The following is a 70286-nucleotide window of genomic DNA, read 5'->3' as shown; positions in this document are numbered from 1 at the left end:
CACAGGTTGGTCTACAAGGTCAACAACTGACACCACCAGTTTGCGATAGAGAATGTTAGCGTTCTGGGGGCTGGTCAAATTGAAAAGGCCATTTGACAACCTGCTTTCTGGGACATTAGTATTAATGTTGCTAGGCGTGACCATGATATGGTAATCATGGAAAAGTTTATATCTCCTTCATGAAGTATTTAAGATTAATTGGTATGATGCCCTCGATTAGCTTCAAAAAACTACCCATGTTGGGGCTTCCCTGGTGGCGCAGTGGTTAAGAGTCAGCCTGCCAATGCAGGGGGCATGGGTTCGAGCCCTGGTCTGGGAAGATCCCGCATGGGGCAGAGCAGCTAAGCCCGTGCGCCACAACTACTGAGCCCGAGATCTAGAGTCTGCCAGCCACAGCTACTGAAGCCTGTGTGCCTAGAGCCCGTGCTCCACAACAAGAGAAGCCACTGCAATGAGAAGCCTGCGCGCCGCAGCGAAGAGTATCCCCGCTCACCACAACTAGAGAAAGCCCGCGCGCAACAATGAAGACCCAACGCAGCCAAAAACAAACAAACAAAAAACTCTACCCATGTCAATTATATCTCAATAAAGTTGGAAAAAAAAAAACTCTACCAAAGAAAAGGAGGACACAGGTAAAAAATATTCTCCATATAACAATAATTATTGGAGCTGGTACATGGGTTTTATAATACTATTCTCTGCACTTACTTGTATGGTAAAAGGTTTCCACCATTAATAAAAAAGTGTGAAGGAATCAGGCTGTAATGGAGAAAGGCATGAAGAAAACATACCAGTGTGTTCACTTTTGTTACCTCATGGGGACTGTATAAATTGAATATTGACACTATATTGATATTGTGATTTATAATAAGAAATATATACATTTGTTCTTTGTCATTTTCCTGGCACGGAGTTCCTAAAAACCTTGGTATTTCTTTTTCTTTTTAAGGAATTTTTTTGTTTGTTTGTTTTGTTTTACATTTATTTATTTTGGCTGCACCGGGTCTTAGTTGCAGCATGCAGGATCTTTTAGTTGCAGCATGCGGACTTCTTAGCTGTGGTATGCGAACTTCTTAGCTGTGGTATGCGAACTCTTAGGTGCGGCATGCATGCGGGATCTAGTTCCCCAACAAGGGATCAAACCTGGGCCCCCTGAATTGGGAGCAAGCTGTCTTACGAACTGGACCATCAGGGAAGTTCCTAAAAACCTTGGTATTTCTTAAATGCTGAGAGCAATAACGGTGTCTTTTGTTATGTGAAGTAAGTGACTTTTGGGAAGAACCTAGTAACCCCAGAATAGGCTCTGGTTGCCAGGGGAAACCACTGCCTGACAGGAAAGTTGCAACTTTCATTCCTACTCTCCTCCAAGGCCTTCCATCCACAGTTCCCCAACCCCAAACCTCAGAGATTGGAGAGGAGCTGGAGGTCGAATAGTCACCAATGGCTAATGATTTAATGCATCATGACTAGGTAATGAAGCCTCCATAGAAACCTAAACACAGCAAGACATTCATGTTATTCAAAAGGACTGGCATCGACCCAGGGAACAACATAGGTGCACGTTCCATCATTGCCCACCTGGACCCCTGCAGCATCCTGCTCCCTGGGCCTCTCTGTCTCTGCCCTTCGCCCCCCAGAGGCCATTCTGCACACTGCAGCCGCAGGGATCCTGTTACAACTTGAGTCCTACCCCATTGCTCCCACGACCAGTCAGTGACTCCCCATCTCTCTGAGTCAAATTCTGATTCTTATAAAGTCCTACTTGCCCCCATGGCCTCTCTGCCTCATCTCCTTCCACGTCCCGCCCCCCCGCACCCACTCAGCTCCAGCCACCCTGGTAATTGTTGCTGCTCAAACACACCAGGCACGTTCTTTCTGCAGCCTCGGCTCCAACGCCCCCTTATCACAGAGGGTTTCGCTGATCAGTCTACGGAAAGAGCACAGCCTCCTTTATCCCCATCACTCTCTACCTTCAAAACACTCATAACCTAGCAGAGTATTCCCCCCTTTTGCTATTGTCTGTCTCCCTCCTAGAAGGCAAGGTATTTTGCCATATTTTGTCTACAGTTCTTTCCCCACACCAAGAACCATGCTTCGTAGGGACTTAATAAATATATGGCAAGGGAATAAATCTTCCATTTCATGCTCACGTCAAGTGCACAATCACTGAATAGAATGGATATAACTGAATTCCTGTTAGTGCAAAGTCTACCTGATGATGGGGAAGGTCTACATAATTATCAATCTACCTTTAACATTCTGTATCTTAAAAGGATAATAAAATAATAGTCAAAAGGGGACAAAGGCGGGACTTCCTTGGTGGTCCAGTGGTTAAGACTCTGTGCTCCCAATGCAGGGGTCCGGGTTCAATCCCTGGTCAGGGAGCTAGATCCCACATGCTGCAACTAAGAGTTTGAATGCCACAACTAAATATTCTGCATGCCCGCATGCTGCAACTAAAAGATCCTGCATGCTGCCACTAAGACCTGGTACAGCCAAATAAATAAATATTTTTTTAAAGGTTGGAGGGACAAGGGAAAGGGACTTGAGCCTTTACTAAGATTATATCAGCCTTGGTGCCAGGAGCAACTCACACAAGCATTGTGTTTCTTGCTTTCCCTGCAGTTGCTCAGCTCAGTGGTCCCACGTCTTTCTGATTAATTTTAATCCTAGAGGAATATCATTATTTAACACCTAAATATTTTTTCTTGCCCAAAGGAGGTGGGTAGAGAAATTTTTTCAGATTAACACATCTTGGTGGAAAACGGATAAAATTGGCCGTGAAATGTGATTAAACTCTTTAAATTCATGACTGGTAAGCTGTTCAAAGAACCCATGTAACATGGTTCCCCTGTTCAGTGAGGAAACTGCAGAAGACTTGCCCCAGGACACACGGCATGTGGGTCATAGGGTCAGGACAAGATACTATCATGTCACAACCCATTTGATAAACTATGTGATTCTGCCAGGAATTCTGAAAATACAGATAACTGGTAAGAGTTTCTGGGTGCAGTGTCCCATGTTCATTACTTCCCTATCTCTGAGTCTCACCTAAGCCCCTGAATCACAGGAAAGAGTGAGTCTGGGTAGTGACTCTACCAACATTAACCAATTCCCCAAACATCCACTGGGCATCCCACAAGTCAATTCACTTCTGACGCTATATCTGTGGAGTGAGTGCAGATCCCACAGGTTGAGGGCTCAAGACTGTCCTTACTTCAAACGCCAGCCACGTGATCTCGAGTTACACTTGTAACCCACTGGTTGAAAATCAGAGGTTCCATGACCCCACCTCCATGTTCAATAACCAATAGAAGTGGTGACCGAAATCAGGAAAACCCTTTACTTACCGTTCTCATGTTATTATAAAGGGTAAAGCCCAGGGACAGCAAAATGGAGGAGATGCGCAGGGCAAAGGGGGAGCAGAGGTGTGCGGAGGCCCCATGCCCTAGTGGAGCGCACCCCCTCACAGCACCTCCATGTGCTCACCACCCCGAAAGCTCTCTGAACCCCAACGTTTATGGATCTTTATTGAGGTGTCAATAATAGGCATATTGATTGAATCATTGGCCATTGGTGATTGGTCTCCATCTCAATACCCTCCCGTCTCCCCAGAGGTGCTGGGATGCGGGGTGATGAAAATTCTAGCCTCTAAACACATGATTGGGTTTTTCTGGAGATGAACCCCACCCTGAAGGTCTCTCGGGTCCCATTCCTTTACTCACCTCATTGCCATAAAAAAGACAGTAAATTCCAGGAGTTTCAGGAGGTCTGTTCCAGGAACCAGGGCAAGGATCAAATATTGATCCTTTTATTACACTACAGTGAAGTTCAGGGACACGGCACTGACCAGGAATAGAGTGTCAGAGATGGGATTCCTGATCTGGTAGAGGTAGGCGGCATATATATTTAAAAATTTTGACTTCTAATTTTTTTCCTGTTGAGAGTCATGAAATGCCCCTGGAGTTAATACTGCCCAACTTCCCAGGAGAAATCCAGAGAGGCTGTCAGCACCCACCCCAACCCTGCTCCCCAGCCCCTCCATGGACTCCCCTCATCCCTTCCCAGTCTGTGGAGGAGAGGTGAGCCGGGACTTACCTTTGGCATGGCTCTTGTGTTTACCCCCTGAGGTGCAGGCCACCAGGGTGCCCAGGAGGACGAGAAGGGCGATGGAGAGGCAGAGCTGGCTCATGTTCGTGGCCTTGCAGGAGGGCTTCTGAGGAAAGCTGGGGGCTGACAGAGCTTTTCATATCCCAGCTGAGGGGTGGGACAGGCAGTGAGGAGGGGAGTGAGGAAAGGGTGGAGCTGGGCTGGGTCCTGTTTATTGTGTAATCTCCCCACCTAACCTGCTTCTGCCTGCTGGGGCCAAATGCCCAGTAACAGCGCTTCTCAGACTTGACTCTGCCTGTGGGTCTCGTGGAAACACAGATTGTGATTCCACAGGTGGACTTTTGTCCAATATGTTGACTCAGGGAGCGTCCCAGCACCTAGAGCAGTGCATGGCAGGTGATGGATGGTCAGTGAGTGGATGAGAGCAAATCAAAGGACAGATAAGTGATCAGAAGTATGTTAGCTCAGGTCCTTCTTTTCAGCTCCTGCAGGTGTCATCCCATCTCAGCATCAATACCAGTCACCCACACCCCTACCGCTACCTAACTCAGAAGAAAGGTGTGACGCCAGGACACCTTCCTGCAACCATTGCCACAGCTTCTCAGCTGGATGGACCCTTGCTGTTTACCTGGCACTGCGGTGCAGGCTGAAGCTGAACTGGAAGAAGGCGTGTCCTCTGGGGAAGGAACCGTGTTTTCTGGGTAGAAAAAGGAGTAAGGGGTGTGGGCAGAGGGGAAGCAGGGAGCTGAACACGTCTCCACAGCATGACCTCCCACCGCCCCTCACCTGGTTTCAGAAACAGGAGAGCTGCCTGCCTGAGTGGACCTCAGCGGAGCTTGGAAGGTCGCCTGCAAGAGCCCCCCTCCTGCTGTCTCTCCGCCAGTGGTTTGGGCATTCTTGGACCTCAGTTTGGGTACCAGCTCTGTCTTTTCCTAACTTTCTGCCTGAGGACTTAAACCTCCCAGAGCCCCAGTATCATCAGGTGTCACCTGAGATCCGTGCTGCCCACATCACAGGGTTGCTGTGGAAGCAGTGGAGGCAACAGACATAAATTCCTTCTCCCTGCAAAGTCAAAGTCTTTGTAATGAAAATAATAGTAATGACAGCAGAAAAAACTTAGCTTCTTCTATGTGTCAGGCATTATCCTAAGCACTTGACACATATTAACTCATCAAATCCTCAAAAATCCTAAAAGAGGGAAAGAAACTGTTGGTATTTCCTCATGTTACAGAGGAGGACCCTGAGGTAACAGGAAATAATTTGCCTGAAGTCATACCTTGTAGAGAGAGTATCTGAACCCAGGGATCCGGCTTCAGAGTCTGTGCACATGCACTCTGCTGCATTGTAAGCTGTAAACGATAGTGCACGTGTCAGGGCTTACACACCCGCAATCTCTTCACTCCCATACATTCACTCCCAGTTACACACATGTAGCACCAAGCCGCACACCCCCTCACTCATCTACACACAGACACGCATTCTTCCACAAACACACAAACACACACACACACACACACACACACACACACACACACACCCCTGCGCTCCACTTCCAGGGTCAAGGAGAAGGGAGCTGGCTCAATGCCCAGAAGCCCCAGGAGCAAGCCCAGCCAAGTGTCAAGCGGGCGCACAGCTGGGTGATGAGCTGCAGAGGGCGGGAGGGGCTGTCTTCCTCGCACAAAGTCACCCTTTCCACTGAGAAGGGCAGGAGCTCTCAATACCGAGCTGCCCCCGGACAGAAGGGCTTCAGGAGCAGGGTACCCACAAAACAAGCCACTGTGTGTGGAGGGTCTGCTCTCTCCTGAGACATTTCACATGTATGATTTCATTTAGCCTCATGTCGACCCTACCACATCTGGGATTCTCATCCCATTTTGCCAGCGAGAAAGCAGAGGCTCGGAGAGGTGAAGCGACTTGCTCAGGACCCACAGCCAGCAGACGGCACAACTAGGATTCTAGCTCAGGAGGCCCTCTGGTCCTGCCCCTCTTCCTGCCTCAGTCTGTCCATCTGAGACCAGGGAACAGCAGAGACCCCCCGCCTAACAGCAGAGATTCCACTTTTTTCCATCCTCCTCTCTCATGTGTCTGTCTTTCTCTCCCAGTGTCCTCCTCTCCTCCGGTCCCCCTCCCTCTGGTCCAGGTTAGAGGCCCCCAGACCCAGGGATCCCCGAGGGGCCTGTCCTCCCTCCACCTCCCACCTCCCTGCTCACGAGTGACTGAGTCTCTAGTTTCAAGCCTTCCCGGCCCCTGGGGGCATCTTCAGAGAAATCGCAAGGCGGGAACATCACAGGGGTTGTATTCTGGATAAAGACCAGTGATCCCAGCACTGTGGGACCCCAGGTCATATCTCTGCTTCTAATCCTCAGTTTTTCCCTCTGAAAAATGAGAGTCTTGGAATCCATGCTATCTAGGGCCCCTTTGTGAAATGGATGGAATGCACCTGGGGCAGGCAGAAGATGTTTATCTGTTTGTGATGCTGTGCCCTGTGAGAGGTACATTCATATCCAAGACATGGGTGGCCACTTTCTGGCTATGCGATATAACAGCACCTCACTTTTTGGAGGTACGTAGTCTTCCTCCTTCCTTATTTTAAATTTTATATATTTATTTGGCCTGGTCGCGCAGCACGTGGGATATAGTTCCCCAATCAGGGATCTAACCCGCACCCTGTGCATTGGAAGCGCAGAGACCTAACCACTGGACCGCCAGGGGAGTCCCTTAGTCTTCCTCTTTAAAAGAGGTGTCATGAGTACTGGGTTTTTAGGATTATTTTAAAGATTGAAAGGAAAAGCATAAACCAGAGCTTGCAATCTGGCTAGAATATATAAGTATTTTTAGCTAAATAGTACATTTTATAATTTTGAAACATTCGCCAAAATTTAACAGTGGGGGATTTCATATAAAAGAGAATTTCTGGCATTGTTGGGAAGGTAAATGATTTGGCAACACAGTCCTGCAATTTAACAAGAGCCGTGAGTCTCAAACTTGAGTGAAAATCAGAATCACTTAGCCAGGCGTTCAGACACAGATTTGAGATCTCCACCCGCAGAGTTTTGCTTCAGTAGGACAGGGGCGGGACCTGAGTTTCTGCATCAAACAGGTTTCTGGGGCTGCTGATGGTACCGCTCAAGGGACCACACTTTGAAAAACATGAACTAAGCTAAGTAGAGCTGCTCTCTTCTCACGAGGGGAGCGTTCTCTCCAGTTTCCATAATCCCCACCATGCCTTATTGTCCCCCCAGCCCCACTCCCACTCCAAATATTTCCATCCACACCAATCACCTGGCCTGGAAGGAATTCAAATTTGTGACCCTTGGGGTGGGCTCACAGTAAGTGTTCAGTAAAAGGTAGCTTGTTCTTATTTAACAATCTTCCGAACTAAGTATTATTATTCCTATTTTACAGATGAAGCAACTGAAATTCAGCTAAGGGAAAGTGACTTGCTGGAGGTTAAAACAGCAGAAAATCAGAAAGGAGACACTTGCCAGAAACTATAAGTCATGTGGCCCCGTTTATTTCAATGTTACAAATACACAAACACACAAACAACACACAGGCAAATGTATCTGCTATTAACATAGATGATGCATCAAAGATTGTGGACAAGACGTCATGAGAGTAAAATTACATTTATCAAAAAAGGAAGAAAAGAAATAGAAAGGGAAAAGGAAAGGTTAAAATAGGAGGACACATGAGTCAGATGTAGACATGCCCACTCTAAGATGACTGTAAACAAGTGACATTGAAGATATGAGAAATGCCCAGGAACAAGGATTATGCCTTTCACCATACAATGGAGCATTCCCCTCTTGGACTGTTGGACCCATTCAGACTCCCTTCTCTCCATGGAAACTTCTCTCTCTGAGGATAGGAGCTATTTTGTTGTTTTGTCACCTAGCGTCTCTGTCCTTTTCCTGATACAGTAGCCTGATTTTGCTTGAGGAATGACTCTTCCTCCACCCAGGACTGGTGGGATTGGGCCGCCTGTCAATCAAAGTGCCTGCCCTACCCCCAGACCAAGAGTGGCCAATCAGATGCTCTCCCTGGAATTTAACCTTGATAGATGAATCCCAAAAGACCTAAAAATGGAGGTCATTCAGAGGTGGCCTGGGAAGACCTTAGTTCTTCCTTGTTTACCATCCTTTCCAAGCTGGGACCTTTTAGCACTCCCCTCAGTCCGTGAGCTGAACTACATCAATTAGTGCTTTGGGTGCCAATAGTAGAGTCCAAAAGGATCTCACTTAAGGGTACAATCAGAAAGGGAGAATGGATGCCCACTACATCCCCACACCGTTGTCACAAATTCCTTCTCTGCTCCCAATAGCCAGAGTCAGTTTCTGTTGCTCACAACAAGCGAAATCTGACGCCTTCACCAGGGTCACCACCAAGTTCCGCATTTTAAAATCCAATGGCCGGGCTTCCCTGGTGGCGCAGTGGTTGAGAGTCCACCTGCCAATGCAGGGGACACGGGTTCGTGCCCTGGTCTGGGAGTATCCCACATGCCAAGGAGAGGCTGGCCCCGTGAGTCATGGCCGCTGAGCCTGCGCGTCCCGAGCCTGTGCTCCGCGACGGTGAGAGGCCCGCGTACCGCAAAAAAAAAAAAAAAATCCAATGGCCTTTTTTCAGCCATCCTCCTCCTCTAACTCACAGGTAAGGCCCTCATGGCATAAATGCGAACAAAATTCTTTACCAAAATTTGTTTCCACTTGGTCTCAGTACACACAAAAAAATAATAATGAAAAGCAGAGGTTCCCCATTTGAAGAACTTTGAATATCTTCTGGTGAATCTCCGGGGCTTTTGAATGCACAGATCTCCAACGTCTTTCAAGGAAAATCATGGGAGACAGAGAGTGATAAGCTTGGATATCAGCCCCTGCCAGTATTGGTTATGTGACCTTGGAGAAGGGCTGAAACCTCTGAGCTTCAGCTTGTATCACTCTCAAACAGAAGCAAAACTTATTAAAATTGTTGCAATATTGAGAGATTAGGATGTATGTGCAGGGCTTGGCACATAGTAGGTTGTCAATAAGTGGTAACGGATGTTTTATATTATGAATTCTACCTCTCTCAGAGTTACTTAGACATTCTCATCCACTCAGTTACTTTTACCAACACATCGCGACAGGGAACTGCCTCTGCTACTTTCACCCTCTGAGCTACTAGCAATACTTCCACCTTCTCTGAGCCTCAGTTTCCTTCTATGTAAATGGAAGGATGACTCCCTCTCTATGGACACAATTCAAGATCTATATGTGCTCACAAATGTATAATGCTAGCAAATTGATTAGGCCACACTGCTAGTAAATTGGCAGAGCCAGAGTTTGAAGCCATGGACTCTGATCAAAGGTTTCAGTCATCACATATTTTATTCCTAATAAACATTTCATGAACAAGGGAATGAATGAATCAACGTCTGCTCAACATCTTTGCCTAAGTGTTCTAGAAGCACCATGGACTCAACGTTGACCAAACTGAATTTATTGTCTTTCCTTCTAAAGACTTGCTTCCCCTACCTTCCCCCAGAAGGCTGAGTGTTGTCCTTCATTCTACCTTTTTCTCACTCCCTGTGAGCAATCTCATAGCAACGTCCATTGGTTGTACCTCCTCAGTTCTCAGCTGAAAGTTCACTTCAGAATAAGATGACGACACCTGATCATAGAACTGCCCCACTGCCTGACAGCATCCATCCTGAGCAAAGCCAGCTTCCTGAAACTCTCCTGCAAGTAACCTCATGGAAACCCACATCCTTTAAGTCCTTCAAACAACCTCTTAATGAGATGCCATATCATTCATTGTCCCTTGCTGCAGTGAGTAATAAACCCAACTCGTTCAGTTTGTAAGTGGACTGTTTCTAGTGGTCTGTGGTTGGAAACATGGACAGGTATAAGCCTTTTTCCTTATTGTGTAATTATTGTCTCCCCACATAAGCAGGCTTCCTGCTTCTGCCTGCTGGGACCAAATGCCCAGTAACAGCACTTCTCAATGATCCCCTGCAAACCACCCCCCACTCTGATCTCTCCACCAGTGGTTTTGGGATTGGAGGACCTCAGTTTGCGTCCCACCTCTCCCTTTTCCTAACTTTGTGACCTGGGGCCAGAAATCTCCCAGAGCCCCTTGTCATCAGGTACCGCATGAGACCCGTGCTGCCCACGTCGTGAGGTTGCTGAGGAAGCAGTGGAGGCAACAGACATATATTCTGTCTCCCTGCAACGTCAAAGTCCTTGTAATAAGAACAATAGTGAGCTATATGACAGTTAACACTTAGCCCCTTTGATCAGGGGGTATAATAAAGGCAAGGTGGGGTGGGAAAAGGGCAGAATAGGGGTAAGGTCAATCACTGAAGCAAGAGGGTTTTTGGTTACCTCGGACAAAGAAGGAGACCTATTTGGAAGAGAGACTGTGGCTCTCCTCTGGCACTGGGAGAACTTCATGAGGGTGGACTTCTAGAAGAGGACACTTCAGCAATCAATGCTATTTGTTCGTTTACTACAGTCGACAGCACATCTAAAAAGCAGTCAGGAACCAAGGAAACTAAACCTCTATGTGCTTCTAGAAAATTTGCTTTTGTAAGTGGTGTGCAGAGAACTTTAGCAGCCTAATCAACATGGTCCTCAAAAGGGCCCAACCCTGGGGATTTCTTAAGGCACATACCATCAACCTCTTTTACAAAGAAAGAATCTGTGGCTCAGAGAGGTGAAGTGACTTGCCCAAGATCACACAGCACCACAGTGAGTTACTGAAGCCAATCTTTTTCATGAATACCAAGTCATTTCCCCATTCACTGCTATAAATTAATAATTATTAAATAAATATATTTATAGTAGTACTCTTACCGTTATCTGATTACACATTCACTAAAAGGTTACTCTGCCAATACTTGTACAAAGCATTTAACAAATATCATATCTTTTTAACTGTCCTCACAACTTTATGAGATTGATAGAGAAAGAGAAATGCAGCCTCTGAGTTCTAAGACCTGACCTGACATCACAGTGCGCCTTATGTTCTCCTACTCAACAGAACTATTTCAGAAACCTTCAACATCTGACAAGGTCATTCTGTGTGCATGATGGAACAAAACAAAAATAGGACATTCGGTAATGATGTTTGAACACAAACAAAAAGAGGTAAATTATACAAACCACCAAAATATCCAAGCATCCCCCTGTATTGAGTGACTGCTACGTCTTTACCAAGTACAGCTGTAACCTCTAGCTAGTCTTCCCTTCTTAGAGTTAAGATACCCATTCAGAGAAATGCCCCACTTCCTGAGAGCATCCATCCAGAGCAGAGTCAGCTTCCTGAAACACACACCCCCGCCAACCAAATCACCTAACACAAGCCCGCATCCTATAGTTCTATCTAACATTCTCTTAATGAGATATCATATTGTCTTCCAAGGTGATTCTTATTCCTTGCTGCAGTGAGTAATAAACCCAACTAGTCCAACTAGGAAAGGGAGTGTTTCTAGGTGTCTCTGGCTAGTTAAAAAGTAGAAGCTAGGGCTTCCCTGGTGGCGCAGTGGTTGAGAGTCCGCCTGCCGATGCAGGGGACGCGGGTACGTGCCCCGGTCCGGGAAGATCCCACATGCCGCGGAGAGGCTGGGCCCGTGAGCCATGGCCACTGAGCCTGCGCGTGTGGAGCTGTGCTCCGCAACGAGGCCACAACAGTGAGAGGCCCGCGTACCGCCAAAAAAAAAAAAAAGTACAAGCTAGAGATGTCTCTGGCTAGTTAAAAAGTACAAGCATTATCCTTATTTTATAATTAAAGAAAGTAAAGCTCAGAGATGTTGGGAAATTTGGCCAAGACTATAAGGAAGTGAGTAACAGAATCAGCGCCATCTGCGTCCTTGTTTATTTGAATACTATGCTTGCTGTGGTCCCCGTGCCTCCCTTTCCTCATCTGCAGTGAAGCAGATACTCTCGGTTCTCCAAAGGTGCCTGCGGCCCACATCTTCCCAGAGGCAGGAGCGTGAAAACATTGTCAAAGTCGCTCTATTTGGGAGAGGTGGGACCTGCTGTGTTACAAAACTCATACGGCAGCTAAGTGACATCTCCGTGTCACTGCTTCCGCCCTTGAAGGATTCTTAGGATGATTAATAGAAGAATGCAGGCAAAATGTTAACACAGAGCCAGGCACACTGAAAGGGCAGTTGCCCTTCTTTAACTGAAGTAAGAAGCCCCCTCCCCACGTGTGACCTCAGGCAAGGGGATTCCTACTGCAAATGGACAACTTAGTCCCATACTCCTTTCTTTGTTCTTCTGAGAGTCCAGGAGAGCAACCTCTACACCCAGATTTGACCTGGCCCAAGAAGTAAAGAAAGAAGCTTTCATGCTGAGGTGTCTCTCACCCGGGTTTTAGTGTCGCTTGGGGTGGCCACTCAGAGGTAGATGCTGCTGTAATGGGGGTGCTTCCTATACCTGGCAGGGCCCAGTGTGAGGACAGGAAAAGGGGAGGTGCCGGCTGCTCTGCAGAAGAGTGCGAAGGACCCGCATCTCCGTGGACCCTAGTGGTGAAGGTTCTTAGGGGCAAACCGCAGAATCCACTCCAGTTAGTTTAATTTGAATTTATTGGAATATAAGCCAGACTGTTTGAAGCGACAGAAGGAAAATGTACAACATCACTGCAAGGGAAAGGGGCTTCTTTATTGAAAAGACCTCTGTCACCACTGATACTGAGAACTGGATGCCAGAATTTCCACCTTGGCCACCCACAAGGAGAGCAGTGATGGTTGGGTGGGGGATGAAGGTGAGGATGCAGTGAGGATGTGGCTTGAGACAAGAATCCTGACATGAGGAATGTGCTCTTGCATTCACTCCTTCCTTCCTTAAATAATTATGGACCATCTCCTCTATGCCAGGACCTGTGCTAAGTGCTAGGGATAAAGGGAAGACTTGCTCTCATGGTGCTTAGAATCCACTGGATGAGACAGAACTAAGGCAAGTAGACCCATGGGGGAAGGAGAGAGGCAGGGTTCTGCTGAGGAGGGTGGGGTTGAGACGGACTCAGAGGAGACCACACTGTTTCAGAAGCAGCCACAGCCCAGCCCCGCGTGGCTCCTCCTTGATTTCAGGGTTTCGGGGTGGTACAGTTCGCAGGTCCTCTGCAAAAAGAAAGGAACTTGCTGATTGACATCTCTGAAGCCCCAGACCTGGACACCGCTGACCTTGACAGATCCTAGACTTTCCCAGAAATACGCAACCACAGTCCACCTAGGACCACAATGACCAAGAAGAAGGAAGTGAGTTTTTCAAGCCTAGGTGGGGAGCTCAGGAGAACTTCGGACATGCTCTGTAGGGTGGCTGACTCAGTGTTCCCATCTGAGAAAAGGGGAGCATGTGAGGAAGCTCAGATTCTCATGACGGGGCTTCTAGGGTGACCTTCTGCCAAGCTGGCCCGTGGAGGATGTGCTCAGTGTGCGGTTTCACAGGACACTGCAGCCACTTGTCCTGGGAGGCAGCGAGGAGGAAAGACACTGTGCAAGTGTGAATGGTGGGTGGCCCCCTGAGCACCATCTCTTTTTCTCAGCCCTTCCCCTCCCACCCTGTCCTGCCCCCTTCCTTACCCGTGGGTCACCACAGGACCACCGCAGGTCTTCATGCAGTCCTCTGGCGTCAGGAAGTTGTTCTTCCCTCGGCAGCCGCTGTATATAAACATGTCGCAGTGCCCGGACTTGGCGTTGTAGAAGTACCTGACCTTCCGGGCCCTGCAGGGACCCGTGTGATGAGGTTCCAGGCAGAAGGCAGGCTGAGAACCTTATGGGATGGGAGGGGCTATGGGTCAGTTATGAGGACCGTCATCGCAGTTTGGTCTACAATGTCAACAACTGAAACCACCAGTGTGTCTTGCAATAGAGAATGTTAGGGTTATGGGGACGGGTCAAATTGAAAAGGCCATTTGACAACCTGCTTTCTGGGATATTATTATTAATGTTCCTAGGTGTGACATGATATGGTAAACATGCACAAATTGATATCTCCATCATGAAATATTTTAAGATTAATTGGTATGATGCCTTGGATTAGGTTCCAAAAACTCTACCAAAAAAGAATAAAAAACGGCAGACAAGGTAAAAAATATTCGTCATATGTCAGTAATTATTGGAGCTGGTACCTGGGTTTTATAAGACTATTCTCTGCATTACTTGTATGGTAAAGAGTTTCCACCATTAATAAAAAAGTGTGAAGGAATCAGGCTGTAATGGAGAAAGGCATGAAGAACACATACCAGGGTGTTCTCTTTTGTTACGGCACAGGGACTCTCTAAATTGAATATTGACGCTATATTGATACTGTGACTTATAATAAGCAATATATATATATATATATATATATATATATATATATATATATACTTGTTCTTTGTAATATCCTGGCACAGAGTTCTTACAAACCTTGCTATTTCCTAAGTGCTGAAAGCAAAAAAAGTGTCTTTTGTTATGTGAACTAGGTGACTTTGGGGAAGACCCTAGTAACCCCAGAATGGGCTCTGGTTGCCAGGGGAAACCACTGCCTGACAGGAGGGTTGCAACTTTCATTCCTACCCTCTCCCTCGTGGCCTCCCATCCACAGTTCAGCCTGCCACCCAACCTCAGGGATCGGAGAGGAGCTGGAGGTTGAACAGTCACCAATGGCTAATGATTTAAGGCATCATGACTAGATATTGAAGCCTCCATAGAAACCTCAACAGAGGAAGAGATTCATGTTGTGAACATGCATCTGGCATCGACCCATGGAACAACATAGGTACTCGTTCCATCAGTGCTCACCTGGACCCCTGCAGCAGCCTGCTCCCTGGGCCTCTGTCTCTGCCCTTGGTCCCCTAGAGGCCACTCTTTGCACTGCAGCCACAGGGATCCTATCCCATTGCTCCCATGACCAGTCCCTCATTGACTCCCCATCTCTCTCACAGTCAAATTCCGATTCTCATCCTACAAGGCTGGTCAGGACCTGTCCCCATGGCCTCTTTGGTCTCATCCCTTCCGCCCTCCTCCCCTCCCACCCACTCAGCTCCAGCCACCCTGGTAATTGCTGCCGCTGGTTCACAGCAGGCACGTTCTTTCTGCAGCCTCTGCTCCAACGCCCCCTTATCACAGAGGGTTTCGCTGATCAGTCTACGGAAAGAGCACAGCCTCTTTTATCCCCATCACTCTCTACCTTCAAAAACTCATAACCTAGCAGAGCATTTCCCCTTTTGCTATTGTCGGTCTCACTCTGAGAAGGCAAGGTATTTTTCCATATTCTGTCTACAGCTCCTTCCCCACACCAAAAACCAAGCCTGTAGGGACTTAATAAATATATGGCCAGGGAACGAATCTTCCATTTCATGCTCATGCCAAGCGCACAGTCATTGAATAGAATGGAGATAATGGAATTCCTGTTAGTGCAAAATCTCCTTGATGATGGGGCAGGTCTACGTGATTATCAATCTACCTCTCATTCCATATCCTGAGAGGGTAATAAAATGATAGTCAAAAGGGGACAAAGGAAAGGGCCTTGAGCCTTTACTAAGACTGTATCAGCCTTGGTCCCAGGAGCAACTCACAGAAGCGCTGTGTTTCTTGCTTTCCCTGCAGTTGCTCTGCTCAGTGGTCCCACATCTTTCTGATTAATTTTAATCCTAGAGGAATAATCATTATTTGACACCTCAATATTTTTTCTTTCCCAAAGGAGGTGGGTAGAGAAATTTTTTAAATTTAACACATCTTGGTGGAAAATGGACAAAATTGGCCATGAAATGTGTTTAAACTCTTTAAATTCATGAGTGGTAAGCTGTTCAAAAACCCATGTAACATGGTTCCCGTTTTCAAGTGAGGAAACTGCAGAAGACTTGCCCCAGGACACATGGCATGTGGGTGATAGGGTCAGGACAAGATACTGTCATGTCACAACCCATTAGATAAACTACCTGATTCTGCCAGGAATTCTGAAAATACAGGTAACTGGTAAGAGTTTCTGGCTGCAGTGTCCAACTTCCATTATTCCCCTGTCCCAAGCCTCACTGGAGCCCCCAAATCACAGGGAAGACTGAGTCTGGTTTTTCCCTGACACCAAATAGGTGGCGTCTCTACCAACACCAAACAATTCCCTAAACACCCACTGGGCATCCCAGAAGGCAATTTACTTCTGATACTAAATCCATGGAGTTAGTGCAGATCCCACAGGTTGAGGACTCAAGACTGTCTATACTTCAAATGCGAGCCATGTGGTCCGGAGTCACTCATGCTTGTGACCGACTGGCTACGAATCGGAGGTTCCATGACCCCACCTCCATGTTCACTAACCAATAGAAGTGCAGACAGAACTCAGGAAAACCCTTTACTTACCGTTCCCAGGTTATTATAAAGGGTAAAGCGCAGGGACAGCGAAATGGAGGAGATGCGCAGGGCAAAGGGGGAATAGAGGTGTGCGGAGGCCCCGTGCCCTAGTGGAGTGCAACCCCTCACAGCACCTCCATGTGTTCACCACCCCGAAAGCTCTCTGAACCCCAATATTTATGGATCTTTATTGAGGTGTCAATAATAGGCATATTGATTGAATCATCGGCCATTGGTGATTGATCTCCATCTCAATACCCTCCCGTCTCCCCAGAGATGCTGGAATGCGGGCTGTTGAAAGTTGTAATCTCTAAACACATGACTGGGTTTTTTTGGAGACCAGCCCCATCCTACAGGTCTCTCCGTGGCCTTCCTTTTCTCACCTCATTACCAAAAAAACCCCAGTAAATTCCAGGAGTTTCTGGAGGTCTGTTCCAGGATCAGGGCAAGGATCAAATATTGATCTTCTTATTACACTGCAGTGAAGTTCAGGGACATGGCAATGACCAGGAATAGAGAGTGTCAGAGATGGGATTCCTGATCTGGTAGAGGTAGGCGGCATATATATTTTTTAATTTTAATTTTTTTTCCTATTGAGAGTCAGGAAATGTCCCTGGAGTTACAACTGCCCAACTTCCCAGGAGAAATCCAGAGAGGCTGTCAGCATCCACCCCACCCCTGCTCCCCAACCCCTTCCACGGACTCCCCTCACTCCCCCCTCCCCCCAGCCTGTAGAGGAGAGGTGGGTCAGGACTTACCTTTGGCCTGGTTGCTGGTTTCACCTTCGGTGTGGTTGCTGGTTTCCCCCCCCGGGATGCCGGCCACCAGGGTGCCCAGGAGGACGAGAAGGGCGATGGAGAGGCAGAGCCGGCTCATGATCGTGGCCTTGCAGGAGGGCTTCTGAGGAAAGCTGGGGGCTGACAGAGCTTTTCATATCCCAGCTGAGGGGTGGGACAGGCAGTGAGGAGGGGAGTGAGGAAAGGGTGGAGCTGGGCTGGGTCCTGTTTATTGTGTAATCTCCCCACCTAACCTGCTTCTGCCTGCTGGGGCCAAATGCCCAGTAACAGCGCTTCTCAGACTTGACTCTCCCTGTGGGTCTCGTGGAAACACAGATTGTGATTCCACAGGTGGAATTTTGTCCAATATGTTGACTCAGGGAGCGTCCCAGCACCTAGAGCAGTGCATGGCGGGTGATGAGTGAATGAGAGCAAATCAAAGGATGGATAAGTGAACAACAGTGTGTTAGCTCAGGTCCTCCTTTTCAACTCCTGCAGGTTTCATTACAGCTGGGAACTATGCGCTTCACCCTCACCCCTACCACTGCCTAACTCAGAAGACAGGTGTGACACAGGACACCTTCTGCAACCACTGCCACAGCTTCTCAGCTGGATGGACCCTTGCTGTTTACCTGGCACTGGCCCAGGGAGAAGCCCTCCTGAGGCAGCAACCCTGTTTTCTCAGTAGAAAAAGGAGTAAGGGGTGTGGGCAGAGGGGAAGCAGGGAGCTGAACACGTCTCCACAGCATGACCTCCCATTTCCCCTCGTCGGGTTTCAGAAACAGGAGAGCTGCCTGCCTGAGTGGACCTCAGGGGAGCTTGGAAGATCGCCCACAATAGCCTCCATCCTCCTGTCTCTCCCCCAGTGGTTTTGGAACCATAGGACCTCAGTTTGGGTACCAGCTCTGCCTTTTCCTAACTTTGTGCCCTGAAGACTTAAATCTCCCAGAGCCCTGTGTTTTCCAGTGTCACATGAGGTCAATGCTGCCAGCATCATGCGTTTCTGTGGAAGAAGTGGAGGCAATAGACATATATTCTTCTCCCTGAGAAGTCAAAGTCCTTGTAATAATAATAATAATGTCATTACAGCAGATAAAACTTAGCTTCTTCTATGTGTCAGACATTATCCTAACTACTCGACATATATTAACTCATCTAATCCTCAAAAATCTTAAAAGAGGTGGTGAAGAATTTTTGATATTTCCTCATGTGACAGAGGAGGAACCTGAGGTAACAAGAAAGAATTTGCCTAAAGATATAGGGTGTAGAGGGAGTATCTGAACCCAGGGATCCGGCTTCAGAGTCTGTGCACCATGCACTCTGCTGCTTTGTAAGCTGAAACTATAGTGCACATGTGAGGGCTTACACACCCACAGTCTCTTCACTCACTCCCATATATTCACTCCCAGTTACAATCATGTAGCACCAATGCCCCCTCAACTCACTCATCCACACATACTCAAGCAATCTGCCACTAACACACACACACACACACACACACACACACCCCCTGCGCTCCACTTCCAGGGTCAAGGAGAAGGGAGCTGGCTCAATGCCCAGAAGCCCCAGGAGCAAGCCCAGCCTAGTGTCAAGCGGGCGCACAGCTGGGTGATGAGCTGCAGAGGGCGGGAGGGGCTGTCTTCCTCGCACAAAGTCACCCTTTCCACTGAGAAGGGCAGGAGCTCTCAATACCGAGCTGCCCCCGGACAGAAGGGCTTCAGGAGCGGGGTGCCCACAAAACAAGCCACTGTGTGTGGAGGGTCTGCTCTCTCCTGAGACATTTCACATGTATGATTTCATTTAGCCTCATGTCGACCCTACCACATCTGGGATGCTCATCCCATTTAGCCAGCGAGAAAGCAGAGGCTCAGAGAGGTGAAGCGACTTGCTCAGGACCCACAGCAAGCAGACAGCACAAGTAGGATTCTAGCTCAGGAGGCCCTCTGGTCCTGCCCCTCTTCCTGCCTCAGTCTGTCCATCTGAGACCAGGGAACAGCAGAGACTCCCCTAACAGCAGAGACTCCTCTTTTCTGCCCCCTCCTCTCTCATGTGTCTGTCTTTCTCTCCCAATGTCCTCCTCCCTCTGGTCCAGGTTAGAGACCCCCAGACCCAGGGATCCCCGAGGGGCCTGTCCTCCCTCCACCTCCCACCTCCCTGCTCACGAGTGACTGAGTCTCTAGTTTCAAGCCTTCCCGGCCCCTGGGGGCATCTTCAGAGAAATCGCAAGGCGGGAACATCACAGGGGTTGTACTCTGGATAAAGACCAGTGATCCCAGCACTGTGAGACCCCAGTCATATCTCTGCTTCTAATCCTCAGTTTTTCCCTCTGAAAAATGAGAATCTTGGAATCCATGCTATCTAGGGCCCCTTTGTGAAATGGATGGAATGCACCCGGGGCAGGCAGAAGATGTTTATCTGTTCGTGATGCTGTGCCCTGTGAGACGTACGTTCATACACAAGACATGGGTGGCCACTTTCTGGCTATGCGATATAACAGCACCTCACTTTTTGGAGGTACGTAGTCTTCCTCCTTCCTTATTTTAAATTTTATATATTTATTTGGCCTGGTCGCGCAGCACGTGGGATACAGTTCCCCAATCAGGGATCTAACCCGCACCCCTTGCATTGGAAGCGCAGAGACTTAACCACTGGACCGCCAGGGGAGTCCCTTAGTCTTCCTCTTTAAAAGAGGTGTCATGAGTACTGGGTTTTTTAGGATTATTTTAAAGATTGAAAGGAAAAGCATAAACCAGAGCTTGCAATCTGGCTAGAATATATAAGTATTTTTAACCAAACAGTACATTTTATAATTTTGAAACTTTTGCCAAAATTTAACAGTGGGGGATTTCATATAAAAGAGAATTTCTGGCATTGTTGGGAAGGTAAATGATTTGGCAACATAGTCCTGCAATTTAACAAGAGCCGTGAGTCTCAAACTTGAGTGAAAATCAGAATCACTTAGCCAGGCGTTCAGACACAGATTTGAGATCTCCACCCGCAGAGTTTTGCTTCAGTAGGACAGGGGCGGGACCTGAGTTTCTGCATCAAACAGGTTTCTGGGGCTGTTGATGGTACCGCTCAAGGGACCACACTTTGAAAAACATGAACTAAGCTAAGTAGAGCTGCTCTCTTCTCACGAGGGGAGCGTTCTCTCCAGTTTCCATAATCCCCACCATGCCTTATTGTCCCCCCAGCCCCACTCCCACTCCAAATATTTCCATCCACATCACTCACCTGACCTGGAAGGAATTCAAATTTGTGACCCCTGGGGTGGGCTCACAGTAACTGTTCAGTAAAAGGTAGCTTGTTCTTATTTAACAATCTTCCGAACTAAGTATTATTATTCCTATTTTACAGATGAAGCAACTGAAATTCAGCTAAGGGAAAATGACTTGCTGAAGCAAAAACAGCAGAAAATAGAAAGAAGACACTTGACAAAAACTGTTAGTCATGTGGCCCCAGTTATTTCAATATTACAAATACACAAACAACACACAGGCAAATATATCTGATATTAACATAGATGAGGCATCAAAGATTGCAGACGTGACTTCATGAGTGTAAAATCATTTTTATCAAGAAAAGGAAGAAGGGAAATAGAAAACAGAAGAAGGAAAGGTTAAAAGAGGAGGAGACATGAGTCAGTTGTAGACATGCCCACCTTAAGGTGACAGTAAACAAGTGACATTGAAGACCTGAGAAATTCCCAGGAACAAGGATCATGCCTTTCAACATACAATGGAGCATTCCCCTCTTGGACTGTTGAATCCATTCAAACTCCCTTCTCTCCATGGAAACTTCTCTCTCTGAGGATAGGAGCTATTTTGTTGTTTTGTCACCTAGCATCTCTTTGTCCTTTTCCTGATACAGTAGCCTGATTTTGCTTGAGGAATGACTCTTCCTCCACCCAGGACTGGTGGGATTGGGCCGCCTGTCAATCAAAGTGCCTGCCCTACCCCCAGACCAAGAGTGGCCAATCAGATGCTCTCCCTGGAATTTAACCTTGATCAATGAATCCCAAAAGACCTAAAAATGGAGGTCATTCAGAGGTGGCCTGGGAAGACCTTAGTTCTTCCTCGCTTACCATCCTCTCCAAGCTGGGACCTTTTAGCACTCCCCTCAGTCCGTGAGCTGAACTACATCAATTAGTGCTTTGGGTGCCAATAGTAGAGTCCAAAAGGATCTCACTTAAGGGTACAATCAGGAAGGGAGAATGGATGCCCACTACATCCCCACACCGTTGTCACAAATTCCTTCTCTGCTCCCAAGAGCCAGAGTCAGTTTCTATTGCTCATAACCAGCGAGATCTGCTGCCTTTACCAGGGTCACCACCAAGTTCCGCATTTTTCTATCCAGTGGCCTTTTCTCAGCCATCCTCCTCCTCTAACTCACAGGTAAGGCCCTCATGGCATAAATGCGAACAAAATTCTTTACCAAAATTTGTTTCCACTTGGTCTCAGTACACACAAAAAAATAATAATGAAAAGCAGAGGTTCCCCATTTGAAGAACTTTGAATATCTTCTGGTGAATCTCCGGGGCTTTTGAATGCACAGATCTCCAACGTCTTTCAAGGAAAATCATGGGAGACAGAGAGTGATAAGCTTGGATATCAGCCCCTGCCAGTATTGGTTATGTGACCTTGGAGAAGGGCTGAAACCTCTGAGCTTCAGCTTGTATCACTCTCAAACAGAAGCAAAACTTATTAAAATTGTTGCAATATTGAGAGATTAGGATGTATGTGCAGGGCTTGGCACATAGTAGGTTGTCAATAAGTGGTAACGGATGTTTTATATTATGAATTCTACCTCTCTCAGAGTTACTTAGACATTCTCATCCACTCAGTTACTTTTACCAACACATCGCGACAGGGAACTGCCTCTGCTACTTTCACCCTCTGAGCTACTAGCAATACTTCCACCTTCTCTGAGCCTCAGTTTCCTTCTATGTAAATGGAAGGATGACTCCCTCTCTATGGACACAATTCAAGATCTATATGTGCTCACAAATGTATAATGCTAGCAAATTGATTAGGCCACACTGCTAGTAAATTGGCAGAGCCAGAGTTTGAAGCCATGGACTCTGATCAAAGGTTTCAGTCATCACATATTTTATCCCTAATAAACATTTCATGAACAAGGGAATGAATGAATCAATGTCTGCTCAACATCTTTGCCTAAGTGTTCTAGAAGCACCATGGACTCAACGTTGACCAAACTGAATTTATTGTCTTTCCTTCTAAAGACTTGCTTCCCCTACCTTCCCGCAGAAGCCTGAGTGTTGTCCTTCATTCTACCTTTTACTCACTCCCTGTGAGCAATCTCATAGCAACGTCCATTGGTTGTACCTCCTCAGTTCTCAGCTGAAAGTTCACTTCAGAATAAGATGACGACACCTGATCATAGAACTGCCCCACTGCCTGACAGCATCCATCCTGAGCAAAGCCAGCTTCCTGAAACTCTCCTGCAAGTAACCTCATGGAAACCCACATCCTTTAAGTCCTTCAAACAACCTCTTAATGAGATGCCATATCATTCATTGTCCCTTGCTGCAGTGAGTAATAAACCCAACTCGTTCAGTTTGTAAGTGGACTGTTTCTAGTGGTCTGTGGTTGGAAACATGGACAGGTATAAGCCTTTTTCCTTATTGTGTAATTATTGTCTCCCCACATAAGCAGGCTTCCTGCTTCTGCCTGCTGGGACCAAATGCCCAGTAACAGCACTTCTCAATGATCCCCTGCAAACCACCCCCCACTCTGATCTCTCCACCAGTGGTTTTGGGATTGGAGGACCTCAGTTTACGTCCCACCTCTCCCTTTTCCTAACTTTGTGACCTGGGGCCAGAAATCTCCCAGAGCCCCTTGTCATCAGGTACCGCATGAGACCCGTGCTGCCCACGTCGTGAGGTTGCTGAGGAAGCAGTGGAGGCAACAGACATATATTCTGTCTCCCTGCAATGTCAAAGTCCTTGTAATAAGAACAATAGTGAGCTATATGACAGTTAACACTTAGCCCCTTTGATCAGGGGGTATAATAAAGGCAAGGTGGGGTGGGAAAAGGGCAGAATAGGGGTAAGGTCAATCACTGAAGCAAGAGGGTTTTTGGTTACCTCGGACAAAGAAGGAGACCTATTTGGAAGAGAGACTGTGGCTCTCCTCTGGCACTGGGAGAACTTCATGAGGGTGGACTTCTAGAAGGGGACACTTCAGCAATCAATGCTATTTGTTCCTTTACTACAGTCGACAGCACATTTAAAAAGCAGTCAGGAACCAAGGAAACTAAACCTCTATGTGCTTCTAGAAAATTTGCTTTTGTAAGTGGTGTGAAGAGAACTTTAGCAGCCTAATCAACATGGTCCTCAAAAGGGCCCAAACCTGGGGATTTCTTAAGGCACATACCATCATCCTCTTTTACAGAGAAAGAATCTGTGGCTCAGAGAGGTGAAGTGACTTGCCCAAGATCACACAGCAACATAGTGAGTTACTGAAGCCAATCTCTTTTCATGAATACCAAGTCATTTCCCCATTCACTGCTATAAATTAATAATTATTAAATAAATATATTTATAGTAGTACTCTTACCGTTATCTGATTACACATTCACTAAAAGGTTACTCTGCCAATACTTGTACAAAGCATTTAACAAATATCATATCTTTTTAACTGTCCTCACAACTTTATGAGATTGATAGAGAAAGAGAAATGCAGCCTCTGAGTTCTAAGACCTGACCTGACATCACAGTGCGCCTTATGTTCTCCTACTCAACAGAACTATTTCAGAAACCTTCAACATCTGACAAGGTCATTCTGTGTGCATGATGGAACAAAACAAAAATAGGACATTCGGTAATGATGTTTGAACACAAACAAAAAGAGGTAAATTATACAAACCACCAAAATATCCAAGCATCCCCCTGTATTGAGTGACTGCTACGTCTTTACCAAGTACAGCTGTAACCTCTAGCTAGTCTTCCCTTCTTAGAGTTAAGATACCCATTCAGAGAAATGCCCCACTTCCTGAGAGCATCCATCCAGAGCAGAGTCAGCTTCCTGAAACACACACCCCCGCCAACCAAATCACCTAACACAAGCCCGCATCCTATAGTTCTATCTAACATTCTCTTAATGAGATATCATATTGTCTTCCAAGGTGATTCTTATTCCTTGCTGCAGTGAGTAATAAACCCAACTAGTCCAACTAGGAAAGGGAGTGTTTCTAGGTGTCTCTGGCTAGTTAAAAAGTAGAAGCTAGGGCTTCCCTGGTGGCGCAGTGGTTGAGAGTCCGCCTGCCGATGCAGGGGACGCGGGTACGTGCCCCGGTCCGGGAAGATCCCACATGCCGCGGAGAGGCTGGGCCCGTGAGCCATGGCCACTGAGCCTGCGCGTGTGGAGCTGTGCTCCGCAACGAGGCCACAACAGTGAGAGGCCCGCGTACCGCCAAAAAAAAAAAAAAGTACAAGCTAGAGATGTCTCTGGCTAGTTAAAAAGTACAAGCATTATCCTTATTTTATAATTAAAGAAAGTAAAGCTCAGAGATGTTGGGAAATATGGCCAAGACTATAAGGAAGTGAGTAACAGAATCAGCGCCATCTGCGTCCTTGTTTATTTGAATACTATGCTTGCTGTGGTCCCCGTGCCTCCCTTTCCTCATCTGCAGTGAAGCAGATACTCTCGGTTCTCCAAAGGTGCCTGCGGCCCACATCTTCCCAGAGGCAGGAGCGTGAAAACATTGTCAAAGTCGCTCTATTTGGGAGAGGTGGGACCTGCTGTGTTACAAAACTCATACGGCAGCTAAGTGACATCTCCGTGTCACTGCTTCCGCCCTTGAAGGATTCTTAGGATGATTAATAGAAGAATGCAGGCAAAATGTTAACACAGAGCCAGGCACACTGAAAGGGCAGTTGCCCTTCTTTAACTGAAGTAAGAAGCCCCCTCCCCACGTGTGACCTCAGGCAAGGGGATTCCTACTGCAAATGGACAACTTAGTCCCATACTCCTTTCTTTGTTCTTCTGAGAGTCCAGGAGAGCAACCTCTACACCCAGATTTGACCTGGCCCAAGAAGTAAAGAAAGAAGCTTTCATGCTGAGGTGTCTCTCACCCGGGTTTTAGTGTCGCTTGGGGTGGCCACTCAGAGGTAGATGCTGCTGTAATGGGGGTGCTTCCTATACCTGGCAGGGCCCAGTGTGAGGACAGGAAAAGGGGAGGTGCCGGCTGCTCTGCAGAAGAGTGCGAAGGACCCGCATCTCCGTGGACCCTAGTGGTGAAGGTTCTTAGGGGCAAACCGCAGAATCCACTCCAGTTAGTTTAATTTGAATTTATTGGAATATAAGCCAGACTGTTTGAAGCGACAGAAGGAAAATGTACAACATCACTGCAAGGGAAAGGGGCTTCTTTATTGAAAAGACCTCTGTCACCACTGATACTGAGAACTGGATGCCAGAATTTCCACCTTGGCCACCCACAAGGAGAGCAGTGATGGTTGGGTGGGGGATGAAGGTGAGGATGCAGTGAGGATGTGGCTTGAGACAAGAATCCTGACATGAGGAATGTGCTCTTGCATTCACTCCTTCCTTCCTTAAATAATTATGGACCATCTCCTCTATGCCAGGACCTGTGCTAAGTGCTAGGGATAAAGGGAAGACTTGCTCTCATGGTGCTTAGAATCCACTGGATGAGACAGAACTAAGGCAAGTAGACCCATGGGGGAAGGAGAGAGGCAGGGTTCTGCTGAGGAGGGTGGGGTTGAGACGGACTCAGAGGAGACCACACTGTTTCAGAAGCAGCCACAGCCCAGCCCCGCGTGGCTCCTCCTTGATTTCAGGGTTTCGGGGTGGTACAGTTCGCAGGTCCTCTGCAAAAAGAAAGGAACTTGCTGATTGACATCTCTGAAGCCCCAGACCTGGACACCGCTGACCTTGACAGATCCTAGACTTTCCCAGAAATACGCAACCACAGTCCACCTAGGACCACAATGACCAAGAAGAAGGAAGTGAGTTTTTCAAGCCTAGGTGGGGAGCTCAGGAGAACTTCGGACATGCTCTGTAGGGTGGCTGACTCAGTGTTCCCATCTGAGAAAAGGGGAGCATGTGAGGAAGCTCAGATTCTCATGACGGGGCTTCTAGGGTGACCTTCTGCCAAGCTGGCCCGTGGAGGATGTGCTCAGTGTGCGGTTTCACAGGACACTGCAGCCACTTGTCCTGGGAGGCAGCGAGGAGGAAAGACACTGTGCAAGTGTGAATGGTGGGTGGCCCCCTGAGCACCATCTCTTTTTCTCAGCCCTTCCCCTCCCACCCTGTCCTGCCCCCTTCCTTACCCGTGGGTCACCACAGGACCACCGCAGGTCTTCATGCAGTCCTCTGGCGTCAGGAAGTTGTTCTTCCCTCGGCAGCCGCTGTATATAAACATGTCGCAGTGCCCGGACTTGGCGTTGTAGAAGTACCTGACCTTCCGGGCCCTGCAGGGACCCGTGTGATGAGGTTCCAGGCAGAAGGCAGGCTGAGAACCTTATGGGATGGGAGGGGCTATGGGTCAGTTATGAGGACCGTCATCGCAGTTTGGTCTACAATGTCAACAACTGAAACCACCAGTGTGTCTTGCAATAGAGAATGTTAGGGTTATGGGGATGGGTCAAATTGAAAAGGCCATTTGACAACCTGCTTTCTGGGATATTATTATTAATGTTCCTAGGTGTGACATGATATGGTAAACATGCACAAATTGATATCTCCATCATGAAATATTTTAAGATTAATTGGTATGATGCCTTGGATTAGGTTCCAAAAACTCTACCAAAAAAGAATAAAAAACGGCAGACAAGGTAAAAAATATTCGTCATATGTCAGTAATTATTGGAGCTGGTACCTGGGTTTTATAAGACTATTCTCTGCATTACTTGTATGGTAAAGAGTTTCCACCATTAATAAAAAAGTGTGAAGGAATCAGGCTGTAATGGAGAAAGGCATGAAGAACACATACCAGGGTGTTCTCTTTTGTTACGGCACAGGGACTCTCTAAATTGAATATTGACGCTATATTGATACTGTGACTTATAATAAGCAATATATATATATATATATATATATATATATATATATATATACTTGTTCTTTGTAATATCCTGGCACAGAGTTCTTACAAACCTTGCTATTTCCTAAGTGCTGAAAGCAAAAAAAGTGTCTTTTGTTATGTGAACTAGGTGACTTTGGGGAAGACCCTAGTAACCCCAGAATGGGCTCTGGTTGCCAGGGGAAACCACTGCCTGACAGGAGGGTTGCAACTTTCATTCCTACCCTCTCCCTCGTGGCCTCCCATCCACAGTTCAGCCTGCCACCCAACCTCAGGGATCGGAGAGGAGCTGGAGGTTGAACAGTCACCAATGGCTAATGATTTAAGGCATCATGACTAGATATTGAAGCCTCCATAGAAACCTCAACAGAGGAAGAGATTCATGTTGTGAACATGCATCTGGCATCGACCCATGGAACAACATAGGTACTCGTTCCATCAGTGCTCACCTGGACCCCTGCAGCAGCCTGCTCCCTGGGCCTCTGTCTCTGCCCTTGGTCCCCTAGAGGCCACTCTTTGCACTGCAGCCACAGGGATCCTATCCCATTGCTCCCATGACCAGTCCCTCATTGACTCCCCATCTCTCTCACAGTCAAATTCCGATTCTCATCCTACAAGGCTGGTCAGGACCTGTCCCCATGGCCTCTTTGGTCTCATCCCTTCCGCCCTCCTCCCCTCCCACCCACTCAGCTCCAGCCACCCTGGTAATTGCTGCCGCTGGTTCACAGCAGGCACGTTCTTTCTGCAGCCTCTGCTCCAACGCCCCCTTATCACAGAGGGTTTCGCTGATCAGTCTACGGAAAGAGCACAGCCTCTTTTATCCCCATCACTCTCTACCTTCAAAAACTCATAACCTAGCAGAGCATTTCCCCTTTTGCTATTGTCGGTCTCACTCTGAGAAGGCAAGGTATTTTTCCATATTCTGTCTACAGCTCCTTCCCCACACCAAAAACCAAGCCTGTAGGGACTAAATAAATATATGGCCAGGGAACGAATCTTCCATTTCATGCTCATGCCAAGCGCACAGTCATTGAATAGAATGGAGATAATGGAATTCCTGTTAGTGCAAAATCTCCTTGATGATGGGGCAGGTCTACGTGATTATCAATCTACCTCTCATTCCATATCCTGAGAGGGTAATAAAATGATAGTCAAAAGGGGACAAAGGAAAGGGCCTTGAGCCTTTACTAAGACTGTATCAGCCTTGGTCCCAGGAGCAACTCACAGAAGCGCTGTGTTTCTTGCTTTCCCTGCAGTTGCTCTGCTCAGTGGTCCCACATCTTTCTGATTAATTTTAATCCTAGAGGAATAATCATTATTTGACACCTCAATATTTTTTCTTTCCCAAAGGAGGTGGGTAGAGAAATTTTTTAAATTTAACACATCTTGGTGGAAAATGGACAAAATTGGCCATGAAATGTGTTTAAACTCTTTAAATTCATGAGTGGTAAGCTGTTCAAAAACCCATGTAACATGGTTCCCGTTTTCAAGTGAGGAAACTGCAGAAGACTTGCCCCAGGACACATGGCATGTGGGTGATAGGGTCAGGACAAGATACTGTCATGTCACAACCCATTAGATAAACTACCTGATTCTGCCAGGAATTCTGAAAATACAGGTAACTGGTAAGAGTTTCTGGCTGCAGTGTCCAACTTCCATTATTCCCCTGTCCCAAGCCTCACTGGAGCCCCCAAATCACAGGGAAGACTGAGTCTGGTTTTTCCCTGACACCAAATAGGTGGCGTCTCTACCAACACCAAACAATTCCCTAAACACCCACTGGGCATCCCAGAAGGCAATTTACTTCTGATACTAAATCCATGGAGTTAGTGCAGATCCCACAGGTTGAGGACTCAAGACTGTCTATACTTCAAATGCGAGCCATGTGGTCCGGAGTCACTCATGCTTGTGACCGACTGGCTACGAATCGGAGGTTCCATGACCCCACCTCCATGTTCACTAACCAATAGAAGTGCAGACAGAACTCAGGAAAACCCTTTACTTACCGTTCCCAGGTTATTATAAAGGGTAAAGCGCAGGGACAGCGAAATGGAGGAGATGCGCAGGGCAAAGGGGGAATAGAGGTGTGCGGAGGCCCCGTGCCCTAGTGGAGTGCAACCCCTCACAGCACCTCCATGTGTTCACCACCCCGAAAGCTCTCTGAACCCCAATATTTATGGATCTTTATTGAGGTGTCAATAATAGGCATATTGATTGAATCATCGGCCATTGGTGATTGATCTCCATCTCAATACCCTCCCGTCTCCCCAGAGATGCTGGAATGCGGGCTGTTGAAAGTTGTAATCTCTAAACACATGACTGGGTTTTTTTGGAGACCAGCCCCATCCTACAGGTCTCTCCGTGGCCTTCCTTTTCTCACCTCATTACCAAAAAAACCCCAGTAAATTCCAGGAGTTTCTGGAGGTCTGTTCCAGGATCAGGGCAAGGATCAAATATTGATCTTCTTATTACACTGCAGTGAAGTTCAGGGACATGGCAATGACCAGGAATAGAGAGTGTCAGAGATGGGATTCCTGATCTGGTAGAGGTAGGCGGCATATATATTTTTTAATTTTAATTTTTTTTCCTATTGAGAGTCAGGAAATGTCCCTGGAGTTACAACTGCCCAACTTCCCAGGAGAAATCCAGAGAGGCTGTCAGCATCCACCCCACCCCTGCTCCCCAACCCCTTCCACGGACTCCCCTCACTCCCCCCTCCCCCCAGCCTGTAGAGGAGAGGTGGGTCAGGACTTACCTTTGGCCTGGTTGCTGGTTTCACCTTCGGTGTGGTTGCTGGTTTCCCCCCCCGGGATGCCGGCCACCAGGGTGCCCAGGAGGACGAGAAGGGCGATGGAGAGGCAGAGCCGGCTCATGATCGTGGCCTTGCAGGAGGGCTTCTGAGGAAAGCTGGGGGCTGACAGAGCTTTTCATATCCCAGCTGAGGGGTGGGACAGGCAGTGAGGAGGGGAGTGAGGAAAGGGTGGAGCTGGGCTGGGTCCTGTTTATTGTGTAATCTCCCCACCTAACCTGCTTCTGCCTGCTGGGGCCAAATGCCCAGTAACAGCGCTTCTCAGACTTGACTCTCCCTGTGGGTCTCGTGGAAACACAGATTGTGATTCCACAGGTGGAATTTTGTCCAATATGTTGACTCAGGGAGCGTCCCAGCACCTAGAGCAGTGCATGGCGGGTGATGAGTGAATGAGAGCAAATCAAAGGATGGATAAGTGAACAACAGTGTGTTAGCTCAGGTCCTCCTTTTCAACTCCTGCAGGTTTCATTACAGCTGGGAACTATGCGCTTCACCCTCACCCCTACCACTGCCTAACTCAGAAGACAGGTGTGACACAGGACACCTTCTGCAACCACTGCCACAGCTTCTCAGCTGGATGGACCCTTGCTGTTTACCTGGCACTGGCCCAGGGAGAAGCCCTCCTGAGGCAGCAACCCTGTTTTCTCAGTAGAAAAAGGAGTAAGGGGTGTGGGCAGAGGGGAAGCAGGGAGCTGAACACGTCTCCACAGCATGACCTCCCATTTCCCCTCGTCGGGTTTCAGAAACAGGAGAGCTGCCTGCCTGAGTGGACCTCAGGGGAGCTTGGAAGATCGCCCACAATAGCCTCCATCCTCCTGTCTCTCCCCCAGTGGTTTTGGAACCATAGGACCTCAGTTTGGGTACCAGCTCTGCCTTTTCCTAACTTTGTGCCCTGAAGACTTAAATCTCCCAGAGCCCTGTGTTTTCCAGTGTCACATGAGGTCAATGCTGCCAGCATCATGCGTTTCTGTGGAAGAAGTGGAGGCAATAGACATATATTCTTCTCCCTGAGAAGTCAAAGTCCTTGTAATCATAATAATAATGTCATTACAGCAGATAAAACTTAGCTTCTTCTATGTGTCAGACATTATCCTAACTACTCGACATATATTAACTCATCTAATCCTCAAAAATCTTAAAAGAGGTGGTGAAGAATTTTTGATATTTCCTCATGTGACAGAGGAGGAACCTGAGGTAACAAGAAAGAATTTGCCTAAAGATATAGGGTGTAGAGGGAGTATCTGAACCCAGGGATCCGGCTTCAGAGTCTGTGCACCATGCACTCTGCTGCTTTGTAAGCTGAAACTATAGTGCACATGTGAGGGCTTACACACCCACAGTCTCTTCACTCACTCCCATATATTCACTCCCAGTTACAATCATGTAGCACCAATGCCCCCTCAACTCACTCATCCACACATACTCAAGCAATCTGCCACTAACACACACACACACACACACACACACACACCCTGCGCTCCACTTCCAGGGTCAAGGAGAAGGGAGCTGGCTCAATGCCCAGAAGCCCCAGGAGCAAGCCCAGCCTAGTGTCAAGCGGGCGCACAGCTGGGTGATGAGCTGCAGAGGGCGGGAGGGGCTGTCTTCCTCGCACAAAGTCACCCTTTCCACTGAGAAGGGCAGGAGCTCTCAATACCGAGCTGCCCCCGGACAGAAGGGCTTCAGGAGCGGGGTGCCCACAAAACAAGCCACTGTGTGTGGAGGGTCTGCTCTCTCCTGAGACATTTCACATGTATGATTTCATTTAGCCTCATGTCGACCCTACCACATCTGGGATGCTCATCCCATTTAGCCAGCGAGAAAGCAGAGGCTCAGAGAGGTGAAGCGACTTGCTCAGGACCCACAGCAAGCAGACAGCACAAGTAGGATTCTAGCTCAGGAGGCCCTCTGGTCCTGCCCCTCTTCCTGCCTCAGTCTGTCCATCTGAGACCAGGGAACAGCAGAGACTCCCCTAACAGCAGAGACTCCTCTTTTCTGCCCCCTCCTCTCTCATGTGTCTGTCTTTCTCTCCCAATGTCCTCCTCCCTCTGGTCCAGGTTAGAGACCCCCAGACCCAGGGATCCCCGAGGGGCCTGTCCTCCCTCCACCTCCCACCTCCCTGCTCACGAGTGACTGAGTCTCTAGTTTCAAGCCTTCCCGGCCCCTGGGGGCATCTTCAGAGAAATCGCAAGGCGGGAACATCACAGGGGTTGTACTCTGGATAAAGACCAGTGATCCCAGCACTGTGAGACCCCAGTCATATCTCTGCTTCTAATCCTCAGTTTTTCCCTCTGAAAAATGAGAATCTTGGAATCCATGCTATCTAGGGCCCCTTTGTGAAATGGATGGAATGCACCCGGGGCAGGCAGAAGATGTTTATCTGTTCGTGATGCTGTGCCCTGTGAGACGTACGTTCATACACAAGACATGGGTGGCCACTTTCTGGCTATGCGATATAACAGCACCTCACTTTTTGGAGGTACGTAGTCTTCCTCCTTCCTTATTTTAAATTTTATATATTTATTTGGCCTGGTCGCGCAGCACGTGGGATACAGTTCCCCAATCAGGGATCTAACCCGCACCCCTTGCATTGGAAGCGCAGAGACTTAACCACTGGACCGCCAGGGGAGTCCCTTAGTCTTCCTCTTTAAAAGAGGTGTCATGAGTACTGGGTTTTTTAGGATTATTTTAAAGATTGAAAGGAAAAGCATAAACCAGAGCTTGCAATCTGGCTAGAATATATAAGTATTTTTAACCAAACAGTACATTTTATAATTTTGAAACTTTTGCCAAAATTTAACAGTGGGGGATTTCATATAAAAGAGAATTTCTGGCATTGTTGGGAAGGTAAATGATTTGGCAACATAGTCCTGCAATTTAACAAGAGCCGTGAGTCTCAAACTTGAGTGAAAATCAGAATCACTTAGCCAGGCGTTCAGACACAGATTTGAGATCTCCACCCGCAGAGTTTTGCTTCAGTAGGACAGGGGCGGGACCTGAGTTTCTGCATCAAACAGGTTTCTGGGGCTGTTGATGGTACCGCTCAAGGGACCACACTTTGAAAAACATGAACTAAGCTAAGTAGAGCTGCTCTCTTCTCACGAGGGGAGCGTTCTCTCCAGTTTCCATAATCCCCACCATGCCTTATTGTCCCCCCAGCCCCACTCCCACTCCAAATATTTCCATCCACATCACTCACCTGACCTGGAAGGAATTCAAATTTGTGACCCCTGGGGTGGGCTCACAGTAACTGTTCAGTAAAAGGTAACTTGTTCTTATTTAACAATCTTCCGAACTAAGTATTATTATTCCTATTTTACAGATGAAGCAACTGAAATTCAGCTAAGTGAAAGTGACTTGCTGAAGCAAAAACAGCAGAAAATAGAAAGAAGACACTTGACAAAAACTGTTAGTCATGTGGCCCCAGTTATTTCAATATTACAAATACACAAACAACACACAGGCAAATATATCTGATATTAACATAGATGAGGCATCAAAGATTGCAGACGTGACTTCATGAGTGTAAAATCATTTTTATCAAGAAAAGGAAGAAGGGAAATAGAAAACAGAAGAAGGAAAGGTTAAAAGAGGAGGAGACATGAGTCAGTTGTAGACATGCCCACCTTAAGGTGACAGTAAACAAGTGACATTGAAGACCTGAGAAATTCCCAGGAACAAGGATCATGCCTTTCAACATACAATGGAGCATTCCCCTCTTGGACTGTTGAATCCATTCAAACTCCCTTCTCTCCATGGAAACTTCTCTCTCTGAGGATAGGAGCTATTTTGTTGTTTTGTCACCTAGCATCTCTTTGTCCTTTTCCTGATACAGTAGCCTGATTTTGCTTGAGGAATGACTCTTCCTCCACCCAGGACTGGTGGGATTGGGCCGCCTGTCAATCAAAGTGCCTGCCCTACCCCCAGACCAAGAGTGGCCAATCAGATGCTCTCCCTGGAATTTAACCTTGATCAATGAATCCCAAAAGACCTAAAAATGGAGGTCATTCAGAGGTGGCCTGGGAAGACCTTAGTTCTTCCTCGCTTACCATCCTCTCCAAGCTGGGACCTTTTAGCACTCCCCTCAGTCCGTGAGCTGAACTACATCAATTAGTGCTTTGGGTGCCAATAGTAGAGTCCAAAAGGATCTCACTTAAGGGTACAATCAGGAAGGGAGAATGGATGCCCACTACATCCCCACACCGTTGTCACAAATTCCTTCTCTGCTCCCAAGAGCCAGAGTCAGTTTCTATTGCTCATAACCAGCGAGATCTGCTGCCTTTACCAGGGTCACCACCAAGTTCCGCATTTTTCTATCCAGTGGCCTTTTCTCAGCCATCCTCCTCCTCTAACTCACAGGTAAGGCCCTCATGGCATAAATGCGAACAAAATTCTTTACCAAAATTTGTTTCCACTTGGTCTCAGTACACACAAAAAAATAATAATGAAAAGCAGAGGTTCCCCATTTGAAGAACTTTGAATATCTTCTGGTGAATCTCCGGGGCTTTTGAATGCACAGATCTCCAACGTCTTTCAAGGAAAATCATGGGAGACAGAGAGTGATAAGCTTGGATATCAGCCCCTGCCAGTATTGGTTATGTGACCTTGGAGAAGGGCTGAAACCTCTGAGCTTCAGCTTGTATCACTCTCAAACAGAAGCAAAACTTATTAAAATTGTTGCAATATTGAGAGATTAGGATGTATGTGCAGGGCTTGGCACATAGTAGGTTGTCAATAAGTGGTAACGGATGTTTTATATTATGAATTCTACCTCTCTCAGAGTTACTTAGACATTCTCATCCACTCAGTTACTTTTACCAACACATCGCGACAGGGAACTGCCTCTGCTACTTTCACCCTCTGAGCTACTAGCAATACTTCCACCTTCTCTGAGCCTCAGTTTCCTTCTATGTAAATGGAAGGATGACTCCCTCTCTATGGACACAATTCAAGATCTATATGTGCTCACAAATGTATAATGCTAGCAAATTGATTAGGCCACACTGCTAGTAAATTGGCAGAGCCAGAGTTTGAAGCCATGGACTCTGATCAAAGGTTTCAGTCATCACATATTTTATCCCTAATAAACATTTCATGAACAAGGGAATGAATGAATCAATGTCTGCTCAACATCTTTGCCTAAGTGTTCTAGAAGCACCATGGACTCAACGTTGACCAAACTGAATTTATTGTCTTTCCTTCTAAAGACTTGCTTCCCCTACCTTCCCGCAGAAGCCTGAGTGTTGTCCTTCATTCTACCTTTTACTCACTCCCTGTGAGCAATCTCATAGCAACGTCCATTGGTTGTACCTCCTCAGTTCTCAGCTGAAAGTTCACTTCAGAATAAGATGACGACACCTGATCATAGAACTGCCCCACTGCCTGACAGCATCCATCCTGAGCAAAGCCAGCTTCCTGAAACTCTCCTGCAAGTAACCTCATGGAAACCCACATCCTTTAAGTCCTTCAAACAACCTCTTAATGAGATGCCATATCATTCATTGTCCCTTGCTGCAGTGAGTAATAAACCCAACTCGTTCAGTTTGTAAGTGGACTGTTTCTAGTGGTCTGTGGTTGGAAACATGGACAGGTATAAGCCTTTTTCCTTATTGTGTAATTATTGTCTCCCCACATAAGCAGGCTTCCTGCTTCTGCCTGCTGGGACCAAATGCCCAGTAACAGCACTTCTCAATGATCCCCTGCAAACCACCCCCCACTCTGATCTCTCCACCAGTGGTTTTGGGATTGGAGGACCTCAGTTTACGTCCCACCTCTCCCTTTTCCTAACTTTGTGACCTGGGGCCAGAAATCTCCCAGAGCCCCTTGTCATCAGGTACCGCATGAGACCCGTGCTGCCCACGTCGTGAGGTTGCTGAGGAAGCAGTGGAGGCAACAGACATATATTCTGTCTCCCTGCAATGTCAAAGTCCTTGTAATAAGAACAATAGTGAGCTATATGACAGTTAACACTTAGCCCCTTTGATCAGGGGGTATAATAAAGGCAAGGTGGGGTGGGAAAAGGGCAGAATAGGGGTAAGGTCAATCACTGAAGCAAGAGGGTTTTTGGTTACCTCGGACAAAGAAGGAGACCTATTTGGAAGAGAGACTGTGGCTCTCCTCTGGCACTGGGAGAACTTCATGAGGGTGGACTTCTAGAAGGGGACACTTCAGCAATCAATGCTATTTGTTCCTTTACTACAGTCGACAGCACATTTAAAAAGCAGTCAGGAACCAAGGAAACTAAACCTCTATGTGCTTCTAGAAAATTTGCTTTTGTAAGTGGTGTGAAGAGAACTTTAGCAGCCTAATCAACATGGTCCTCAAAAGGGCCCAAACCTGGGGATTTCTTAAGGCACATACCATCATCCTCTTTTACAGAGAAAGAATCTGTGGCTCAGAGAGGTGAAGTGACTTGCCCAAGATCACACAGCAACATAGTGAGTTACTGAAGCCAATCTCTTTTCATGAATACCAAGTCATTTCCCCATTCACTGCTATAAATTAATAATTATTAAATAAATATATTTATAGTAGTACTCTTACCGTTATCTGATTACACATTCACTAAAAGGTTACTCTGCCAATACTTGTACAAAGCATTTAACAAATATCATATCTTTTTAACTGTCCTCACAACTTTATGAGATTGATAGAGAAAGAGAAATGCAGCCTCTGAGTTCTAAGACCTGACCTGACATCACAGTGCGCCTTATGTTCTCCTACTCAACAGAACTATTTCAGAAACCTTCAACATCTGACAAGGTCATTCTGTGTGCATGATGGAACAAAACAAAAATAGGACATTCGGTAATGATGTTTGAACACAAACAAAAAGAGGTAAATTATACAAACCACCAAAATATCCAAGCATCCCCCTGTATTGAGTGACTGCTACGTCTTTACCAAGTACAGCTGTAACCTCTAGCTAGTCTTCCCTTCTTAGAGTTAAGATACCCATTCAGAGAAATGCCCCACTTCCTGAGAGCATCCATCCAGAGCAGAGTCAGCTTCCTGAAACACACACCCCCGCCAACCAAATCACCTAACACAAGCCCGCATCCTATAGTTCTATCTAACATTCTCTTAATGAGATATCATATTGTCTTCCAAGGTGATTCTTATTCCTTGCTGCAGTGAGTAATAAACCCAACTAGTCCAACTAGGAAAGGGAGTGTTTCTAGGTGTCTCTGGCTAGTTAAAAAGTAGAAGCTAGGGCTTCCCTGGTGGCGCAGTGGTTGAGAGTCCGCCTGCCGATGCAGGGGACGCGGGTACGTGCCCCGGTCCGGGAAGATCCCACATGCCGCGGAGAGGCTGGGCCCGTGAGCCATGGCCACTGAGCCTGCGCGTGTGGAGCTGTGCTCCGCAACGAGGCCACAACAGTGAGAGGCCCGCGTACCGCCAAAAAAAAAAAAAAGTACAAGCTAGAGATGTCTCTGGCTAGTTAAAAAGTACAAGCATTATCCTTATTTTATAATTAAAGAAAGTAAAGCTCAGAGATGTTGGGAAATTTGGCCAAGACTATAAGGAAGTGAGTAACAGAATCAGCGCCATCTGCGTCCTTGTTTATTTGAATACTATGCTTGCTGTGGTCCCCGTGCCTCCCTTTCCTCATCTGCAGTGAAGCAGATACTCTCGGTTCTCCAAAGGTGCCTGCGGCCCACATCTTCCCAGAGGCAGGAGCGTGAAAACATTGTCAAAGTCGCTCTATTTGGGAGAGGTGGGACCTGCTGTGTTACAAAACTCATACGGCAGCTAAGTGACATCTCCGTGTCACTGCTTCCGCCCTTGAAGGATTCTTAGGATGATTAATAGAAGAATGCAGGCAAAATGTTAACACAGAGCCAGGCACACTGAAAGGGCAGTTGCCCTTCTTTAACTGAAGTAAGAAGCCCCCTCCCCACGTGTGACCTCAGGCAAGGGGATTCCTACTGCAAATGGACAACTTAGTCCCATACTCCTTTCTTTGTTCTTCTGAGAGTCCAGGAGAGCAACCTCTACACCCAGATTTGACCTGGCCCAAGAAGTAAAGAAAGAAGCTTTCATGCTGAGGTGTCTCTCACCCGGGTTTTAGTGTCGCTTGGGGTGGCCACTCAGAGGTAGATGCTGCTGTAATGGGGGTGCTTCCTATACCTGGCAGGGCCCAGTGTGAGGACAGGAAAAGGGGAGGTGCCGGCTGCTCTGCAGAAGAGTGCGAAGGACCCGCATCTCCGTGGACCCTAGTGGTGAAGGTTCTTAGGGGCAAACCGCAGAATCCACTCCAGTTAGTTTAATTTGAATTTATTGGAATATAAGCCAGACTGTTTGAAGCGACAGAAGGAAAATGTACAACATCACTGCGAGGGAAAGGGGCTTCTTTATTGAAAAGACCTCTGCCACCACTGATACTGAGAACTGGATGCCAGAATTTCCACCTTGGCCACCCACAAGGAGAGCAGTGATGGTGGGGTGGGGGATGAAGGTGAGGATGCAGTGAGGATGTGGCTTGAGACAAGAATCCTGACATGAGGAATGTGCTCTTGCATTCACTCCTTCCTTCCTTAAATAATTATGGACCATCTCCTCTATGCCAGGACCCGTGCTAAGTGCTAGGGATAAAGGGAAGACTTGCTCTCATGGTGCTTCGAATCCACTGCATGAGACAGAACTAAGGCAAGTAGAACCATGGGGGAAGGAGAGAGGCAGGGCTCTGTTGAGGAGGGTGGGGTTGACACGGACTCAGAAGAGACCACACTGTTTCAGAAGCAGCCACAGCCCAGCCCCGCGTGGCTCCTCCTTGACTTCAGGGTTTCGGGGTGGTACAGTTCGCAGGTCCTCTGCAAAAAGAAAGGAACTTGCTGATTGACATCTCTGAAGCCCCAGACCTGGACACCGCTGACCTTGACAGATCCTAGACTTTCCCAGAAATATGCAACCACAGTCCACCCAGGACCACAATGACCAAGAAGAAGGAAGTGAGTTTTTCAAGCCTAGGTGGGGAGCTCAGGAGAACTTCGGACATGCTCTGTAGGGTGGCTGACTCAGTGTTCCCATCTGAGAAAAGGGGAGCATGTGAGGAAGCTCAGATTCTCATGACGGGGCTTCTAGGGGTGACCTTCTGCCAAGCTGGCCTGTGGAGGATGTGCTCAGGGTGTGGTTTCACAGGACACTGCAGCCACTTGTCCTGGGAGGCAGCGAGGAGGAAAGACACTGTGCAGGTGTGAATGGTGGGTGGCCCCCTGAGCACCATCTCTTTTTCTCAGCCCTTCCCCTCCCACCCTGTCCTGCCCCCTTCCTTACCCGTGGGTCACCACAGGACCACCGCAGGTCTTCATGCAGTCCTCTGGCGTCAGGAAGTTGTTCTTCCCTCGGCAGCCGCTGTATATAAACATGTCGCAGTGCCCGGACTTGGCGTTGTAGAAGTACCTGACCTTCCGGGCCCTGCAGGGACCCGTGTGATGAGGTTCCAGGCAGAAGGCAGGCTGAGAACCTTATGGGATGGGAGGGGCTATGGGTCAGTTATGAGGACCGTCATCGCAGTTTGGTCTACAATGTCAACAACTGAAACCACCAGTGTGTCTTGCAATAGAGAATGTTAGGGTTATGGGGACGGGTCAAATTGAAAAGGCCATTTGACAACCTGCTTTCTGGGATATTATTATTAATGTTCCTAGGTGTGACATGATATGGTAAACATGCACAAATTGATATCTCCATCATGAAATATTTTAAGATTAATTGGTATGATGCCTTGGATTAGGTTCCAAAAACTCTACCAAAAAAGAATAAAAAACGGCAGACAAGGTAAAAAATATTCGTCATATGTCAGTAATTATTGGAGCTGGTACCTGGGTTTTATAAGACTATTCTCTGCATTACTTGTATGGTAAAGAGTTTCCACCATTAATAAAAAAGTGTGAAGGAATCAGGCTGTAATGGAGAAAGGCATGAAGAACACATACCAGGGTGTTCTCTTTTGTTACGGCACAGGGACTCTCTAAATTGAATATTGACGCTATATTGATACTGTGACTTATAATAAGCAATATATATATATATATACTTGTTCTTTGTAATATCCTGGCACAGAGTTCTTACAAACCTTGCTATTTCCTAAGTGCTGAAAGCAAAAAAAGTGTCTTTTGTTATGTGAACTAGGTGACTTTGGGGAAGACCCTAGTAACCCCAGAATGGGTTCTGGTTGCCAGGGGAAACCACTGCCTGACAGGAGGGTTGCAACTTTCATTCCTACCCTCTCCCTCGTGGCCTCCCATCCACAGTTCAGCCCGCCACCCAACCTCAGGGATCGGAGAGGAGCTGGAGGTTGAACAGTCACCAATGGCTAATGATTTAAGGCATCATGACTAGATATTGAAGCCTCCATAGAAACCTCAACAGAGGAAGAGATTCATGTTGTGAACATGCATCTGGCATCGACCCAGGGAACAACATAGGTACTCGTTCCATCATTGCTCACCTGGACCCCTGCAGCAGCCTGCTCCCTGGGCCTCTGTCTCTGCCCTTGGTCCCCTAGAGGCCACTCTCTGCACTGCAGCCACAGGGATCCTATCCCATTGCTCCCATGACCAGTCCCTCATTGACTCCCCATCTCTCTCACAGTCAAATTCCGATTCTCATCCTACAAGGCTGGTCAGGACCTGTCCCCATGGCCTCTTTGGTCTCATCCCTTCCGCCCTCCTCCCCTCCCACCCACTCAGCTCCAGCCACCCTGGTAATTGCTGCCGCTGGTTCACAGCAGGCACGTTCTTTCTGCAGCCTCTGCTCCAACGCCCCCTTATCACAGAGGGTTTCGCTGATCAGTCTACGGAAAGAGCACAGCCTCTTTTATCCCCATCACTCTCTACCTTCAAAAACTCATAACCTAGCAGAGCATTTCCCCTTTTGCTATTGTCGGTCTCACTCTGAGAAGGCAAGGTATTTTTCCATATTCTGTCTACAGCTCTTTCCCCACACCAAAAACCAAGCCTGTAGGGACTTAATAAATATATGGCCAGGGAACGAATCTTCCATTTCATGCTCATGCCAAGCGCACAGTCATTGAATAGAATGGAGATAATGGAATTCCTGTTAGTGCAAAATCTCCTTGATGATGGGGCAGGTCTACGTGATTATCAATCTACCTCTCATTCTATATCCTGAGAGGGTAATAAAATGATAGTCAAAAGGGGACAAGGGAAAGGGCATTGAGCCTTTACTAAGACTGTATCAGCCTTGGTCCCAGGAGCAGCTCACACAAGCACTGTGTTTCTTGCTTTCCCTGCAGTTGCTCTGCTCAGTGGTCCCACGTCTTTCTGATTAATTTTAATCCTAGAGGAATAATCATTATTTGACACCTCAATATCTTTTCTTTCCCGAAGGAGGTATGTAGAGAAATTTTTTCAATTTAACACATCTTGGTGGAAAATGGACAAAATTGGCCATGAAATGTGTTTAAACTCTTTAAATTCATGAGTGGTAAGCTGTTCAAAAACCCATGTAACGTGGTTCCCGTTTTCAAGTGAGGAAACTGCAGAAGACTTGCCCCAGGACACATGGCATGTGGGTGATAGGGTCAGGACAAGATACTGTCATGTCACAACCCATTAGATAAACTACCTGATTCTGCCAGGAATTCTGAAAATACAGGTAACTGGTAAGAGTTTCTGGCTGCAGTGTCCAACTTGCATTATTCCCCTGTCCCAAGCCTCACTGGAGCCCCCAAATCACAGGGAAGACTGCGTCTGGTTTTTCCCTGACACCAAATAGGTGGCGTCTCTACCAACACCAAACAATTCCCTAAACACCCACTGGGCATCCCAGAAGGCAATTTACTTCTGATACTAAATCCATGGAGTTAGTGCAGATCCCGCAGGTTGAGGACTCAAGACTGTCCTCACTTCAAATGCGAGCCATGTGGTCCGGAGTCACTCATGCTTGTGACCGACTGGCTAAAAATCGGAGGTTCCATGACCCCACCTCCATGTTCCCTAACCAATAGAAGTGCAGACAGAACTCAGGAAAACCCTTTACTTACCGTTCCCAGGTTATTATAAAGGGTAAAGCACAGTGACAGCGAAATGGAGGAGATGCGCAGGGCAAAGGGGGAATAGAGGTGTGCGGAGGCCCCGTGCCCTAGTGGAGTGCAACCCCTCACAGCACCTCCATGTGTTCACCACCCCGAAAGCTCTCTGATCCCCAATATTTATGGATCTTTATTGAGGTGTCAATAATAGGCGTATTGATTGAATCATCGGCCATTGGCGATTGGTCTCCAACTCAATACCCTCCCCTCTCCCCAGAGATGCTGGAATGCGGGCTGTTGAAAGTTGTAACCTCTAAACACATGACTGGGTTTTTTTGGAGACCAGCCCCATCCTACAGGTCTCTCCGTGGCCTTCCTTTTCTCACCTCATTACCAAAAATAACCCCAGTAAATTCCAGGAGTTTCTGGAGGTCTGTTCCAGGATCAGGGCAAGGATCAAATATTGATCTTCTTATTACACTACAGTGAAGTTCAGGGACATGGCAATGACCAGGAATAGAGAGTGTCAGAGATGGGATTCCTGATCTGGTAGAGGTAGGCGGCATATATATTTTTTAATTTTAATTTTTTTTCCTATTGAGAGTCAGGAAATGTCCCTGGAGTTACAACTGCCCAACTTCCCAGGAGAAATCCAGAGAGGCTGTCAGCATCCACCCCACCCCTGCTCCCCAACCCCTTCCACGGACTCCCCTCACTCCCCCCTCCCCCCAGCCTGTAGAGGAGAGGTGGGTCAGGACTTACCTTTGACCTGGTTGCTGGTTTCACCTTCGGTGCGGTTGCTGGTTTTACCTCCCGGGATGCCGGCCACCAGGGTGCCCGGGATGCCGGCCACCAGGGTGCCCAGAAGGAGGAGAAGGGCGATGGAGAGGCAGAGCCGGCTCATGATCGTGGCCTTGCAGGAGGGCTTCTGAGGAAAGCTGGGGGCTGACAGAGCTTTTCATATCCCAGCTGAGGGGTGGGACAGGCAGTGAGGAGGGGAGTGAGGAAAGGGTGGAGCTGGGCTGGGTCCTGTTTATTGTGTAATCTCCCCACCTAACCTGCTTCTGCCTGCTGGGGCCAAATGCCCAGTAACAGTGCTTCTCAGACTTGACTCTCCCTGTGGGTCTCGTGGAAACACAGATTGTGATTCCACAGGTGGAATTTTGTCCAATATGTTGACTCAGGGAGCGTCCCAGCAGTGCATGGCGGGTGATGAGTGAATGAGAGCAAATCAAAGGATGGATAAGTGAACAACAGTGTGTTAGCTCAGGTCCTCCTTTTCAACTCCTGCAGGTTTCATTACAGCTGGGAACTATGCGCTTCACCCTCACCCCTACCACTGCCTAACTCAGAAGACAGGTGTGACACAGGACACCTTCTGCAACCACTGCCACAGCTTCTCAGCTGGATGGACCCTTGCTGTTTACCTGGCACTGGCCCAGGCAGAAGCCCTCCTGAGGCAGCAACCCTGTTTTCTCAGTAGAAAAAGGAGTAAGGGGTGTGGGCAGAGGGGAAGCAGGGAGCTGAACACGTCTCCACAGCATGACCTCCCATTTCCCCTCGCCGGGTTTCAGAAACAGGAGAGCTGCCTGCCTGAGTGGACCTCAGGGGAGCTTGGAAGATCGCCCACAATAGCCTCCATCCTCCTGTCTCTCCCCCAGTGGTTTTGGAACCATAGGACCTCAGTTGGAGTACCAGCTCTGCCTTTTCCTAACTTTGTGCCCTGAAGACTTAAATCTCCCAGAGCCCTGTGTTTTCCAGTGTCACATGAGGTCAATGCTGCCAGCATCATGCGTTTCTGTAGAAGAAGTGGAGGCAATAGACATATATTCTTCTCCCTGAGAAGTCAAAGTCCTTGTAATAATAATAATAATGTCATTACAGCAGATAAAACTTAGCTTCTTCTATGTGTCAGACATTATCCTAACTACTCGACATATATTAACTCATCTAATCCTCAAAAATCTTAAAAGAGGTGGTGAAGAATTTTTGATATTTCCTCATGTTACAGAGGAGGAACCTGAAGTAACAAGAAAGAATTTGCCTAAAGATATAGGGTGTAGAGAGAGTATCTGAACCCAGGGATCCGGCTTCAGAGTCTGTGCACCATGCACTCTACTGCTTTGTAAGCTGAAACTATAGTGCACATGTGAGGGCTTACACACCCACAGTCTCTTCACTCACTCCCATATATTCACTCCCAGTTACAATCATGTAGCACCAATGCCCCCTCAACTCACTCATCCACACATACTCAAGCAATCTGCCACTAACACACACACACACACACACACACACACACACACACACCCTGCACTCCACTTCCAGGGTCAAGGAGAAGGGAGCTGGCTCAATGCCCAGAAGCCCCAGGAGCAAGCCCAGCCAAGTGTCAAGCGGGCGCACAGCTGGGTGATGAGCTGCAGAGGACAGGAGGGGCTGTCTTCCTCGCACAAAGTCACCCTTTCCACTGAGAAGGGCAGGAGCTCTCAATACCGAGCTGCCCCCGGACAGAAGGGCTTCAGGAGCGGGGTACCCACAAAACAAGCCACTGTGTGTGGAGGGTCTGCTCTCTCCTGAGACATTTCACATGTATGATTTCATTTAGCCTCAGGTCGACCCTACCACATCTGGGATGCTCATCCCATTTAGCCAGCGAGAAAGCAGAGGCTTGGAGAGGTGAAGCGACTTGCTCAGGACCCACAGCCAGCAGACGGCACAACTAGGATTCTAGCTCAGGAGGCCCTCTGGTCCTGCCCCTCTTCCTGCCTCAGTCTGTCCATCTGAGACCAGGGAACAGCAGAGACCCCCCGCCTAACAGCAGAGATTCCACTTTTTTCCATCCTCCTCTCTCATGTGTCTGTCTTTCTCTCCCAGTGTCCTCCTCTCCTCCGGTCCCCCTCCCTCTGGTCCAGGTTAGAGGCCCCCAGACCCAGGGACCCCCGAGGGGCCTGTCCTCCCTCCACCTCCCACCTCCCTGCTCACGAGTGACTGAGTCTCTAGTTTCAAGCCTTCCCGGCCCCTGGGGGCATCTTCAGAGAAATCGCAAGGCGGGAACATCACAGGGGTTGTATTCTGGATAAAGACCAGTGATCCCAGCACTGTGGGACCCCAGTCATATCTCTGCTTCTAATCCTCAGTTTTTCCCTCTGAAAAATGAGAATCTTGGAATCCATGCTATCTAGGGCCCCTTTGTGAAATGGATGGAATGCACCCGGGGCAGGCAGAAGATGTTTATCTGTTTGTGATGCTGTGCCCTGTGAGAGGTACATTCATATCCAAGACATGGGTGGCCACTTTCTGGCTATGCGATATAACAGCACCTCACTTTTGGAGGTACGTAGTCTTCCTCCTTCCTTATTTTAAATTTTATATATTTATTTGGCCTGGTCGCGCAGCACGTGGGATATAGTTCCCCAATCAGGGATCTAACCCGCACCCCTTGCATTGGAAGCTCAGAGACTTAACCACTGGACCGCCAGGGGAGTCCCTTAGTCTTCCTCTTTAAAAGAGGTGTCATGAGTACTGGGGTTTTTAGGATTATTTTAAGGGTTAAAAAGAAAAGCATAAACCAGAGCTTGCAGTCTGGCTAGAATATATAAGCATTTTTAGCCAAACAGTACATTTTATAATTTTGAAACTTTTGCCAAAATTTAACAGTGGGGGATTTCATATAAAAGAGAATTTCTGGCATTGTTGGGAAGGTAAATGATTTGGCAACACAGTCCTGCAATTTAACAAGAGCCGTGAGTCTCAAACTTGAGTGAAAATCAGAATCACTTAGCCAGGCGTTCAGACACAGATTTGAGATCTCCACCTGCAGAGTTTTGCTTCAGTAGGACAGGGGCGGGACCTGAGTTTCTGCATCAAACAGGTTTCTGGGGCTGTTGATGGTACCGCTCAAGGGACCACACTTTGAAAAACATGAACTAAGCTAAGTAGAGCTGCTCTCTTCTCACGAGGGGAGCGTTCTCTCCAGTTTCCATAATCCCCACCATGCCTTATTGTCCCCCCAGCCCCACTCCCACTCCAAATATTTCCATCCACATCAATCACCTGACCTGGAAGGAATTCAAATTTGTGACCCCTGGGGTGGGCTCACAGTAACTGTTCAGTAAAAGGTAGCTTGTTCTTATTTAACAATCTTCCGAACTAAGTATTATTATTCCTATTTTACAGATGAAGCAACTGAAATTCAGCTAAGGGAAAATGACTTGCTGAAGCAAAAACAGCAGAAAATAGAAAGAAGACACTTGACAAAAACTGTTAGTCATGTGGCCCCAGTTATTTCAATATTACAAATACACAAACAACACACAGGCAAATATATCTGATATTAACATAGATGAGGCATCAAAGATTGCAGACGTGACTTCATGAGTGTAAAATCATTTTTATCAAGAAAAGGAAGAAGGGAAATAGAAAACAGAAGAAGGAAAGGTTAAAAGAGGAGGAGACATGAGTCAGTTGTAGACATGCCCACCTTAAGGTGACAGTAAACAAGTAACATTGAAGACCAGAGAAATTCCCAGGAACAAGGATCATGCCTTTCACCATACAACGGAGCATTCCTCTCTTGGACTGTTGAACCCATTCAAACTCCATTCTCTCCATGGAAACTTCTCTCTCTCTGAGGATAGGAGCTATTTTGTTGTTTTGTCACCTAGCGTCTCTTTGTCCTTTTCCTGATACAGTAGCCTGATTTTGCTTGAGGAATGACTCTTCCTCCACCCAGGACTGGTGGGATTGGGCCGCCTGTCAATCAAAGTGCCTGCCTTACCCCCAGACCAAGAGTGGCCAATCAGATGCTCTCCCTGGAATTTAACCTTGATCAATGAATCCCAAAAGACCTAAAAATGGAGGTCATTCAGAGGTGGCCTGGGAAGACCTTAGTTCTTCCTCGCTTACCATCCTCTCCAAGCTGGGACCTTTTAGCACTCCCCTCAGTCCGTGAGCTGAACTACATCAATTAGTGCTTTGGGTGCCAATAGTAGAGTCCAAAAGGATCTCACTTAAGGGTACAATCAGGAAGGGAGAATGGATGCCCACTACATCCCCACACCGTTGTCACAAATTCCTTCTCTGCTCCCAAGAGCCAGAGTCAGTTTCTATTGCTCATAACCAGCGAGATCTGCTGCCTTTACCAGGGTCACCACCAAGTTCCGCATTTTTCTATCCAGTGGCCTTTTCTCAGCCATCCTCCTCCTCTAACTCACAGGTAAGGCCCTCATGGCATAAATGTGAACAAAATTCTTTACCAAAATTTGTTTCCACTTGGTCTCAGTACACACAAAAAAATAATAATGAAAAGCAGAGGTTCCCCATTTGAAGAACTTTGAATATCTTCTGGTGAATCTCCGGGGCTTTTGAATGCACAGATCTCCAACGTCTTTCAAGGAAAATCATGGGAGACAGAGAGTGATAAGCTTGGATATCAGCCCCTGCCAGTATTGGTTATGTGACCTTGGAGAAGGGCTGAAACCTCTGAGCTTCAGCTTGTATCACTCTCAAACAGAAGCAAAACTTATTAAAATTGTTGCAATATTGAGAGATTAGGATGTATGTGCAGGGCTTGGCACATAGTAGGTTGTCAATAAGTGGTAACGGATGTTTTATATTATGAATTCTACCTCTCTCAGAGTTACTTAGACATTCTCATCCACTCAGTTACTTTTACCAACACATCGCGACAGGGAACTGCCTCTGCTACTTTCACCCTCTGAGCTACTAGCAATACTTCCACCTTCTCTGAGCCTCAGTTTCCTTCTATGTAAATGGAAGGATGACTCCCTCTCTATGGACACAATTCAAGATCTATATGTGCTCACAAATGTATAATGCTAGCAAATTGATTAGGCCACACTGCTAGTAAATTGGCAGAGCCAGAGTTTGAAGCCATGGACTCTGATCAAAGGTTTCAGTCATCACATATTTTATCCCTAATAAACATTTCATGAACAAGGGAATGAATGAATCAATGTCTGCTCAACATCTTTGCCTAAGTGTTCTAGAAGCACCATGGACTCAACGTTGACCAAACTGAATTTATTGTCTTTCCTTCTAAAGACTTGCTTCCCCTACCTTCCCGCAGAAGCCTGAGTGTTGTCCTTCATTCTACCTTTTTCTCACTCCCTGTGAGCAATCTCATAGCAACGTCCATTGGTTGTACCTCCTCAGTTCTCAGCTGAAAGTTCACTTCAGAATAAGATGACGACACCTGATCATAGAACTGCCCCACTGCCTGACAGCATCCATCCTGAGCAAAGCCAGCTTCCTGAAACTCTCCTGCAAGTAACCTCATGGAAACCCACATCCTTTAAGTCCTTCAAACAACCTCTTAATGAGATGCCATATCATTCATTGTCCCTTGCTGCAGTGAGTAATAAACCCAACTCGTTCAGTTTGTAAGTGGACTGTTTCTAGTGGTCTGTGGTTGGAAACATGGACAGGTATAAGCCTCTTTCCTTATTGTGTAATTATTGTCTCCCCACATAAGCAGGCTTCCTGCTTCTGCCTGCTGGGACCAAATGCCCAGTAACAGCACTTCTCAATGATCCCCTGCAAACCACCCCCCACTCTGATCTCTCCACCAGTGGTTTTGGGATTGGAGGACCTCAGTTTGCGTCCCACCTCTCCCTTTTCCTAACTTTGTGACCTGGGGCCAGAAATCTCCCAGAGCCCCTTGTCATCAGGTACCGCATGAGACCCGTGCTGCCCACGTCGTGAGGTTGCTGAGGAAGCAGTGGAGGCAACAGACATATATTCTGTCTCCCTGCAATGTCAAAGTCCTTGTAATAAGAACAATAGTGAGCTATATGACAGTTAACACTTAGCCCCTTTGATCAGGGGGTATAATAAAGGCAAGGTGGGGTGGGAAAAGGGCAGAATAGGGGTAAGGTCAATCACTGAAGCACGAGGGTTTTTGGTTACCTCTGACAAAGAAGGAGACCTATTTGGAAGAGAGACTGTGGCTCTCCTCTGGCACTGGGAGAACTTCATGAGGGTGGACTTCTAGAAGGGGACACTTCAGCAATCAATGCTATTTGTTCCTTTACTACAGTCGACAGCACATTTAAAAAGCAGTCAGGAACCAAGGAAACTAAACCTCTATGTGCTTCTAGAAAATTTGCTTTTGTAAGTGGTGTGCAGAGAACTTTAGCAGCCTAATCAACATGGTCCTCAAAAGGGCCCAACCCTGGGGATTTCTTAAGGCACATACCATCATCCTATTTTACAAAGAAAGAATCTGTGGCTCAGAGAGGTGAAGTGACTTGCCCAAGATCACACAGCAACACAGTGAGTTATTTTTTTTTTCACAGTGAGTTATTGAAGCCAAACTCTTTTCACGAATACCAACTCATTTTCCCATTACACTGTTATAAATTAATAATCATTAATAATAATTAAATAACTTAAATATTTATAGTGTTACTCTTACCATTATCTGATCACACATTCACTAAAAGTTTACTCTGCCAATACTTGTACAAAGAATTTAACAAATATATGTTTTTAATTCTCATCACAATATTATGAGATTGATAAAGAGAAAAGCAACCTTTGAGTTCTAAGGTCTGAGCTGACTTTACAGTGGGCCTTATGTTCTCCTACTCAACAGAAACATTTCAGAAACCTTCAACATCAGACAAGGCCATTCTGTGTCCATGTGTCCATGAAAGATCAAGACAAAAATAGGACATTCGGTAATGATGTTTGAACACAGACAAAATGAGCTACATTATACAAACCACTAAAATATCCAAGCATCTCCCTATACTGAGTGACTGCTACTTCTTTACCAAGTACGGCTCTAACCTCTATCTAGGCTTCCCTTCTTAGAGTTAAGATAAAGGTACACATTCAGAGAACTGCCCCACTTCCTGACAGCATCCACCCAGAGCAGAGCCAGCTTCCTGAAACACCGCCCCCGAAATCACCCAACACAAGCCCACCTCCTATAAATCCTTTCTAAAATCCTCTTAAGGAGAAGCCCTATAGTTCCCCAGGGTGTGTAATAAACACAATTCATTCAGCTAGGAACAGGAGTGTTTCAGGTGGTTTGTGGCTGGAGATATTGACAGGTATAAGCATTATCCTTCTTTATTATATAAGGAAAGTGAAACCCAGCGATGTTGAGAAATTTGCCCAAGACTTCAAAGTAGTGAGGACAGAGCACCTCTGTTAATGTTCTCTTATTTAATAAGCCCTCTATTTGAAGGCTCTAGGCCTCCATTATCTCATCTGTAGTGAGGTATTTAGGTTCTGCTCTACAAGGGTCCCACCAGCTCACATCGTCCCAGAGGCGGTGGCATGAGAATATTGTCAAACTGGCTCCACTTGGGAGAGCAGGGACCTCCCTTCAGTGGGGACCCACTGAAATCTGAACAAGTTATCCAATAATCCCTTGCACCTGAAAGGTCTTATAATAAACTAGAAGAGAGATGCATCCTGGGAAATACCTCCCTGAGCCGTGGACCCCTGCCCACCATCTACTCCTACCCTCTCCTCTCAGTCATCTTCATTCACTAGTTCATATTCCCACAGTATCTGATTTCCTTGTTCTTTGCCCAAATGGGGGAAGCTAGCCGGAGGATGACTTGGGAGCTCTGACCTTACTGACCAGCCTCTTCTTCTTACACTAACCTCTCTCCTCCAACCCAGTGATGGGGCACCTCCTGAGGGTGGGTACCATCTTATCAACATCTGCATAAATTTTTGGAAGTGAAAAAGAGGGATTCCCTGAACTCTGAGGCCTAAGAATCTGAAGATGATGGCGGGGACTCAGCACATACTACATAAAAATCTAAAAGACGCTTTTTTTTTTTCCCGCACATATGGCATGTGGAATCTTAGTTCCCCAACCAAAGATTGAAACCGTGCCCCCTACAGTGGAAGCGTGGAGTCTTAACCACTGGATCCCTAAAAGACACTTTGTGGGAGACAGGGGAACCACCTTGATTGCCATGTCCACGTCTCTGTAGCACTGTCTTAGGACAAAAACCTAGAATGGGTCAATTGTGTTATTGACAGTACAGTCAAGACCAAAGTGATAAAGTAGGGTCAGAGGAAGCGGGGGAGCTCTTATTGGTTCAACGGGACAAAGGGGTGTTTTAATGATGAATGTTGCCAGCTGACACCTGCTGCCCAAGGGATAGTAGACTCCCCATTAGATGAGGTATCAAAACCGCGGCTGCCTGATAGGTACCTTCAGTGAAATTCTGGCTTTTAGTTATTCAGAAGCCTTCCCCAGTTCTCTTTCCAGCACCAAGTCCCTCCTTTATACAAACATCTACACACTTATGTCATTCAGCTCTGATGGGTCTGTTTCTTAGCGATGGCAAAGGGGGCTGCCTCAATCCCCTCAGGAGCTGGGACTGGCAGAAGGGAGCAGGAAACTCAAACTATTGGGCCAGGGCTCTTGTGTAAATGACGTGGTTCCCCCACACCCTGTGATGTTCCCGCCTTGTGATTTCTCTGAAGATGCCCGCAGGGGCCGGGAAGGTTTGTAACTAGAGGCCTCATCAGGGGCAGCTTCTGGGTCAGAGACCTCTAACCTGGACCAGGTTAGAGAAAGCCAGAGGACACTGGGAGACAAGGCCAGAGGCAGACGGACAAATGAGAGAGGAGGGGGAGAAAAGAGGAGTCTCTGCTGTTAGGGGGAGTCTCTGCTGTTCCCTGGTCTCAGATGGACAGACTGAGGCAGGAAGAGGGGCAGGACCAGAGGGCCTCCTGAGCTAGGATCCTAGTTGTGCCGTCTGCTTGCTGTGGGTCCTGAGCAAGTCGCTTCACCTCTCCGAGCCTCTGCTTTCTCGCTGGCAAAATGGGATGAGAATCCCAGATGTGGTAGGGTCGACATGAGGCTAAATGAAATCATACATGTGAAATGTCTCAGGAGAGAGCAGACCCTCCACACACAGTGGCTTGTTTTGTGGGTACCCTGCTCCTGAAGCCCTTCTGTCCGGGGGCAGCTCGGTATTGAGAGCTCCTGCCCTTCTCACGGGAAAGGGTGACTTTGTGCGAGGAAGACAGCCCCTCCTGTCCTCTGCAGCTCATCACCCAGCTGTGTGCCCATTTGACACTTGGCTGGGCTTGCTCCTGGGGCTTCTGGGCATTGAGCCAGCTCCCTTCTCCTTGACCCTGGAAGTGGAGCACACAGTGTGTGTGTGTGTGTGTGTGTGTGTGGACATTGGAAGGTTAGGCTCAGGTCTTGGTTTTACTTATGATCAGCAGTGTGCTGTTGGGTGATGCCTTCACATCTCTGGGTCTAATTTTCCTCCTTTGTAGTAGGAGCAGGGTAGAAATATCCCCTACAGAAGAGAGAGTAGATGTGGAGGTTTAAAGGACAAATTGAATTTACACTAAGCGCTTTGTAATCAGCACATATCTGTGGTGTTATCTGTTTGTGTGTGTGTTAGTGGAAGAATGCTTGTCTGGGTGTGGATGAGCGAGGTTGTATGGGGGCCTTGGTGCTACATGGTGGTAACTGGGAGTGAATAGATGGGAGTGAGTGAAGAGATTGTGGGCATGTAACCCCTCACACGTGCACTGCACTTTACAGCTGACAAAGCAGCAGAGTGCTTGACACACAGACCTGAAGCCAGATTCCTGTGTTCAAATCCTGTCTCTACCTTGTATGACCTGAGGCAAATTACTTAACTTCTTGGTACCTCAGTTTCCTCACCTGCAACATAAGGAAATAGTAACAGTTCCTCATCCCCTGTTTTAGGATTATCGTGAGGATTAGATGAGTTAATATACGTCAAGAAGGAGCTAACTGTTGTCATTACTTATTATCCTTATTACAAGCACTGACTTTGCAGGGGGAAGGAATGTATGTCTGTTGCCTCCACTGCTTCCACAGCAACCCCACGACGTGGGCAGCAGGGATCTCATGTGGCACCTGAAGACACGGGGCTCTGGGAAATCTCTGTCCCCAGGTCACAAAGTTAGGAAGAGGCAGGGCTGGGATGCAAACTGAGTTCCTCTGAACCCAAAACCACTGGGGGAGGGCAGGAGGAGGGGGGATTGCAGGTGGTCTTCCTAGCTCCCCACAGATCCACTCCAGCCCCTGAGATCCACTCAGGCAGGCAGCTCTCCTGTTGGTGAAGCCGGGTGAGGGGTGGTGAGTGGTCGTGCTGTAGAGACGTGTTCGGCTTCCTGCTTCCCCTCTACCCACTGCCCCTTCTTCTTTTTTCTACCCAGAAAATCAGGGTTTGTGCCCTGGATGGAGATAGTCTTCCCCCAGCTCACCATCCTCTGGAGCAGTGCCAGGTAAAGAGCTTTTATCCATCCAGTTGAGATGCTGCCACCATGGTTGCAGGAAGCAGCCCTGTGTCACAGCTGTCTTCTGAGGTAGGTGGGGTTAAGGTGAGGGGTGAAGGGCATTTTTAAAAAAAATAATTTATTTATTTTTGACTGCGTTGGGTCTTCGTTGCTGCATACAAGCTTTCCCTAGTTGTGGCGAGCGGGGCTACTCTTCGTTGGGGTGCACGGGTTTCTCATTGTGGTGGCTTCTCCTGTTGTGGAACACGGGCTCTAGGTGCACGAGCTTCAGTAGTTGTGGCACGCAGGCTCAGTAGCTGTGGCGCAGGGGCTTAGTTGCTTCGCGGTATCAGGAATCTTCCCGGACCAGGGATCGAAACTATGTCCCCTGCATTGGCAGGCGGATTCCTAACCATTGCATCATCAGGAAACTCCGGATGAAGGGCATGGTTGCCCAGATGTGATTGACAGCTGTAGGAGGCTGCAGAGGAGGACCTGAGCTAACACACTGCTGTTCACTTATCTGTCCTTTGATTTGCTCTCATCCACGCACTGACCGGCCATCACGTGCCATGCACTGCTCTAGGTGCTGGGATGCTCTGTGAGGAACAAATCAGACAAATTCCACCTGTGGAATCACAATCTGTGTTTTCACAAGACCCACAGGCAGAGTCAAGTTTGAGAAGCACTGTTACTGGGCATTTGGCCCCAGCAGGCAGAGGCAGGAAGCCTGGTTACATGGGGAGATGCGCATGAACAGCTCTGATCCCAGATCCTCCCCTTCTTCACTCCCCTCCTTATCCCCTGTTCCCACCCCTCAGCTGTGGTGTGAAAAGCTCTGTCAAACCCCAGCTTTCCTCAGAAGCCCTCCTGCAAGGCCACGAGCATGAGCCGGCTCTGCATCTCTGCAGCCCTTCTCGTCCTCCTGGGCACCCTGGTGGCTGGCACCCTGGAAGGTGAAACCAGCAACCAGGCCCAGGGTAAGTCCCGGCTATGTCTCCTCTACAGGCTGGGGGGAGTGGGGAGGGAATGAGGCGAGTCCATGGGAGGGGCTGGGGAGCAGGGGTGGGGTGGGTGCTGACAGCCTCTCTGGATTTCTCCTGGGAAGTTGGGCAGTTGTAACTCCAGGGACATTTCATGACTCTCAGAAGGAATCATTATGTTTCAGCTTTTAGAAAAAGGAGCCCACCAAACCGTACCAGACCAGGGACCCCATCTTTGAGACTCTCTGTTCCTGGTCACTGCCTGTCCCTGAACCTCACTTCAATGTAAAGAAAAGATTCACATTTGATTCTTGTCCCAGTTCATGGCCCAGGCCTCCTGAAAGTCTTGGAATTTACTGTCTTCGTAGGTCATGAGATGAGTCAAAGATGGGACCCTAGATAGCTTCTGGATGGGACTGGACTCCGGAAGATCCCACCTGGTGATTAGAGGGTTAGAACCTTCAACCCGCAGCCCCTCTGGGGAGAGGAGAGTGTACTGAGGTAGAGTTCAGTCACCGATGGCCAATGATTCAATCAAATTGCTTACCTCAGGGCTTCCCTGGTGGCGCAGTGGTTGAGTCCGCCTGTCGATGCAGGGCACACGGGTTCATGCCCCGGTCCGGGAAGATCCCACATGCCGTGGAGCGGCTGGGCCCGTGAGCCATTGTCGCTGAGCCTGCGCTCCGCAACGGGAGAGGCCACAACAGCGAGAGGCCCGCGTACCGCAAAAAAAAAAAAAAAAAAAAGATTGCTTACCTCAAGCTCTCAATTAAAACCCATAAACACTGGGTTCAGAGGGCTTCAGGGGAGGTGAACACATCAAGGGATTGTGAGGAGGGGGTGTTCTGAGAGGGCATGGAGGCTCGGCACACCTCTACTCCCCGTTTGCCCTGCACATCTCCATAGGGCTGTCCCAGAGTTTTATAATAACTGCGGACGGTAAGTAAAGGGCTTTCCTTAGTTTTGTGAGTGGTTCTAATAAATTATTGAATATGGGAGGTGGGGTCATGGAACCCCTGAATTTATAATTTATAGCCAGTTGGCCGCATGTATGGGTGACCCCAGGACTTGTAATCGGCACTTGATGTGGGGGCCGTCCTCAGGGACTGAGCCCTCAACCTGTGGGGTGTGGGCTCCCTCTGCAGATTTAGTGTCAGAAGTGAACTGACTTGTGGGCCCCCCAGTGGGTGTTGGTAGGGACATCACATATTTGCAGTCAGGGACAAAACCCAGACTCACTCTTCTCTATAATGTGTGGCTGGGGTGAGGTCTGGGGACAGGAGACTATTGTATGTGGGACAGTGCACTCAGAAGTCCTTACCAGTCACCTGTAGTTTCCTCACCTGAACATGACCATGTTACATGACTTCTTTGAAAGGATTGCCAATCATGAGTATAAAGAAGTTACCCATTTCGTGGTCAATGATGGCCATTTTCCACCAAAATTTCTTAGTCTGAAAGACTTGTCTACCTACGTTTCCTCACCAAGGCCCCCAAAAGAAATTTATGGGTCAAATAATGATCATTTCTCTATTACTAAATTAATCAGAAAGTTCAGTGACGGCTGAACTTCTTCCCTTCCTGAGGCAACTTCAGGGAGAGCAAGAAGTGTGGTACTTCCGTGAGTTTGCTCGTGGGGGGAAGATTGTTTTCTCCAGGTTGGTACAGTATTAGTCAAAACTCTAGGCCCTTCCCCTTGCCCCCCGTCAGACTATTATTTTATTTTCCTATCAGGATATAGAATGTTAGAGGTAGACTCATAATTATAGAGACGTGCCCCATCACCAAATAGACTAACACGAATTTTACTATATGCAGTCTCTTCAATGACGGTGCACTTGGCCTGAGTATGAAATGGGAGATTCATTCCTTTGACAAATATTTATCAAATATTTATGCTTTTTGTCCCTAAAAAGCGTAGGTCATGTTGTAGGGAAGCAGCTGTAAACAAAATATAGTAAAATAATCTGCTTTCTACGAGAGAGAGACAATAAAGAAAGGGGAAAATATTAGGGCAGGTCGTGCTAAGCGTTTCGAAGAAAGAGAGTGATGGGGATACGGGAGGCTGTGCTCTTTCTGTAGAGGGTCAGTGAAACCCTCTGTGATAAGGAGGCGTTGAGCAGAGGCTGCAGAAAAACGTGCCTGGTGTGTTTGAGCCACAATCAGGACCAGGGTGGCTGGAGCTGAGTGGGTGAAGGGGAGGGGAGTGGAAGGGGATGAGGCAGAGATGCCATGGGGGCAGGTCCTGACCAGCCTTGTAGGACTTTATAAGAATCAAAATTTGACTCTGAGAGAGATGGGGCATCACTGAGGGACTGGTTATGCGACCAATGGGATAGAACTCAAGTTATAACAGAATCCCTGTGGCTGCAGTGTGGGAGTGGCCTCAAGGGGTCAAGGGCAGAGACAGGCCATGGGCAGGCTGCTGCAGTGGTCCAGGTGAGCCATGGTGGAGTGTGTACCTATGTTTCCTGGGTTGATCCCAGTTCTCTTGAATAACATGTATGACTTGCTCTGTTGAGGTTTCTATGGAGGCTTCATCACAAATCATGAGTCATTAAATCTTTAGCCATTTGTGATTGATTCAACCTCGAAACCCTCTCCGCTCCCTGAGGTGTGGGGGCAGGGAAAGGGGGAAAGTGGGAATGAAAATTCCCACCCGCTAATGAGGCACTTGTTCCCCTGGCAACCAGTCCCCATTCTAGGCTTAGGTTGGGGCTTTATAAAAGTCACCTCCCTCACATGATAAAAATGTTCCTTTTTGCTCTCATCTCTTAGAAAATTCCAACAGTTTTAGGAGCTCTGTGCCAGAAATGGGATGAAGACGAAATTAATATTTTTATATAAGTCACAATATCAATATTCCGTCAATAGTCCATTTTTCCAGTTCCCATGAGTTCATCAATGTAAACACACTGGTGTCTTTTCTTCCACGCCTTTCTCCATGACAGCATGATTCCTTCACATTTTCTTTTTTAATGGTGTAAACTTGCAACAACACCCCAAGTACCGAGAATAGTATTATAAAACCTATGGACCCATTGTGAAGGAATTATACAGGAGCAAAGCTCGTCATGACTGCAGTGACTGTAGAGCCTGGGATTTGAAGCCAGGATTCTTGTCCTAATTTTCTTCCTCACTGCATCCTCACCTTCATTCTCCACCCCACCATCACTGCTCTCCTTGTGCTGGCAAATGTAGAATTTGTGGCATCCAGTTCTCAGCATCGGTGGTGGGAGTGGTCTTTTCACTAAAGAAACCCCTTTCCCCACAGTGATGTTGAACGTCTGTGTCTTCAAATAGTCTGGCCTTATGTTTAAATCAATTCATATTATAATTAAACCAACTACAGTGGATTCTGTTATTTGCAACTAAAACCTTAACCAGTAGGTTCCATGGAGATGCTGGTCCTTCTCACTCTTCTGCAGAGCAGCGAGCACTTCCCCATTCCCTGCCCTCAGACTGGGCCCTGCCAGGTATAGGAAGCCAACCCCTTATGGTGACATCTACCTCTTAATGGCCACCCCATACACAAAAAACTGGGTGACAGACACCCCAACATGAACGCTTTTGTCCTTTACTTCTTGGGCCAGGTCAAACTTTGGGGCAGGAATTTTTCCTGGATTCTCAGAAGGAGAAAGGAAGGAGCTTGGGGCTCAAGGAACCCCCTTCCCTGTCATCATGTGCAGGGAGGGGCTTCCTACTCCAGCTCAAGAAGATCAAGCTCACGGTTAGTGGGCAATGGCCATTTGTCAGGCTCTGTGCTTGTCATATTCCCCAAATTGTATTCTTCCCCCTCCTTTCCACTTTGGTAACCATAAGCTTGTTTTCTATGTTGGTGAGTCCATTTCTTTTTTTGTTTTTTGTTGGTTTGTTTTGTTTCTCTGCTTGGCCACACCGTGCAGCACGTGGGATCTTGGTTCCCTGACCAGGGATCGAACACAAGTTCCCTGCCTTGGAAGCGCAGAGTCTTAAAAACTGGATGGTTAGGGAAATCCTGTGAGTCCATTTCTATTTTCACACCACACTTCTTAAGCCAGTCCTCTGTTGATGGGCACTTGCATTGTTTACGTGTCTTGGCTATTGTAAACAGGGCTTCTATGAACATTGAGGTGCATGTATATTTTCAAATTAAAGTTTTCATTTCTGCAGATATATACACAGGAGAGGAATTGCTGGATCATATAGTAGTTCTCTTTTTAGTTTTTTTTTTCCTAGCATTATTTCTTTTATTTATTTTTAATTAATTTATTTTATTTATTCATTTTTGGCTGCGTTGGGTCTTCGTTGTTGTGCAAGGGCTTTCTCTAGTTGCGGTGAGCGGGGGTTACTCTTCGTTGCGGTGCGTGGGCTTCTCATGGCGGTGGCTTCTCTTGCTGTGGAGCACGGCTCTAGGCGCGCGGGCTTCAGTAGTTGTGGCATGTGGGCTCAATAGTTGTGACTCACGGAGTCTAGAGCGCAGGCTCAGTAGTTGTGGCGCATGGGCTTAGTTGCTCTGCAGCATGTGGGATCTTCCCAGAACAGGGGTCGAACCCGTGTCCCCTGCATTGACAGGCAGATTCCTAACCACTGTGCCACCAGGGAAGGCCTCTTTTTAGTTTTTTTAAGGAACCTCCATACTGTTTTCCATGGGGGCTGCACCAGTTTACATTCACACCAGAGTGTACGAAGCTTCTCTTTTTCCACACTCTCTCCTGCATTTATTATTTGTAGACTTCTCAATGATAGCCATTTTGACTGCTGTGATGTGATACGTCACTGTGGTTTTGATTTCCATTACTCCAATAATTAACAATGTTGACATCTTTTCAGGTGCCTGAGGCCATCTGCACGTCTTCTTTGGAGAAATGTCTGTTTAGGTTTTCTGACCACTTTTTGATTGGATTTTTTGTTTTTTCAGTATTGAGTTGCATGAGTTGTTTGTATACTTTGGATATTAACCCCCTGCTGGTCGCGTTTTTTGCAAATATTTTCTCTCATTCGGTAGGTTGCATTTTTATTTTGTCGATGGTTTCCTTTGCTGGGCAAGAGCTTTTAAGTCTGATGAGGTTCCATTTATTTATTTTTGCTTTTATTTCTTTCGGCATGGGAGACTGATCCATAAATATATTGCTACGATTTATGTCCAAGAATGTTTTGCCTATGTTCTCTTCTAGTTTTATGGTGTCATGTCTTATATTTAGGTCTTTAATCCATTTTGAGTTTATTTTTGTATACAGTGTGAGGGTGTGTTCTAATTTAATCGATTTACATGTAGCTGTTCAGCTTTCCCAACATCATTTGCTTAAGAGACTGTCTTTTCCCCATTGTGTATTCTTGGACTGAACAAGTTGGGTTTATTACTCACTGCAGCAATGGACAATGAATGATATGGCATCTCATTAAGAGGATGCTGAAGGACTTACAGGATGTGGGTTTCCCTGAGGTTATTTGCAGGAGAGTTTCAGGAAGCTGGCTTTGCTCAGGATGGATGCTGTAAGGAAGTGGGGCAGTTCTATGATCAGGTGTCTTCATCTTATTCTGAAGTGAACTTTCAGCTGAGAACTGAGGAGGTACAACCAACAGCCTTTGCTATGAGATTGCTCATGGTGGGTGAGGAAAAGGTAGAATGAAGGACAACACCCAGCCTTCTGGGGGAAGGTAGGGGAAGCAAGTCTTTAGAAGGAAAGACAATAAATTCAGTTTGGTCAATGTTGAGTCCATGGTGCTTGGAGAACACATAGGCAAAGAAGTTGAGTAGACATTGATTCATTCATTCCCTTGTTCATGAAATGTTTATTAGGGATAAAATATGTGATGACTGAAACCTTTGATCAGACTCCATGGCTTCAAACTCTGGCTCTGCCAATTTACTAGGTGTGTGGCCTAATCAATTTGCTAGTGCTTTACATCTGTGAGCGCAGATAAACTTTGAACGGTATCCACAGAGATGGAGTCATCCTTCCATTTATATAGGAGGAACCTGAGGTTCAGAGAAGGTGGGGATTGCTAGTACCTCAGAGGGTGAAAGTAGCAATGTGGATTCCCTGTCCTGATGTGCTGGTAAAAGTCACTGAGTCAGGGCTTCCCTGGTGGCGCAGTGGTTGGGAGTCCGCCTGCCGATGCAGGGGACATGGGTTCGTGCCCCGGTCCAGGAGGATCCCACATGCCGCAGAGCGGCCGGGCCCGTGAGCCATGGCCGCTGAGCCTGCGCGTCCGGAGCCTGTGCTCCGCAACGGGAGAGGCCACAACAGTGAGAGGCCCGTGTACCGCTAAAAAAAAAAAAAAAAAAAAAGTCACTGAGTCAATGAGAATGTCTAAGTAACTCTGGGAGAGGTAGAATTAATAATTAAAACACCCATCACCACTATTGACAACCCGCTATGTACCAAGCCCTGTGCATACATCTTCAGCTCGAAACACCACAACAACCGTAATAGGTTTTCCTTCCATTTTAAAGTCATTCAAGCTGAAGCTCAGAGGTTTCATCCCTTTTCCAAGGTCACATAACCAATACCGGCAGGTGCTGGGATTCAAACTCAACACTCTCTGTCTCCTATGCTTTTCCTTGAAAGAGGTTTAAAAGCTGTGCCTTCAGAAGCCGCGACGATTCACCAGAAGAGACTCAAAGTTCTTCACATAGGAAGCTCTGCTTTTCATCATTATTTTATGCTGAGACCAAGTGGAAACCAATTTTGGTAAAGAATTTTGTTCGCGGGCTTCCCTGGTGGCGCAGTGGTTGAGCGTCCGCCTGCCGATGCAGGGGACGCGGGTTCGTGCCGCGGTCCGGGAAGATCCCACATGCCGCAGAGTGGCTGGACCCGTGAGCCATGGCCGCTGAGCCTGCGCATCCGGAGCCTGTGCTCCGCAACGGGAGGGGCCACGGCAGTGAGAGGCCCGCGTACCGCAAAAAAAAAAAAAAAAAAGAATTTTGTTCGCATTTATGCCATGAGGGCCTTACCTGTGAGTTAGAGGAGGAGGATGGCTGAGAAAAGGCCACTGGATAGAAAAATGCGGAACTTGGTGGTGACCCTGGTAAAGGCAGCAGATCTCGCTGGTTGTGAGCAACAGAAACTGACTCTGGCTATTGGGAGCAGAGAAGGAATTTGTGACAACGGTGTGGGGATGTAGTGGGCATCCATTCTCCCTTCCTGATTGTACCCTTAAGTGAGATCCTTTTGGACTCTACTATTGGCACCCATAGCACTAATTGATTTAGTTCAGCTCACAGACTGAGGGGAGTGCTAAAAGGTCCCAGCTTGGAAAGGATGGTAAGGGAGGAAGAACTAAGGTCTTCCCAGGCCACCTCTGAATGACCTCCAATTTTAGGTCTTTTGCCATTTATCGATCAAGGTTAAATTCCAGGGAGAGCATCTGATTGGCCACTCTTGGTCTGGGGGTAAAGCAGGCACTTTGATTGACAGGCGGCCCAATCCCACCAGTCCTGGGTGGAGGAAGAGTCATTCCTCAAGCAAAATCAGCTACTGTATCAGGAAAAGGACAAAGAGACGCTAGGTGACAAAGCAACAAAATAGCCCATATACTGAGAGAGAGAAGTTTCCATGGAGAGAAGGGAGTTTGAATGGGTTCAACAGTCCAGGCGGAGAAAGCTCTATTGTATGGTGAAAGGCACCCTGTTTGCTCCTGGGAATTTCTCAGGCCTTCACTGTCACTTGTTTACAGTTACCTTAGAGTAGGCATGTTTGCAGCTGACTCATGGAACCTTCCATTTTAACTTTTTCTTCTTCCCTTTCTTGATAAGTATGATTTTACTCTCATGACGTCGTGTCCACAATCTTTGATGCCTCATCTATGTTAATATCAGATAGATTTGCCTGTGTGTTGTTTATGTGTTTGTGTATTTATACCATTGAAATTAGCGGGACCACATGACACTTTTTGCAAGTTCTTCCTTGTGATTTTCAGCTGTTTTTCGTCCAGCAAGTCACTTTCCCTTAGATGAACTTCAGTTTCTTCATCTGTAAAATAAGAATAATAATACTTACTTCATAAGATTGTTAAACAAGAACAAGCTACCTTTTACTGAACACTTACTGTGAGCCCACCCCACAGGTCACAATTTTAAATTCATTCCAGATCAGTTGAGTGTTGAGGATGGAGGTATTTGGAGTGGGGCTGGGGCGACAATAAGTAATGGTGGGGATTATGGAAACTGGAGAGAACGCTCCCCTCGTGAGAAGAGAGCAGCTCTACTTAGCTTAGTTCATGGTTTCCAAAGTGTGGTCCCTTGAGTGGCACCAACAGCAAACCCAGAAACCTGTTTGATGCAGAAACTCAGGTCCCGCCCCTGTCCTACTGATCAAAACTCTGGGGGTGGATCTCAAACGTGTGTTTGAACAACTGGCTGAGTGACCCTGATGCTCACTCAATTTTGAGACTCACTGCTCTTGTTACATTGCAGGACTGTGTAGCCAGACCGTTTACTTTTCCCAACAATACTAGAAATTTACTTTTTAAAGAAATCCCCCACTGTTCAATCTTGGCAAATGTTTCAAATTGTAAATTGCACTGTCTAACAATACTTATATTCTAGCCAGATTTGAACCTCTGGTTTATGCTTTTCCTTTTAATCCTTAAAATAATCCTTAAAAAAACAGTATTCATGATACCACTTTTAAGGAGGAAGACTATGTGGTTCCAAAGAGTGAGGTGCTGTTATATCACGTAGCCGGAAAGCGGCCACTCATGATTTAGATATGAACGTACGTCTCACAGGGCACAGCATCACAAACAGATAAACATCTTCTGCCTGCCCCGGGTGCATTCCATCCATTTCACAAAGGGGCCTTAGATAGCATGGATTCCAAGATTCTCATTTTTCAGAGGGAAAAACTGAGGATTAGAAGCAGAGATATGACTGGGGTCCCACAGTGCTGGGATCACTGGTCTTTATCCAGAATACAACCCCTGTGATGTTCCCGCCTTGCGATTTCTCTGAAGATGCCCCCAGGGGCCGGGAAGGCTTGAAACTAGAGACTCAGTCACTCGTGAGCAGGGAGGTGGGAGGTGGAGGGAGGACAGGCCCCTCGGGGGTCCCTGGGTCTGGGGGCCTCTAACCTGGACCAGAGGGAGGAGGATATTGGGAGAGAAAGACAGACACATGAGAGAGGAGGGGGCAGAAAAGAGGAATCTCTGCTGTTAGGGGGAGTCTCTGCTGTTCCCTGGTCTCAGATGGACAGACTGAGGCAGGGAGAGGGGCAGGACCAGAGGGCCTCCTGAGCTAGAATCCTAGTTGTGCCGTCTGCTGGTTGTGGGTCCTGAGCAAGTCGCTTCACCTCTCTGAGCCTCTGCTTTCTCGCTGGCTAAATGGGATGAGCATCCCAGATGTGGTAGGGTCGACATGAGGCTAAATGAAATCATACATGTGAAATGTCTCAGGAGAGAGCAGACCCTCCACACACAGTGGCTTGTTTTGTGGGTACCCCGCTCCTGAAGCCCTTCTGTCCGGGGGCAGCTCGGTATTGAGAGCTCCTGCCCTTCTCAGTGGAAAGGGTGACTTTGTGCGAGGAAGACAGCCCCTCCCGCCCTCTGCAGCTCATCACCCAGCTGTGCGCCCGCTTGACACTAGGCTGGGCTTGCTCCTGGGGCTTCTGGGCATTGAGCCAGCTCCCTTCTCCTTGACGCTGGAAGTGGAGCGCAGGGTGTGTGTGTGTGTGTGTGTGTGTGTGTGTGTGTCTGTGTGTGTGTGAGTGGCAGATTGCTTGAGTATGTGTGGATGAGTGAGTTGAGGGAGCATTGGTGCTACATGATTGTAACTGGGAGTGAATATATGGGAGTGAGTGAAGAGACTGTGGGTGTGTAAGCCCTCACATGTGCACTATAGTTTCAGCTTACAAAGCAGTAGAGTGCATGGTGCACAGACTCTGAAGCCGGATCCCTGGGTTCAGATACTCTCTCTACACCCTATATCTTTAGGCAAATTCTTTCTTGTTACTTCAGGTTCCTCCTCTGTAACATGAGGAAATATCAAAAATTCTTCACCACCTCTTTTAAGATTTTTGAGGATTAGATGAGTTAATATATGTCAAGTAGTTAGGATAATGTCTGACACATAGAAGAAGCTAAGTTTTATCTGCTGTAATGACATTATTATTATAATTACAAGGACTTTGACTTCTCAGGGAGAAGAATATATGTCTATTGCCTCTACTTCTTCCACAGAAACGCATGATGCTGGCAGCATTGACCTCATGTGACACTGGAAAACACAGGGCTCTGGGAGATTTAAGTCTTCAGGGCACAAAGTTAGGAAAAGGCAGAGCTGGTACCCAAACTGAGGTCCTATGGTTCCAAAACCACTGGGGGAGAGACAGGAGGATGGAGGCTATTGTGGGCGATCTTCCAAGCTCCCCTGAGGTCCACTCAGGCAGGCAGCTCTCCTGTTTCCGAAACCCGAAGAGGGGAAATGGGAGGTCATGCTGTGGAGACGTGTTCAGCTCCCTGCTTCCCCTCTGCCCACACCCCTTACTCCTTTTTCTACTGAGAAAACAGGGTTGCTGCCTCAGGAGGGCTTCTCCCTGGGCCAGTGCCAGGTAAACAGCAAGGGTCCATCCAGCTGAGAAGCTGTGGCAGTGGTTGCAGAAGGTGTCCTGTGTCACACCTGTCTTCTGAGTTAGGCAGTGGTAGGGGTGAGGGTGAAGCGCATAGTTCCCAGCTGTAATGAAACCTGCAGGAGTTGAAAAGGAGGACCTGAGCTAACACACTGTTGTTCACTTATCCATCCTTTGATTTGCTCTCATTCACTCATCACCCGCCATGCACTGCTCTAGGTGCTGGGACGCTCCCTGAGTCAACATATTGGACAAAATTCCACCTGTGGAATCACAATCTGTGTTTCCACGAGACCCACAGGGAGAGTCAAGTCTGAGAAGCGCTGTTACTGGGCATTTGGCCCCAGCAGGCAGAAGCAGGTTAGGTGGGGAGATTACACAATAAACAGGACCCAGCCCAGCTCCACCCTTTCCTCACTCCCCTCCTCACTGCCTGTCCCACCCCTCAGCTGGGATATGAAAAGCTCTGTCAGCCCCCAGCTTTCCTCAGAAGCCCTCCTGCAAGGCCACGATCATGAGCCGGCTCTGCCTCTCCATCGCCCTTCTCCTCCTTCTGGGCACCCTGGTGGCCGGCATCCCGGGCACCCTGGTGGCCGGCATCCTGGGGGGTGAAACCAGCAACCACACCGATGATGAAACCAGCAACCAGGTCAAAGGTAAGTCCTGACCCACCTCTCCTCTACAGGCTGGGGGGAGGGGGGAGTGAGGGGAGTCCGTGGAAGGGGTTGGGGAGCAGGGGTGGGGTGGATGCTGACAGCCTCTCTGGATTTCTCCTGGGAAGTTGGGCAGTTGTAACTCCAGGGACATTTCCTGACTCTCAATAGGAAAAAAAATTAAAATTAAAAAATATATATGCCGCCTACCTCTACCAGATCAGGAATCCCATCTCTGACACTCTCTATTCCTGGTCATTGCCATGTCCCTGAACTTCACTGTAGTGTAATAAGAAGATCAATATTTGATCCTTGCCCTGATCCTGGAACAGACCTCCAGAAACTCCTGGAATTTACTGGGGTTTTTTTGGTAATGAGGTGAGAAAAGGAAGGCCACGGAGAGACCTGTAGGATGGGGCTGGTCTCCAAAAAAACCCAGTCATGTGTTTAGAGGTTACAACTTTCAACAGCCCGCATTCCAGCATCTCTGGGGAGACGGGAGGGTATTGAGATGGAGATCAATCACCAATGGCTGATGATTCAATCAATACGCCTATTATTGACACCTCAATAAAGATCCATAAATATTGGGGATCAGAGAGCTTTCGGGGTGGTGAACACATGGAGGTGCTGTGAGGGGTTGCACTCCACTAGGGCACGGGGCCTCCGCACACCTCTATTCCCCCTTTGCCCTGCGCATCTCCTCCATTTCGCTGTCCCTGCGCTTTACCCTTTATAATAACCTGGGAACGGTAAGTAAAGGGTTTTCCTGAGTTCTGTCTGCACTTCTATTGGTTAGGGAACATGGAGGTGGGGTCATGGAACCTCCGATTTTTAGCCAGTCGGTCACAAGCATGAGTGACTCCGGACCACATGGCTCGCATTTGAAGTGAGGACAGTCTTGAGTCCTCAACCTGCGGGATCTGCACTAACTCCATGGATTTAGTATCAGAAGTAAATTGCCTTCTGGGATGCCCAGTGGGTGTTTAGGGAATTGTTTGGTGTTGGTAGAGACGCCACCTATTTGGTGTCAGGGAAAAACCAGACGCAGTCTTCCCTGTGATTTGGGGGCTCCAGTGAGGCTTGGGACAGGGGAATAATGCAAGTTGGACACTGCAGCCAGAAACTCTTACCAGTTACCTGTATTTTCAGAATTCCTGGCAGAATCAGGTAGTTTATCTAATGGGTTGTGACATGACAGTATCTTGTCCTGACCCTATCACCCACATGCCGTGTGTCCTGCGGCAAGTCTTCTGCAGTTTCCTCACTTGAAAACGGGAACCACGTTACATGGGTTTTTGAACAGCTTACCACTCATGAATTTAAAGAGTTTAAACATATTTCATGGCCAATTTTGTCCATTTTCCACCAAGATGTGTTAAATTTAAAAAATTTCTCTACCCACCTCCTTCGGGAAAGAAAAAATATTGAGGTGTCAAATAATGATTATTCCTCTAGGATTAAAATTAATCAGAAAGACGTGGGACCACTGAGCAGAGCAACTGCAGGGAAAGCAAGAAACACAGCGCTTCTGTGAGTTGCTCCTGGGACCAAGGCTGATACAGTCTTAGTAAAGGCTCAAGGCCCTTTCCTTTGTCCCCTTTTGACTATCATTTTATTACCCTCTCAGGATATGGAATGAGAGGTAGATTGATAATCACGTAGACCTGCCCCATCATCAAGGAGATTTTGCACTAACAGGAATTCCATTATCTCCATTCTATTCAATGACTGTGCGCTTGGCATGAGCATGAAATGGAAGATTCGTTCCCTGGCCATATATTTATTAAGTCCCTACAGGCTTGGTTTTTGGTGTGGGGAAAGCTGTAGACAGAATATGGAAAAATACCTTGCCTTCTCAGAGTGAGACCGACAATAGCAAAAGGGGAAATGCTCTGCTAGGTTATCAGTTTTTGAAGGTAGAGAGTGATGGGGATAAAAGAGGCTGTGCTCTTTCCGTAGACTGATCAGCGAAACCCTCTGTGATAAGGGGGCGTTGGAGCAGAGGCTGCAGAAAGAACGTGCCTGCTGTGAACCAGCGGCAGCAATTACCAGGGTGGCTGGAGCTGAGTGGGTGGGAGGGGAGGAGGGCGGAAGGGATGAGACCAAAGAGGCCATGGGGACAGGTCCTGACCAGCCTTGTAGGATGAGAATCGGAATTTGACTGTGAGAGAGATGGGGAGTCAATGAGGGACTGGTCATGGGAGCAATGGGATAGGATCCCTGTGGCTGCAGTGCAGAGAGTGGCCTCTAGGGGACCAAGGGCAGAGACAGAGGCCCAGGGAGCAGGTGCTGCAGGGGTCCAGGTGAGCAATGATGGAACGAGTACCTATGTTGTTCCCTGGGTCGATGCCAGATGCATGTTCACAACATGAATCTCTTCCTCTGTTGAGGTTTCTATGGGGGCTTCATTATCTAGTCATGATGCATTAAATCATTAGCCATTGGTGACTGTTCAACCTCCAGCTCCTCTCCGATCCCTGACGTTGGGTGGCGGGCTGAACTGTGGATGGGAGGCCACGAGGGAGAGGGTAGGAATGAAAGTTGCAACCCTCCTGTCAGGCAGTGGTTTCCCCTGGCAACCAGAGCCCATTCTGGGGTTACTAGGGTCTTCCCCAAAGTCACCTAGTTCACATAACAAAAGACACTTTTTTTGCTTTCAGCACTTAGGAAATAGCAAGGTTTGTAAGAACTCTGTGCCAGGATATTACAAAGAACAAGTATATATATATATATATATAGCTTATGATAAGTCACAGTATCAATATAGTGTCAATATTCAATTTAGAGAGTCCATGTGCCGTAACAAAAGAGAACACCCTGGTATGTGTTCTTCATGCCTTTCTCCATTACAGCCTGATTCCTTCACACTTTTTTATTAATGGTGGAAACTCTTTACCATACAAGTAATGCAGAGAATAGTCTTATAAAACCCAGGTACCAGCTCCAATAATTACTGACATATGACGAATATTTTTTACCTTGTCTGCCGTTTTTTATTCTTTTTTGGTAGAGTTTTTGGAACCTAATCCAAGGCATCATACCAATTAATCTTAAAATATTTCATGATGGAGATATCAATTTGTGCATGTTTACCATATCATGTCACACCTAGGAACATTAATAATAATATCCCAGAAAGCAGGTTGTCAAATGGCCTTTTCAATTTGACCCGTCCCCATAACCCTAACATTCTCTATTGCAAGACACACTGGTGGTTTCAGTTGTTGACATTGTAGACCAAACTGCGATGACGGTCCTCATAACTGACCCATAGCCCCTCCCATCCCATAAGGTTCTCAGCCTGCCTTCTGCCTGGAACCTCATCACACGGGTCCCTGCAGGGCCCGGAAGGTCAGGTACTTCTACAACGCCAAGTCCGGGCACTGCGACATGTTTATATACGGCGGCTGCCGAGGGAAGAAGAACAACTTCCCAACAGCACAGGACTGCATGAAGACATGCGGTGGTCCTGTGGTGACCCACGGGTAAGGAAGGGGGCAGGACAGGGTGGGAGGGGAAGGGCTGAGAAAAAGAGGTGAAACTCAGGGAGCCACCCACCATTCACACCTGCACAGTGTCTTTCCTCCTCGCTGCCTCCCAGGAGAAGTGGCTGCAGTGTCCTGTGAAACCACAACTGAGCACATCCTCCACGGGCCAGCTTGGCAGAAGGTCACCCCTAGAAGCCCCATCATGAGAATCTGAGCTTCCTCACATGCTCCCCTTTTCTCAGATGGGAACACTGAGTCAGCCACCCTACAGAGCATGTCTGCAGTGATCCTGAGCTCCCCACCTAGGCTTGAAAAACTTCCTTCTTCTTGGTCATTCTGGTCCTGGGTGGACTGTGGTTGCATATTTCTGGGAAAGTCTAGGATCTGTCAAGGTCAGCGGTGTCCAGGTCTGGGGCTTCAGAGATGTCAATCAGCAAGTTCCTTTCTTTTTGCAGAGGACCTGCGAACTGTACCACCCCGAAACCCTGAAGTCAAGGAGGAGCCACGCGGGGCTGGGCTGTGGCTGCTTCTGAAACAGTGTGGTCTCCTCTGAGTCCGTCTCAACCCCACCCTCCTCAGCAGAACCCTGCCTCTCTCCTTCCCCCATGGGTCTACTTGCCTTAGTTCTGTCTCATCCAGTGGATTCTAAGCACCATGAGAGCAAGTCTTCCCTTTATCCCTAGCACTTAGCACAGGTCCTGGCATAGAGGAGATGGTCCATAATTATTTAAGGAAGGAAGGAGTGAATGCAAGAGCACATTCCTCATGTCAGGATTCTTGTCTCAAGCCACATCCTCACTGCATCCTCACCTTCATCCCCCACCCCACCATCACTGCTCTCCTTGTGGGTGGCCAAGGTGGAAATTCTGGCATCCAGTTCTCAGTATCAGTGGTGGCAGAGGTCTTTTCAATAAAGAAGCCCCTTTCCCTCGCAGTGATGTTGTACATTTTCCTTCTGTCGCTTCAAACAGTCTGGCTTATATTCCAATAAATTCAAATTAAACTAACTGGAGTGGATTCTGCGGTTTGCCCCTAAGAACCTTCACCACTAGGGTCCACGGAGATGCGGGTCCTTCGCACTCTTCTGCAGAGCAGCCGGCACCTCCCCTTTTCCTGTCCTCACACTGGGCCCTGCCAGGTATAGGAAGCACCCCCATTACAGCAGCATCTACCTCTGAGTGGCCACCCCAAGCGACACTAAAACCCGGGTGAGAGACACCTCAGCATGAAAGCTTCTTTCTTTACTTCTTGGGCCAGGTCAAATCTGGGTGTAGAGGTTGCT

General features: G+C 47.5%; 5 protein-coding genes across 5 annotated transcripts in view; 1 reads left to right on the top strand and 4 right to left on the bottom strand.

Moving 5' to 3' along the window:
• The window catches only part of LOC101275265 (pancreatic trypsin inhibitor-like), a 13606-nt gene extending 9355 nt beyond the window's left edge, over window positions 1-4251 (bottom strand). The window contains exon 1 of the mRNA XM_004272990.2: window positions 4099-4251. Within this exon, the coding sequence (XP_004273038.1) occupies window positions 4099-4192 (94 nt within the window). The 5' untranslated portion in view covers window positions 4193-4251. The remainder of the gene's footprint in view (window positions 1-4098) is intronic.
• An 8602-nt stretch (window positions 4252-12853) lies between these two features.
• On the bottom strand, window positions 12854-17302 carry LOC125961546 (serum basic protease inhibitor-like). The gene is made up of 3 exons (XM_049700088.1): window positions 17209-17302; window positions 13676-13865; window positions 12854-13213 (listed from the first exon to the last, which is right to left on the bottom strand). Exons 1-3 carry the CDS (start codon window positions 17300-17302, stop codon window positions 13180-13182), a joined length of 318 nt encoding a protein of 105 aa, XP_049556045.1. The 3' UTR covers window positions 12854-13179.
• Window positions 17303-25689: 8387 nt separating this feature from the next.
• Window positions 25690-30137, bottom strand: LOC125961545 (serum basic protease inhibitor-like). The gene is made up of 3 exons (XM_049700087.1): window positions 30044-30137; window positions 26513-26702; window positions 25690-26050 (listed from the first exon to the last, which is right to left on the bottom strand). Exons 1-3 carry the CDS (start codon window positions 30135-30137, stop codon window positions 26017-26019), a joined length of 318 nt encoding a protein of 105 aa, XP_049556044.1. The 3' UTR covers window positions 25690-26016.
• A 9205-nt stretch (window positions 30138-39342) lies between these two features.
• LOC125961409 (serum basic protease inhibitor-like) lies at window positions 39343-42972 on the bottom strand. The gene is made up of 2 exons (XM_049699188.1): window positions 42831-42972; window positions 39343-39536 (listed from the first exon to the last, which is right to left on the bottom strand). Exons 1-2 carry the CDS (start codon window positions 42970-42972, stop codon window positions 39343-39345), a joined length of 336 nt encoding a protein of 111 aa, XP_049555145.1.
• Window positions 42973-54213: 11241 nt separating this feature from the next.
• LOC125961544 (serum basic protease inhibitor-like) lies at window positions 54214-69973 on the top strand. The gene is made up of 3 exons (XM_049700086.1): window positions 54214-54307; window positions 68809-69001; window positions 69460-69973. The coding sequence occupies exons 1-3, from the start codon at window positions 54214-54216 to the stop codon at window positions 69491-69493; spliced, it is 321 nt and encodes a 106-aa protein (XP_049556043.1). The 3' UTR covers window positions 69494-69973.
• The last annotated feature ends 313 nt before the right edge of the window (window positions 69974-70286 follow it).

Source organism: Orcinus orca, chromosome 16, assembly GCF_937001465.1.
Source record: "Orcinus orca chromosome 16, mOrcOrc1.1, whole genome shotgun sequence".
Lineage (NCBI taxonomy): Eukaryota > Metazoa > Chordata > Mammalia > Artiodactyla > Delphinidae > Orcinus > Orcinus orca.
This window is presented reverse-complemented; position numbering and strand designations above follow the sequence as displayed.

Coding starts and splice junctions, on each gene's coding strand:
- LOC125961546 (XM_049700088.1), bottom strand. CDS start 17,302: ATGAGCCGGCTCTGCCTCTCCATCGCCCTTCTCGTCCTCCTGGGCACC. Junction 13,866..17,208: donor AACCAGCAACCACACCGAAG/GTGAAACCAGCA, acceptor CCATCCCATAAG/GTTCTCAGCCTGCCTTCTGC. Junction 13,214..13,675: donor GGTCCTGTGGTGACCCACGG/GTAAGGAAGGGG, acceptor TTCTTTTTGCAG/AGGACCTGCGAACTGTACCA.
- LOC125961545 (XM_049700087.1), bottom strand. CDS start 30,137: ATGAGCCGGCTCTGCCTCTCCATCGCCCTTCTCGTCCTCCTGGGCACC. Junction 26,703..30,043: donor AACCAGCAACCACACCGAAG/GTGAAACCAGCA, acceptor CCATCCCATAAG/GTTCTCAGCCTGCCTTCTGC. Junction 26,051..26,512: donor GGTCCTGTGGTGACCCACGG/GTAAGGAAGGGG, acceptor TTCTTTTTGCAG/AGGACCTGCGAACTGTACCA.
- LOC125961544 (XM_049700086.1), top strand. CDS start 54,214: ATGAGCCGGCTCTGCATCTCTGCAGCCCTTCTCGTCCTCCTGGGCACC. Junction 54,308..68,808: donor AACCAGCAACCAGGCCCAGG/GTAAGTCCCGGC, acceptor CCATCCCATAAG/GTTCTCAGCCTGCCTTCTGC. Junction 69,002..69,459: donor GGTCCTGTGGTGACCCACGG/GTAAGGAAGGGG, acceptor TTCTTTTTGCAG/AGGACCTGCGAACTGTACCA.
- LOC125961409 (XM_049699188.1), bottom strand. CDS start 42,972: ATGAGCCGGCTCTGCCTCTCCATCGCCCTTCTCCTCCTTCTGGGCACC. Junction 39,537..42,830: donor AACCAGCAACCAGGTCAAAG/GTAAGTCCTGAC, acceptor CCATCCCATAAG/GTTCTCAGCCTGCCTTCTGC.